The sequence below is a fragment of the Pinus tabuliformis genome, chromosome 6 (genome assembly GCF_031772625.1).
Source record: "Pinus tabuliformis cultivar Carrire ecotype Pingquan chromosome 6, CPIR1, whole genome shotgun sequence".
In the NCBI taxonomy this organism is placed as follows: domain Eukaryota; kingdom Viridiplantae; phylum Streptophyta; class Pinopsida; order Pinales; family Pinaceae; genus Pinus; species Pinus tabuliformis.
Genome location: NC_142292.1, coordinates 681,907,901 through 681,979,989, shown reverse-complemented (window position 1 = coordinate 681,979,989; position 72,089 = coordinate 681,907,901). Strand labels below are relative to the sequence as shown.

The 72,089-nt window shown below is 37.0% G+C and overlaps 1 pseudogene; it reads right to left on the bottom strand.

Annotated features, from left to right (window-relative positions):
* Nucleotides 1–19,533: 19,533 nt before the first annotated feature.
* On the bottom strand, nucleotides 19,534–46,430 carry LOC149260488 (uncharacterized; annotated as a pseudogene).
* Nucleotides 46,431–72,089: the final 25,659 nt, after the last annotated feature.

The window sequence follows — 72,089 nt, the reverse complement described above, 5'->3', positions numbered from 1 at the left end:
GAACTTGCTCAAAACATGTAAAGGTCAAGAGGCTGGCTAATAAAACCACTCATCGCTGCGGTTCCTCAGGAAAGGATAAACAACCAGGTGAAAGCATATGATCGGCCAAAGAGATGGTGGCGATGGAATGAAACAACCAAGGCTCATCTAGCAGAATTTAGCAGATAAAAGGCAATCACGGGATGTAAATCAGGTATGGGTTCATTTTTACACAAGCTTGAACCATGGAGAACTTTGCTTGGATTCGGTTTCATGTTTACACAAGCTTGAAACGAAAAACTATGCTTATTAAATTTTTGCATGCCCCTAGCATGATAATGCAAATCGAGGTACATGCCCCCCAAGCTTCATGGCATTCACGGAGTGGATGGAATGAAGGTTTACTTGGAAAGACTCGATTTTGAAGGAGGATGCATGCCCCCCGGGCCTCAGTCACGCGCCCGGGTCAGCTGCCGTCATCAGAATGACGGAGTGGATGTTGAGGCATTTCCTGCGGAAATAAGACCATTTAGGAATGGTAGATGATTATATGTGAAGTGTGAACCGGGGAACGAAAGTTGGTCTACGATCCTGATCGTCCTTCCTTCGTGCGAAAAACACATCACCCTGAAGAGTGAGGACACAATTGCACGTATGCGATAAATATAGTCTTGTCCAAGGAGTAAATTGTAATCTAACGGACCTTGGACTACCATGACGCCCATTTGAACAGTCTTCCCTTCTAATGTGATAGGTACATTGGGAAGAATTCCTAAAGGTCGAGTGGTTTCTCGATGGAAACCTGTAAGGTTTCTCATCTCAGGCAGAAGCAGTGGCGAACCAAGTGCTTCCCAAGCTGTTGAAGAAAGGATACTCACAGGAGATCCCTCATCAATAATTGTACCGGCCATAACCATTCGATAGACTTCGACTATAATTCGAAATGGTATGGAGGCTGGTAACCGAGGATTGCCTAGTTGATCCCAATTGAAGGAAACAACTAGGTTGCTTGGAGGTGGGACTGGATAAACGGCCGGATATGATTCTGATGGACTTTCTTCCTGTTGCGAAGGAATGAGAGGGATGCTCACTTGATCATTAGAGTCTATGTTGATGAATAGAATTTGGACGGTGGGGTCTTCATTCTTTGCAGTGATAATATCATCTGAGGAGGGAACTTCTGAAGGCAAAACCGGGTCACTTGTAAGCTGGACCTTTTGACTTTTGTCTGGTTTGGATTCAGATGTAAGATCATCTAAGGATGGAACTTCTGTAGGCAAAACCGGGTCACTTGTAAGCTGGACCTTTTGAAAGACCGGGTCAACTGTAATCTGGAACTTTGGACTTTCGTTTGGTTTGGACTCGGGTGGTTCATCCTTGATGATAAAGTGGTGCATAGATGATGAATGTAAATCAACACTCGTTCCGACCAGGGACTGGTCTGGAACAGGCGGAGCACAGCTAGGTTCGGGAAGAGAAGGCTGGACCAAAGAGGAATCATGTTTGATCACTTGGTTAACGGAGAGATGATCTGCAGTTGCAAAAAGACGCTGATATCCAGCGGGTAGTTGGGGTAAGGGAGCTGACAGACTTTCCAAAAGACGGGAGGCTTCATCCATAAGTGGACAAAGGCGAAGGAGATGGTTACCTTCACAAAGTCGACAAGGGAAACGAACCTTCCATTTTCTCTTACCAACTGATAAGATATCGTCGATCTGCGACGACAAGGGGCGAGTCGGGTCACGGGACCATATATCTAGGATCCTGGGAATACCAGGACAATCAGAAAGAAAATGGTCCTCCTTGCATAATCGACAAGGAGACTTAGCCTTCCGCGGAGGAGCAGAAGGTGGTTCTACTTCAGATATTTTCGTGGTAGATGCGACCTTTCCCTTAGGAGACTTCTTCTTTTTGGTCTTCTTCTTCTTCTTCTTAGCCACCTGGTTACTGAAATCCAAGGTTTCACCAGGCGAAGTAGAAGATGAGGACGCAGCAATGGGCGAAGAAGGGGAGGGGTCCACCTTAGAATCAACATGATGTTGTTCGGGTGGAGGAGGTGGTGGTGGAACAGGAGTTATCACACTCGAGACCACCGAGTTTGAAAACAACCATACGGGCAAACCGATGGTTAACCCAGGCAAAGACAAAGTTGCGATATACTGAACACCGACATTTCCAACAGAAGGAAATGGACGAGGGTTCCCATCAGGAGGAATACCTTGGCCGGTGGGCGCCAGGAAGGCTACCATTGAACGAGAAATAAACCTACTCAAACTAACGCAAACAAAATCTAATTGGGTAGATGTTATCGTGGCCAATAAATTTTAAGACACTGAACTTGACCTTTTCATATTTTAAGAGTTGAGAAAAGGATAAAAGATGACTCTAGTCTCCTTCGAATATTTAATGAGCACGAAGTGACAAGACGCTCACAGGCACCTTTTCTTTTAGGGAGTCCGAAAAGGATCAAAAGTTACTACTCTGGAGACTTTAGGTAAAAGGTTTACCAAACAATCCGTAAAACTGCTTATACACCTTGGCAATCAGATGAAAACCAAGGACTTCCCGTACTGCAGTCAATCTTCCCGAATGCTGTGTTCAGTGCATTACGGCTTGTAAGGCGGCAGACTCGGCTTCCTATGGATAAAGGATAATAGCCTAATGGGGTCTCCCGTATATACGCGACGGTACGTGGGAGCTCAGTTCGTATTGGCACCTATCGTTTCACCGTGGAGGAATCACCCAACCACTCGACGATAAACTACCAGGTTTAAAGACGCCGGAACACGTCTCTAACCTAGTCCTCTAGAATATTTGCGTTATGTTCCAATGCGTTGTTATGTTCATTGAGTTTATTTTAAAGTTTATCTTCGATTATGTTTCAGTTTTTTGGTCCTACCGTATGTGATATCTCAAAAATTTCTTAAATGCAAACTATATGCCAAAATTATATCATTTGATTCGATGAATTCTATCTACAGGAGGGTTGAGATCTTTACACAAACGAAATGATCACTCAGCAAACAACAAAGATCCTAATGCGGCTAATAACAAGAAATGAAATTTTTTCTTTTTCTTTTTAATAGCAACAAATAACAATAAACGCTAACTAATATGATGCAAAAGATATTTTGTTTTTCTCTCCTTTAAGATGGCATGATGCATTTAAACAAATCTTAAGAGATATGCACAATCCAAGTTCACTCAATGAAATAGAAACAATTCTGAAACCCCAAAATGAACTATGCAAGCAAGGAAAAACACAAAGACTTTCAATGAACCATGTAATCTAAGTTCAAATGAAGTCGAGTAAAATCCAAAGAGGCTAGAAGTGAATCACTCAGAGCATAGAAGACCAAGCTTTAACAAATCACTGGATAGGTGCGGAACACAACCAACAAGTTGACTGGATAATCAAGAGACCGAAACTTCCCACAGAAGGCTAGACATGCAAAGTCACTAGATGTTCTAGGGCTGAGACGAAAACAATAGAAATAAGCAAACAACTGAGGTTCAACACACTTCCAGAGGCTGTAAGAGATATAAAAAAAGGCTGAAAGAGCTTTCCACCCACACACAGGCAAAATTTACAGGGCTGGCGCGACTGTCAGCCTGCAACTTGCGCTACCAAAGGATTGGCGCGAGTTGCTTTTGAGCAACATGCGCCAACTGGTGCGACTGTCAGAGTAATAACCGCGCCAATTAAGCTTGCCAGCTAGAAAAATAAATAACACGACCTCAGGTCGGGCTGACAGTGCTCAGATGGATCAGACAGTAAAGAATAAACTCAAAACTGATGCAGGAAGCTCATTTACTCAAGCAAGCAAGAGAAAATTAACATGCAAGACAAACTCCAAATAGCTTCTCCCCAGTGGAGTCGCCAAATTGTTGGATAGGTAAATCCCCTCTGCGGACAGAGGCGATCCCACTAGCCTAAAACAGAACTAGCCACAATCAAACCACGCTGCCACGCAAGTTCCTAGTTATGCATCAAAGGTGAATTAAGAAGACCAACCTGGAATCCAACGCTATGGTCGAAGCAGAGTTGATATTCCCGCTCCCTCGCTCCAGCAGATCATAAACGGACACCTACACATGCAAAGGAAGAAACAGATACCAACATAAAATCTACCAAGGCACAACTATATTTCAGTTAGAAAGGAAATAAATCAACACATCACTATAATAGACAATGAGATTGGAACTATAATAGCAGTCGCTCATTAATTAATAATAGACAGGAAAAGTTACAACCAAGGTTCTGACGTTGAACCTCTCCTCTGGCTGGGTGAGCAACTATATGTGTCTTGCAATGTATCTCCTCTCCGGCAGCATAACCTCTCTATGCTTCATTATCACTCATGATAATCACAACTAGCACTCCTCCAAGAACTCAACAACTCAACAACTAGCACTAGCTTGTCTAATGCATGAGGACAAATATTTATAGATGGAGAAGGTATAAAGATTCGATGAACCAGGACACCCATTGTGGATTGGCATTATCTCGGAAAAGCTACTGTGGATAGTTGTCAAGGATAGATGATGACTCTCGACCTCTATCCACTGGATTTTTCCCTCAAAAGGCTTCGTGATCTGAAGGGAAAAAATCATATGGGCGTGCTTTTGGCAAAAATCATTACTAAACTGGGTTGGCGCGGGTGTTGCTCTGTGACAGAGCGCCAGTGGTCGCGCCCTCTTTTGAGGATCTCAGTTATTGGCGCGGGTAAGATACTGTGGACTTGCGCCAATGGAAAAAGAGCACTTTTCAGGGATAATTTGCAGAAGGTGTCTTCAGGGAACATGAAGTACATACTCAGGGGAACATAATGCAAGTGTTTTTGGGTTACGTCACTACTCACAGGTCCCGGAATGCGTCCTCCAATGTATGGAAACGAGGCGATAGGGACGGTGACCAACGGTGACAAATTACTGTGTAACAAAGGGTTTTAAACCCTCACGCTTAAGGAATTATCCCCAATTGAAATAACAGTCAACTCTAGTTACTAGTGAGCCCAGGGGTAGTGACTTTCCAGGTAAGAAACCCTCGGTTCAACCTACAAAATGTTGGGGTTGTTGGGGATATCATAAATTTCAAGAATGCCCTTATAAGGATGGAATCAAGAAGATGATGCACAATATGCAAGGAGTTCATACAATGGAACATGTGGGCAGAAGCATGTCCAAATCAATGTTACGCTGGATAACATGCATGCAGAACATGAGGCACACATGATTGAAATTGATGGTATGTTACATAATTGGCTTATTATTATTTTTATTGAATCAGGAGCTAGCCATAGTAATGTTTACCAAAAATTAGTGGATAAATTTAATCTGGAAAAGACCAAGCACCAAAAAGCATGGCTAGTTCAATTAGCTATAGCAGTGAAGAGAAGAGTTATAGAACTAGTGAAAGAATGTCTAACTGACATGAGATTGAATACTAAGGTTGAGCTTAATGTAATTTTCTTAGGATCATATGATTACTTGATCGGTATGGATTGGATGGAGAAGCATCACACAATTCTAAATTTTTATAATAGACATTTTGCTTATATTGACGATGAAGGTTTGCAGAGGTAGGTCCAAGGAGTCCCTAGATCAATATCTATCAGAGAGATATCAACTCTACAGTTAAGAAAGAATTTAAAAAAAGGATGTTGGATTTTTGCAGTTCATTTGGAGAAACCTAATAGGTATCAACAAGCTAATTTGGAAGATTATTCGGTGCTCTAGTCCTATTCGTTAAGAAAAAGGATGGAACATTGCAGTTATGTGTGTATTTTCGACAACCAAATAAGATAACTATCAAGAATAAATATCCATTAACGAAGATTAGATTATTTTTTTTATCAACTTCGAGGAGCTAAGGTTTTTTCCAAGATTGAGTCGAGGTCAGGATATCACCAATTTTGAATTAAGGAAGAGGATATCGGTAAGACAAATTTCCAAACTCTTTATGTACATTATGAATTCGTAGTGGTGCCTTTTGGATTAACGAATGCACCAAGTTTTTTCATGTGTTTGATGAGTTGAGTCATCCACGAATATTTGGATAAGTTTGTAATTGTTTTCCTATACAACATATTAGAGTACTCTAAATTTGAGGAGGAGCATGAGTAGCATTTGAGGTTGGTGCTATAGGTGCTCCAAGAACACCAGTTGTATGCTAAGATTAGTAAGTGCTCTTCCTATCAGAATCAGATTCATTATTTGGGCCTTATTATTTTGCAGGAGGAGATAAATGTAGATCCAGAAAATATTAAAGCCATCAAGGAATGACCAATACCAAAAAATGTTATGGAATTTAGGTCTTTCATGGGCCTAGCCAGTTATTACAAAAGATTCATTGAAGGAATTTTTAGGATCTTCCATCCCATCATTTCATTGCAGAGGAAGGGCATTAAATTTGAATGGACCTTTATTTGTGAGAAATCCTTTCAACATTTAAAGGCTTTGTTAAGAAGTGCTCCAATATTGAAGATTGTGGATCCAAATGAAGATTTTATGGTACGCACTTATGCATGTTGAGAAGGTTTGGGAGGAGTGCTTATACAAAATGGACATGCGGTATGTTACGAGTCCAAAAAGTTGAAAGACCTTGAGAAAAATTATGCTACACATAATCGAGAGTTGACAACTATCATTCATCCTCTTAAGACATGGATACATTATCTTTATGGGCCAGAGATTTGAATTGCAGACATATCACTATGGTTTACAACATTTGTTTTAATAGCTAAATCAAAATGCTCGATAGATTAGGTGGCTAAAATTTTTAGTGGAATATGACTTAGAAATTAAATACATTAAAGGAAAGGAAAATAAACCGGCAAATTTTCTTAGCCAAATAGTTCATTTGATGCATGCTTCAATAGTGAGTATATGTAAATTTTCCAACAACATTTGAAATTTCCTTAATAGTCTTCCTAGTCAAAATTAAAGCAGCAACCCTGACAATTTCATCCATATCATTTGCTTACATGGGACCTCAAGAATTAGATTGAAACTTGCGTACCATATGTGCCACTGGAGAGAACTTCTTCAATTAACCCATAGGGATTTTGGAATGAGCTCCACATCTTCTAAGTGCAGGAAATAAATCCTAAACCGCCGATTTGATAATATGTTGATCTTTGGTTTATATTTAAGAAGGGGCTCCCAATGTTTGTTGACCCAATCCTGCATCTTTGGCTCTTCCATTTCGGCAAACTCCCATCGCCTGAAGAGGGAACACTGCTGAACGCTAACAAGACGATCCTAAAGTATTTCTCGTCCAAAAACTAAATCAGTTTTCATTTGGTTTCCTTTAACAAGTCGTGCATGTTTTTTTATTTGTGGCCTTCCATGTTCATTTTTAGAGGACAACTAGGTGTAATTTTCATGTACCAGGTGCTCATTGGAAGATATAACCACATTTTCATCTCCAATGGTAGAGATGAGGTCTCCCATAGATCACTCAAACTGAAACAAAATTTCATGTGACAACTCTAGACCCAGACAATTGGGTGTCCCCCATGTCCTCAATGACCACACAAACACTAGGTCACAGAAGAAAAAAAACCCAAGAGGAAAGACCACAGGTATCAAGGAGGATTACTATGTATTAATTAGCATAGGAAAATAGGGAATAAACAATGTCGACACTAAGGACAAAAACATAGACACTTCAAAAAATATAAAAAGAAGCATTAAAATCCCACCTAACCCTAGTACATGCCAAGCCACCAACCAGTACAAAAAAACAATATCTCTACCCTACAATGTCTAATCCATGAAAATCACCTTCAAATTGAAATAATTGAAATATTGGATGATCACCCAACCACTCGAAAAATGTAAAATGGATGAATGAATGATATTTTAATGTCCACGAGACTGAAAATAGTCTATGGGACTACTAGTCTCCCTATTTGTTCCTTTTGCAATTCAATCTTTTTCTTACTCAAATTGATAATATAAAATTTTAATAATGTAACATAACATTTACTCCACCCCATGGAAGAACAACGAGCATAAGAAAACTGCCACTAAAAATGAATAAAAATCACATCATCTGTAACCCTAGCGGCCCCCACATAGATCAAAGGCCAATCCATAAATTGAACCGATCAAAGATGGGACATGAACGTACTATAGTAATTTAAAATTTAAACTAATCCAAATTAATGGATTGAAACCTGCACCAGATCATTCTCATGCAAGAGAGGAAAAAAAACCAGTAGTCGTCTCTACACTAGAATCCAACTTCCAAATATCCCCAAGGAATATGAGAACATAATCCCATCGAATTCAAGTGTGGGAAAGGTCCCAAAGCACCGACAAAGGCAACTCAGCACAATAACAAAGATTGAGAAATTATGGTGTTAACTACAAAAAATGGATTGAAACAACAGTGATAATAGAGATAGATATTGAACGAGACACTCAAAGTAAGTATATATTGGTATCTTAATCATTCTCAATTTCAAATTAAAATACTAATAAAAAATAAGTGTGATTAATCACCTTAAAATACTTCTACTTCAAAGTGGATGAGGTTATTTAGCTACATCACAACCAAATACATGAATAAATCTGTTTACCTGCAGTTCCCTCCGCTTTTCATGAAAGTCTGCTTAAATGGAGTCAACTAATTTCTGTGTTGGAATCATAAACTATTTTCTTGATACATTACTTGATTAGAATAAAAAATGAACAATTAAGTGATTAATCTAAACAAGAAAATAAATTATGAATTTTATTTAGGGGAGGCATATCTTTCCCATGTTGGAGATTCTAAATGCTGAAACATTTTCTTGTACCATTTTCTTGAACCTTTTTTGTTTTTGCATGAAAAGGTTTCAAGAAAGGCACAATCCCTAAATTGATCTTATACCAGTGTATATTTGGTTGTTGAAAAATGTTAGTGAAGGGTACCGCCCTTGAAGAAAATCAATGTATTTAAGAAGAGTTGTCTGTCTTTTCAACTGTGGGTTGCCTTGGGTAAATTTTCGAGGTTTTGTTGCTATAGCGGAGGGAGGCCAATAGTTGTGTGGCCTCCCTACATGGCCCAACTTAGACACCTGGCATACACAATCAGTTGTATGACACATGTCCATCACGTGCCTCCACGTGTTACCTTCTCGAAGTGGACCAAACTTCGGTTTTGGTGCCAATTAGGGTTTCCTCTGCAATGATTAGGGAGGTAGTTATGTGTGAGCACCACCTGTAGTTGTGTGTGCATTGTTGGTTAATGGTGAGGTGAGGTAGGGTTTATCGGTTGTTATGGTTTCTTGTTTGACTATTGCGTTGTGTTGTTCGGTTTTTGCATTGTGTTGTTCCACTGACGTGGTGTGTTGTTCGGTTGTTGTGTTGTGTTGTTCAAATGTTGCGGTGTGTTGTTCAGTCGTAGAGGTGGGGTGTAGACGCAGGAAAGAGTTTCGACTCTTGGGTGGCATTGCATTGCTGCAGGGTTGTATGTAGCCGAATGTGGTTGTGTTTCAGACGGACATTTGTTCGCAGTCTCTCACTCGTTCGACCCTGTTTGACCTGGCACTTGACACCATGGTCGGCTCGCTACAACAAACGTTTGCAGATTGGTGTCATTGTTCCCTGGTAGAATTATTCCTCCTATCAGCCATACCCGCAATCGTGTTTGTCAACACATCTATTTTCTCGGTATTCACAACATTCATCTTCTTTGTGTTAATCTCTGGCATTTTGTGCCTTCTGTGGAGTATTTGTGGCTTATGTGGCTTAATTGGTAGCTTCTGAGGCTTAGTTTGAAAAAAATATTGGGGTTTATGCACTGGTTGGGTTTTTCGGTGGCTTGTTTGCCTTTTGTGAATGTATGGAGTAGTTGTGGAATTAATTCATGGCTTCTGTGGCTTAATTGGCAGCTTTTGTGACTTAGGTTGAATTTTTTTGGGGGGTTTGGCACTAGTTGGGTTTTTCGGTGGTTTGTTTACCTTCTGTGAATGTTTGGAGTACCTATGGCTTCAATTCGTGGTTTATGTGGCTTAATTCGTGGCTTATATGGCTTAGGTTGAATTTTTTTTATGGTTTTGCACTGGTTGGGTTTTTCAATGGCTTGTTTGCCTTATGTGAATGTATGGAGTATCTGTAGCTTCAATTCATGGCTTATGTGGCTGAATTGTGGTTTCTGTGGTTTATGTTGAAAAAAAGTTTGGGGTTTATGCACTGGTTGGGTTTTTTGGTGGCTTTTTTTCCTTTTGCGAATGTATGGAGTATCTGTGGCTTCAATTCATGGTTTATGTGGCTTAATTGGTGGCTTTTGTGGCTTGGGTTGAAAACAATTTGGGGTTTTTCCACCGGTTGGGTTTTTTGGTGGCTTGTTTGCCTTTTGTGAATATATGGAGTATCTGCGGCTTCAATTCGTGGCCTATGTGGCTTAGGTTGAAAAAAAAATTGGGGTTTATGGACAGGTTGGGTTTTTCGATGGCTTGTTTGCCTTCTGTGAATGTATGGAGTATCTATGGCTTCAATTTGTGGCTTTTGTGGCTTAGGTTGAAAAAAAATCGAGGTTACTCAATACTTGCAACCTGCATATATTTGAATAAGAAATTTATGTCTTTGCATCAACTTGAATCTCCATCCACAAATATCAGACCTATTTGTTTGATAGAACTACCAGGCATAGGTGTTTGAAAGAATATCAAGCCTAAATTTAGCTTGAACATAATCATGTATCCTGAGCAAGGTAACAAATCCATAATATCTTGACCAACCTCAAATAAAAAGGGAAGGGTACTGAAAATTGTCTCCTTACAAATGCTAGGAATAGATACTAGTTAATTGAAATAAGTTTTAAATTCATTTTTTGTTAAGGCCACTAAAAAATGTGATTAAATGTTGTAGTGTTTGAACATATATTAAAACACTCCAGTTCTCTACATTGTCAGCTACAACTGCTTCCAATTCTGCAATTGTGACATGAGTTTAGCTGCTAATATGCTGACTTTCTCTTTGGATAGATTGTAATGGAAATATCCTTTGATTTGATTCAGAATGATTAGTCTTCTAATAGATTGTAATGGAAATCTCCTTTGATTTGATTCATAATGATTAGTCTTTTAACATGTAGAAGCTTTAGAGGGGATTACCCATAGCAATTGCCACCGTGCCTCCTTTAAAATGGTAACTAAAGCCTTGACATCTTGCAATGGAAAAGACTTATGTTGCTCATACATCACTGAATTCCTTAGTAGTTGTGAAGATGTCTCCTCCATTGTAACTACCTTATGTTCATTTTCCATTTGTGTCTCAACTAACTGAAAACTAACATACTACAATTTCCTTGTAAAATAGACCAGAAACTTCTACAACTGCTTCCAATTCTGCAATTGTGCCATGAGTTTAGATGCTAACATGTTGACTCTCTCTTTCGATAGATTGTAATGGAAATATCCTTTGATTTGATTTAAAATGATTAGTCATATGATAGATTGTAATGGAAATCTCCTTTGATTTGATTAAGAATGATTAGTCTTCTGAGACGTAGAAGTTTCAGAGGGGATTACCCATAACAATTGCCACCATGCCTCCTTTAAAATTATAACTAAAGCCTTGACATCTTGAAATGGAAGAGGCTTATGTTGCTCATACAGAACTGAATTCCTTAGCGGCTATGAAAATGTCTCCACCATTTTAACTACCTTATGTTCATTTTCCAATTGTGTCTCAACTAACTGAAAACTAACATACTACAGTTTCCTTTTAAAATAGACCAGAAATTTCCAAGTGATTTTGAAACAAATTTATTCATTTCTTCTAAGAGGCATGACATGACCAAACATCAACATTATTGCATACAAGTTGCCAAACTGCTTTGATTAAGGAATGATCATGCCTATGTGTTTTGACACAGATGCTCTCATATTTTTGTCTCTGTTGTCTTTGTTGGGCATGATTAATTTTGTGTCTCTATTGATTTAGATGTTATGGCTTTTTGTATGAAATTTCACACAGAGAAGTCGATTTTCCTTTACAATTTACAATTTATGGTATTCTCTAGTTTATGGATATTATGACACAACCTTAAAATTATTGAAAAAAAAAGATTGAAATAAGCCTAAAAACAGTACTTATAAACCCTAAAACCCTAAGAGGAGAAAAAATGAAAAGATGAGCATAAGCATGTAGAGGTGTGTCTTGGGCTGGAGAAGATGTTGTAACAATCACTGATATGAAACCATAGTTTCTTGTTGCACTGTGAAACAATAAACCTTGGCAATATGTCAATGGTATGATGCCATAGATATCCTTATCTCTGATTGTGGCTTGCAGTGATCATGGGAGAGAAAAATGCATGGAGTAGAGAGAATGAATGAATTTGGCACCTTTGATGGGTCACAGAGACAAACTTGTGAGTTTGACTCTATTGATGAAAAACACCTTTCGTAGATGATCGAATCCATGCTCACAATTCAGCAAACATGGAACACAAGACCTATTTCAGTGACTTTCGCATTATAGCAAGATTTCCTTATACATTAGACTTTCACATTATGGAAAGACTAGACTTCAACATTATTTTGACAAAAATATCAAGCCTATGTGTTTGATAGAAATATCAGGGCTATGTGTTTTGACTCAAATGCTCTGGTATTTTTGTCTTTGTTGTCTTTGTTGGGCATGATTAATTTTTTGTCTCTATTGACTCAGATGCTATGGTTTTTTGTTTTCAATTTCACACATAGAAGCCAAATTTCACACATAGAAGCTAAATTGCATGTTGGGCATGATTAATTTGTTCTTTGTTGACTCAGATGCTATGGTTTTTTGTCTGCAATTTCACACACAAAAGCTAAATTGCACACACAATTTTTTCATATGGTAAATTAATGGAAGGTTTGGAAGATTAAAAATAACCAAAGAAATAAAGGAAAAAAAATGAAGTTAATACTATAAACTAATTGAAGATTAAAAAAAACAGAAAGAAAATACTTCAATTATTCAAACATGATTACAATGTGCACAATCTCTGATTGAGTGAATTCATCTACAGATGAGTAGAATGAAAGTTTATGAAGGAATTGTGAGCTAGTTTTATAGATTTTTGTTGTTGAATTTGATTGGAAGAGAAGATTGACATGGATTCCTTTTTTCCAAATTCAAATGTGTGTTGTGGATTGATTTGGATGTCATCCAATGGTTGATAAACTCTTTTGGTTGATCCTTCTGCTTTCTTTTGTGTTTAATTCCTGAATCCTATGTTTAATTCTTGAATCTTGTGTGTTGGCATCATTTATTGCTTTGAGAAAGTTCCACTAATGAACATATATGCAGTTATGGCTGACACGTACATTCTCTATTCTTGTGTAGGTAGTAACGAACTTTGGTCATAGTTGTTCCAATTTATATTTATTGGGGTTGGTTTGATATGATATGTGTCATGTTGGATTGTATGGGATGGAAGTTTCGCTTGTTAATTTTGTCTTGTTTTCTAAATCTAGAGGTACTTGGGACATAATGTTTTGTCAAATTGTGATACTAAAGGCTAGTGTTGGACAATTGTAAGCCCAATCAATATATGGGTACATTTTGGACATATTTGAATAACTTATATAACTTAATATTATTTAATTATCAATGTTTTTTGTCATGTTTTTGATGGCTGTGTGGGACTAGTACTATAACAACCACTGGTCCCTGCACAACAATAAAAGCCTCTCCTCTATACTTCTTGCTTAAGAGATTAATTTTTCTCATGGGCTATTAAATGTAATTCAAGTATGCTTTTGTCGCTATATTCTTGTACTAGAGAAAGACTACGTGGTATTAATGGGTTGTTCAATGCAAATTGTACTTTCATGTGTATTTTTTGGTGCTCTATCATAATTAATTATAGGTTAATAATTTTTGTACTTTTTTTAATTATATTACAAACATATTTTGATTGTAACTCAAAAAGTTTTGGGTTTTTCATTTCTAATGATTTCTTTGTAGATACTTTTTGTATTTTTTTATATATATTACAAAAATGTTTTAATTGTAATTAAAAAGTTTTAGGTTTTCATTTCTAATTATTATTATTTTTTTTAATGGTTGATGAGGTTTAAAATCTGAGAAAGGAAAGAAAAGATTCAAGTTGGGAAATATAATCAATATTTCTATGAAGAAATATAATCAATATCTCTAATATCTACATGCTGCTTAGTGTCATACATAAGAATGGGTGTGAAAACCAAACATATATTAAACATCATTAAATATGAGTGCAATATATCATCTAAGCAACTTAACCAATCTCTTTCATTTTATTTTGTTTATTGAAGAGGTAAAAGAAATAAAGGGAAAAAGTTTCTATGTATTCAACTCCAAAACATGGGCGTCACTGGTAATGCTTTTATCATAGGGAATAACAAGACACAAAGAAGAGGAAGCGGTGATGTAGTACTAGGTATAAATGATGAAAGATTTCTAAAATACAACTTCATAAAAAGGTGTAGATGTAACTACTCAGTTTATTGGACAAATAAAAAATGCAATTTACGTTACACTTGGAAAAAGTTAGTTATTAACTCTTAGTTTTCTATATCTCTTTCATGCACAAATTTATATGGAAAATTAAAAAATAAAAAAATAAAAAATTACACTAATTACTACATAATCCTATGAAAAATAAAAAAATTGCAGTAAATATTATAGAATAAGATTGGCAGATAAATTATAGAAAAGGTTCAGAAATTGGGATCCCTTTCCCAATTTGTATGAGCCCAACCCATCTGGGTTTTCTCATTGTCATAAAAAACAAGGTGCCCTTGCAAAGGTATATCTGCAAATGCAAAACAATTTTGTTACTTTATCTCAATAACATCACCAGCATCGAGATTGAGAGCATGCTTCGACTGCTCTGGATACAAGCCCACCCAAGGTCATTCATGGGATGTTTGTAAAACAATCAGCCAGACAAAAACACAACCAGACAATTCCAAGAATATTTGTGTCCACATTACCTATTGCAGTGCCATTTAATATTCCCAAATAGACATTAGGTTTCTCCTGTGCATTGAAACCCATTCATAAGTTGTTTTATTTTTATCGCAGCATTTTTTTTTAAATCATAGCAATGGTTAACTTAGTTAATAAATAGCTTTTGCGGCAAGATAAGTTAACTTAATCAATAAATAGCTTTTGCGGCATTATCTTCTTTGGCAGACTTCATAATGTTGATCCTTGAATGTGGAAAGAGATAGTTCTCACGCGGTATGTCAAAGCTTACACATGCTTACATTGACTATCAAATAGCCTTCTGGAATGGATTTGATACATTTCACAAATTTGAGGAAGCATTCAGGATACTAATATCATGCTGATAGCTACAATTTTTATAATTTGTACTCTAAATAAGTCTGATATTAACATATCCAATTTGTTCCTCCTTATTTAGATGAACAATCCATGCAAAGGAGGAACAAGAACTTTCCAACGGAAACAAGAAGGATAATGGTTTTAGTGCTATATCTCAGTGCACAGAAACCATAGTTAAAGGAATTAATTGCAGATGTTGAGAGTCAGTAGATTGAAAACTCTAGAAGACCAACTTATTCTAAATGACCATGGTGTGACCATGGTGTGGATATAGAGGAATTTTGTCCCATCCATATAATCAAGGCTATAGATGAATAACCTTATCCAGACTCTCTATAGTTCTTGTATTGAAGCATGTGAAATGAGAGCAAACAAGAACTCATACAGTTTCCACAATAAGCGATATAATTAGCACACAATGAATTCAAAACAAGAAGGCTCTGGTGAATCATAGTATTCAAGATAAGCATATCGGTGAGACTGAGAAATGATTTTATGCTATGTTCTTTGACACTGAAATTAAACATGAATTCTGATATGTGATAAACTTTATTTGTTGAGATTTACGTTTAGGAAATTATGCTGAACTTCAATTGAAAAGACAGAGTGAGCATAGAGAGGATTATGCTGAACTTCAATTGAAACTCTAGATGACCAACTTAGTCTGGAAAGTCGAACATAAAATAAAGATAAATATACATTGTGTATAATCTGAAGTTTAAAATGACCATGGTGTGGATAAAGAGGAATTTTGTCCCATCCATATAATCAAGGTTATAGATGAATAACCTTGTTCAGACTCTCTATGGTTCCTGTATTGAAGCATGTGAAAGGAGAGCAAACCGGAGCTAATACAGTTTCCACAATTTTTGGGACAATGGAATAATCAACACACAAATGAATTCAAAACAAAAAGGCACCGATGAATCAGAGCATTCAAGAAAAGTAACTCGGTGAGACTCACAAATGATTTTACGTTATGATCCCCGAGACTGAAATTAAACATGCACTCTGATATGTGATAAACTTCGATTTGCTAGCAATTATATTGATGACACTTTTATTTGTTGACAAAGGTATTAAGGAAATTATGCTGAACTTTCAATTGAAAAGACAGAGCAAGCAGATAAAGTGGATTTATTTTGATCCTACATAGATGGTCTGCCAAGCATGGGTAACCAAGTTATGGCTGAGGTGGATACAAGATCATCACCAAAAAACATGCATCCCCCATCTCGTCCTCCACCAAAAATATAGTGACATCTCTTGATGAGGCATTGCTTTGCCCATTAAGATGGAAGACTCACCATACCACTGACAATACCCAAATCACCATCCATGCGTGCAGGAAGCTTTTCTGAAGATCCCCGCTGGTCATATCCACAGCTGTCATATCACCTCAATTTATTTTTACGCCCACCATGACCAGTAAGGTCTTCACCTGAAACACCTTTTGCATTTTCTTTTTCCTACATCCCCATACCAGGGAGGGGTCTATCAGGCCTTGTTAAAATATGTAGTGACATTTCCGATATCTATTATCAGATTCCATAATTCAATAATCACAGTATTAAAAGTTGTTTTAAATAAATGAATTCCACTTTAAAGTTTACACAAACAAATTAATTAAAAGAAGCATCACATACCCAAAACAACAGAATTTGTTGTCAACCAAGTTTGAGTGGTTAGCCAAACCCAAACAAAGTCTCTAACAAGGACTCCTATAAACGAACTATGATCGGCATACTCATACATTGAGAAGCTTCTTTATGGTTGTGATTATGGACACTCCCCTGCCTGCACAGCAGCACACGGAAGATCCTTGTCTAGCCCCAAGGAATCTTTCTTTGGCTTATACAAGGGATGTGGTCCCTGCACAGAAGACATAGCCCTCTCATGTTGCAGCACACGGAAGATCCTTGTCTGGCCCCAAGGAATCTTTCTTTGGCTTATACAAGGGATGTGGTCCCTGCACAGAAGACATAGCCCTCTCATGTTGTCTCAAACTGCAAAATCCAAGATAGAATGACTTGAGGAAAAAATAAGTGTCCACTGATAACCGAAAAAACTGAGAATGCAGAGAATCAAATACATCAAACTGCAAAACCCAAGATAGAATGACTCAAGGAAATACATCAAACTGCAAAACCCAAGATAGAATGACTCAAGGAAATAATAAGTGTGACTTATAACCGAAAAAACTGAGAATGCAGAGAGTCAAATACATCTATTACAGTAACTCAAGTAACTTAAGGAAGTGCCTAAGATATCCAAAAGATAGAAATGCAAAAAGGGAACAGAACATAGAACAAATGCATTCCATGATGTAGATGCTAACAAATAGATAAAAACTTCCGTATGTATCAATTGAGTCCTGTCAATATCCATGATTTCTACCGCAAATATCCTGAATATCTAAAAATTCAGAATGCTAATTGCCAGATTGGAATGCATGCATAAACAAGCAGAGATAAGATGCAAGCACGCAATGCATGGGCTACTAACCCAAAATGCAGAGCCAACTCTGACATTCGTCAGGCTAATAACTTGGCTTATTTAAAAATCAGAGTTTCAAAAAGTTCAGGGAACATAAACTTTGAAATGTACCGGCGATTGCTAGCAAGTGTGATGGGCCTGGTACCAACCCAAAATGCAAAATCAACTTTTAGACTGAGAAAGCTCATAACTTAGCTTATTAAAAATAAAAAATCTGGGAACATAAACTCAAAAACATAAGGAAACACAAATTCGCTAAAATATTTGTCATTGTCTAGCAGGCTAACTTGGCTTATTAAAAAAAATGAGCATAAATCAGGGAATGAAACAAAATTCAGCTAAGAATCGTTAGGCTAACTAGGCTTATTAAAAAAAAATTGGAACATAATATCAGGGAATGAAACAGAATTCAGCAAAGTACTGCACATAGTCAGCAAGTGGGAGAGGTATGCTACCTTAACTATGCATTGCATGAGTTCTTCTGCAATCTACTCAAATTACTAAAATGAAATAAGCAATGCCGAGACTGGCCTAAGCTGCATACCTTGGCACAACTTGTGCGTGGAGAGCGTCAGACTGGAACCAAGTGAAGTCACTTCCACGGTCCACATCCAAAAAAATACATAGTAACGTAATACATCCTGCAATTCCACCACATTCAGTTGCATATTCTAATAAAAACCAAGAATTCAGAACAACAATGATGCGTTGGAAATATCAGAATTAGTTCTAATTCTCTTTGGCCTGTAGTCCAACTAGGAAATGATTTTGATTTTTTTGGTATTTTTTTTTTTGGATTTTATTATCTTAAATTTAATAAGATATTAAGTTATGTGGTTATATTTATTTATATTTTTAAAAACAAATTTTAAATAATAAAAATATATGATCTTAAAAAAATATTACATGTTGCCGACTGAAATACCAGTAAGAATGTATTTTTGCTGCTTTCACAGTAGGTGCAAAGTTGTCATTGTAAGATTAAAGTTTGGTTTATTGTTTGAAAAGATTGAAACATCTGATTATCATTTTTTCAAGTTATCAGATTCAAAGTTGATGATCAGGTTCTCAAGTTATCAAATTCAAAGTATAGTATTTCTTATGGACCTGTTTGGACTTTTAAACTTCTTTACAATGTCCATTTAAGCCTCTGAACACTTGAATTAGCAGGTACAATTTTATTTAAAAATAGTAGTCATATATATATGACTATTTTACGTGAATTAATTTCTGATTATTTTTTAGGTTTGTAGGATTTGACATAGTCTCATGAATGTGTAATTAGGATTTTTAATTATCAACTATTCATCACCATGTTTACAATTCACTACTAAGTATAACCTGTTTATTTCAACATGTACTGAATTTAATAAAAGCTCTAACTAGAATTTCATGCGCAGGCGGTGTTCAACAGAGGCTCTAACCATGTATAATACAGAATTGGGAGCATTGACATATTGGAACCCTAATGTGAATATATTTCATCATTCCAGATAGGTAAGCCGAGGAAAACACTCTAACCAGTGAGGCTTAGCAAATAGTGTTTAGAATGGAAACGTTGCTAGCTGCCACAGAAAATTTGAGAGAGGATTTTGCTCTATATACCAAATAACATAGTCTCATAAAACATCTTCTCTTGACAATTTCTAGAAATCGAAACGATTATAAGATTCTCATTAGAATTCTTACCTGTGCCCAAAAGTAGATTAGCTTTCCCTGTCTTGGATTCACTAGCACTGTTCATGATACCTCATTTGTGCCCAGTAGTAGCTTAGCTTCCACTGCCTCGGATTCACTAGCAATGTTCATGCAGACAATAGTGATACCTCATTTGGCCATACTGCTCAACTTCATGTCTAGAAATAAACTGGCATTAAGGACTAATATGTAATTACATTTAGAACAAGCATTGCTTTTCTATTGCAGAAATAGTGACCTTAAGTTCACCCTTGCCACATTTCTTTCAACCCTCACTTACATTCTCAAACAAGGCAGCATAAACTGTGAACAATGCTTTCTCTTTTTCTCCACCCGTCTCTACAGGTACTTCCTACAAAGCGATCAAACCACTTCCACTGATTGTAACATTGTCAGTCATTGTGTTCCAAATTGCTAAATAGAAGCACCACCATTGGTAGTACATGATGGTCATAACCCATTACTGCTAGGTGCCTTTGTACCTAACGATGACCCTGTAACACTAAAAGTCCATAGACTAGATGCAGAGCCAAAGGGCACACTAAAAGTCCATAGACTAGATGCAGAGCCAAAGGGCATTGACTGAATGCAAAACCAAAGGGCATTGTGTTGGAATCACCGACTTTCAAGAATAATCTAAAGGAAAAAGAAGAACTGTTAAGGTCAATACGTGATATACCTGTGAATGTATTTCGAGTGCCAGACAATTGTTGGAATTAGTTAACAGCAAGAAATGGTTCTTTCTCAAGAATATCATCTTTAGACACTTCCCTCAGACTCTCCATTTTATTAGGTTCTTTACTTTTGAGGGAAACGACAGGACGGAATGAGATAATAGTAGGAGATGGCTCTTTCTCAGGAGTAGCTTCTTTAGGCGCTTCCCTGGGGCTCTCCTGTTTATTAGGTTCCTTACTTGCGATGGCCTCACCAGGTTGTGTGTCTATTAGGTTCCTTATTTTCAATGGCCTAGCCAGGTTGTGTTTATTACTTTTGATGGCCTCACAAAGTCATGTGTCTATTGATTCTTCTGAGCCATCCTTAGTTTTTTCCCATTCTCATTGAAGCATCTGTTTGATCCAGTTATGTTGCTTCCTTGTCTTTCAAATCATCCTGATTGCGTCGACATAGTCTCAACTATTTTCTCAGCGTCATTAACAGTTACATCCACAATAGCCTTTAGCTCAGGCACTTCTGTAATCTCATTTGAGTTTTCGCTTATATTGGTGTCATTTTTAACTTTATGTACAACTTCGATGTCGACGTTGTGAAAAGAGCAATTTCAGTGGTCTTGCAACAGAAAATGGTGCAGGAGGAATCACTGAATGAAATTGGTGGCCCACCGGAAATTGTTTGGCACTTCGAGAAAGTTCCCAACTTCTTGACTAGAATCCAATCCCATGGCTATAGATTTGTCCTAATTATTTAAAAAAGACGAAAGTAATGATAGGTAATATAGTAATAAATTATAAATTATAACATCGAACCTATTAAATTATAAGGTTAGGTGGTTAAGAAACCTCTAGTTTTTAATTATTTTTAAACTAATATTTTATTTAATTAATAAAAAATAATATGTTTAATTGTTTATATTTAAGAAAAAATATAATAAAAAATATAGAAATATTTAGTAATTCTCACAGTTACTTTAACAATATTTACACACAATTACAGGCAACCAAGAAACTTATCAAAAGTCAAATTTGATAAATAAGAAAATAAAAGGATACTCTTCAGGAGATATTACTACAGCGCATGAATCAATTTGTATCTATTTTACGAGATATAGTATTATGTATAAAATTCTTAAGGAGATATTACCACATCGCAGGAATCAATTTGTATCTATCTTGCGACATATAATATTATGCAAAAGTTATCCATTATGGGAACATATATAATTACAAACTTTCTAAATCATTACAAATATTTGCACACAATTAAAACAGGAAGTAATTAGAATATACTCTGCCTAATTAGTTTAGTATCACCAGATTCAATTTTAAAATTTAATATCTGAATTCATAAAACAGGGTGGCGGTCAAACTAATGGTTCCCAGCTTCCAATATGCATCAAGAAAAAGCCTCAATTAAAATAAATTAATGAAGATGGCAGTTAGGGGCTGAAAAGGCCATTACAAGTGCATTCACCTGCAATAAGTTTTTCATTCCTATCAGCCAAAGCAAGACAAGTAGAGCAGAGCAGAACAAGTAGTTAGACTTACAGAGGAAGCAAAGTAATGAACCTGTGGGATTAACTAATAAACACGGGGTAAACAGGCTTCTTAAATTAATTAAGAAATACGCTAACTAAATTAGGGTTAATCTAATGGAAGAAAAACAGTCATTCCCAAGGAAGGCGACATATTTCAGTTAAACGTAAAACTTGATTTTATGACGATGCAAGATTGGTAATAGAAAATCAAATATGTTAAACACCCAGAGTTTGGGTTAACGAGAAGCTATATTTAGCAAACCTAGTTAAATCACTGCGAGGAAAAGAGCTACAGCCATCTCTGCATACCCGAAGGTATACATCGGAATAGGGTTTAAGGTTTGAACAGAGATGGAACCATTTCTACATAACTGGAATTGTACATTGAAGCAGGGTTTGAACAATAGCAACAACAAATAAAACAAAGTTCAAATGACGATTGCTATAGTAACAACAAATAAAACAGAGTTCAAATGGCGATTGCTATTTTCATCGCACAGAAGGAAATTTCAGTGCAAAAGGAAAGAAAGTCCATAATAAAGAAATTGCTTCTCATAGCAGAGATCAGATGAAATAATAGCAACAAATAAAACATAGTTCGAATGTGGTGGTTGCTATCTTCATCACAAGGAAATTTCAATGTAAGCTAAAACATAGTTCAAATGTGGCTGTTGCAAAATCACAAGGAAATTTCAATGTAAATGGAAAGAAAGTAGATGATAAAGAAATTGCTCCTCATACCAAAGATCAGATGAAATATACCTGAATGTCAGAAACCTTAAATAATTCCAAGGGATGAACCAAATCCGATTGCCCTGCCCTTAAAGTTATTTTCTCTAGAAAATGTTAAAAAGGAGTTTCCTCTTGCTCCCCTCCCACATAACTCAAACACAGTGACAAATTCAAACACCATACAACACAAAGACAGACACACAGAGACAACCAATCATACACCATACCGCACAGAGACAGCCAACCTCCACAAACATATCACATAGAGGAAGCACACCATACCACATAGAGACATCCAACTCCACAAACATATCTGGCCGTGGATAAAGGATGGAGAGGGAGAAAATATGTTTGGAATTCTCTGAGAGTGAATGTATATAGACTTTCTTTTAATGGATACTTGAACGACCCATTACAGCTGAGACGAAGGCTTATATTTTTGGATGTAAAATGAGTCCGCTTACCAAGTGCAAAAAGCAAACCCCACCCACATTTGATCTCAATACTTTCTATATATATATATATATATATATATATATCAGTTGTTAATCAATTATGTAAAGATTTTTAATAGAAAACAATTCTTGAGCATCAAAGGATTTATTTTTTAATATGATGATGTTGTTTTTTATTTGATATTACTTTTTTAAAATTGGCATTGTTATGTGACTTTTTTTTGTATTTTAAAGAAGTTATCATTTTGCTCTGAAAACAATGAAAATTCTAGTAGGATTTTGAAGAATTTTGGCATAAATTTTTGGAAATCTTTGTTATAGCTATCAAGTTTGATTCTGGGTGCCCCAGGTGTTTTTTATGGTGTAATCCATTTCCACCATAAAAAATAATTGATTCAAACGCTCCCAGGATTGGATTTTTTTTTTTTTTTCTACTAGATTCCAGTGAGAATTTCATGGTTCTGGCGTAAATAGAGCCTCGATAGACAATGGCTGTGATTTCATGGTTTACAATAACAATCTTCTATGTCTTTTATTTGATGTCTTCCTCTTCTAGAAGGTAATATTGTTATGTGAATGGTTTACGAGAACAATCTTCTGTCTTTTAGATATGTAATTATGTGTTTCATAATGGTGCATTTCAGATATGTAATTCTATGTTCATTAATGGTGGGATGAGGCTTTTTAGAAATTTGACACTTAAAAATGTAATATTATTATTACAAAATATAAAATTGTAATATTACATTCCATGATATGTGTTGGTTGCATATAAACATGAAAGACTCTCAAGAGACCATGACCTAGCACTAATAAAACCTATTCTTGCTCCCCGTGTGCTTCACAAATACATTAAAAAAACATAAATTGTCATACATACATCCTCACCATATCTATGTCATTAAAAGAGATCATATAAGTGCATTCCTATAATTCTATTATCCAAAAAGAGAAAATTTCTAAAGCATTGTAAAAATGGGTAAGGATGATTTTTGTAGAGATACTTTCTTTGATATTCTTTACCTTCATAAATCCAACATTGGATGTGACCCCTTATTTGGATAAAATAATTGCCACTAAGTTTAGCTCATGATATATGTGTTCAAAAATTAGTAACTATGAAAGAAAGTCTACATCTCCAATTTTTGTCTTGGTGCGTTTGTGCTTTCAATTTCAAGTTTCCGGATGCCAATGTATCTATTTTCTATCAAATATGAATATCATTCATTAAGTATGCATGTTTAGAATGTGAATGTTAATTGTGACACAACATTTTTATATTTGATAGAAATGGTTCTTTTATGTTAGATACCAATTTCCTTGTAATTGTCTTTCTTTATTGGCAAACATCCTATTGTGATCAGATTTCTATTTAGATTAAGTACTTTATGTAATTGAATATACTTAATTTTAGGTTGCTTCTCAACCTATATTGATATTGTTCAACAAAATGTTGTAGCGCAAGTTCTCGAAAAAGCACTCCTTTATCTACAAAATCGTTTCCTTACAATGTTGTGAAAGAATCAAGATTTTATTGAAGTGCCAAACTTTATTTAGATTCTTCATTTTATTTTCAATTGATAAGTTAACTCTTATATTTTGCATTCTTGTTCCTTGTTGGGCATAATTTATGAAAATCTCACTACATCATGATTTTTATGTTAAGTTTTGGTTTAACCCAACTATGTTATTATAATTTTCCTTGCTTATGACAATTGTCCCTCTCCCATTAGAATAATCCTAATTTAGTCTACATATTTATTAATTAATTTCATTATCATGGTTTCCTTATGTTTATCTATTAATACCTTAGGTTCATTAGTTTGTTCTCATAGAGACTAGCATCTCCATTAATTTTCTTAGAATTAGGCTTCTTATAATCCATTTCCAATTTCAACAACCATTTTTGGGAATCTTGAAATCACCTAATCAGGATCTTCATCACTCAATTGGAATTGTGTGTTTTGAGGAGTGATTACTCCACGTACAAGCATTAAAATGAAAATCGGTATGCCTTCTTCTTATTTAAGCTAGATTCCATACCATCTTTGGAACCTCTTTTTGGTCTCTTGAATTGCTTTACCTTCCTCCATTTATCACCACTGCTTGAATTTCTACCTGGATGATCAATCTCAATCTCAACATCACTCGCACTTCTTTCTTGTTCTTTGTCTTGGGTTTCATGTCCTGTGATTTTTTAGAAAATATCTTATAATGAAGTGGTCCACTACTTGCAAGTTCTACTCCAACCAAGTATATATATATATATATATATATATATATAATATGCCCAATTCTTTTGTTACTATTAAATTATTAAAAGTATGTTCTAGGAAAAGCTAATGTATTTCATGTACAATTTAGAGGGAAAAATATCTATATTGAAAGTTAATCACCTTAAACTTTGAAAAATATAAAATAATGTTAGTAAAGTAAATTTATTTAAATGAAAACATATTTGAAAAATGTTATTTTTTCAAGTATATATACATTTGTTAGTCTATCATATGTTGAATATTTTCTTTTGAAATTGGTAGGTGGAAAAAAAAGGTTTACTGGAAGTGGAAGTGGTTGATAGCATTAAATCTCTTGTACTAAAAAGATAAATTCCACTAGATTTTGGCTCAACTTAAACTAGAAGGCACCTACTTTTGCAACATGAATGACTCTATACTTTCACTTACAAAATTGGAAAATGTATTTCACTACCTAAAACTTTCAAATTGTCTAAACAAAAATTGTGTTCAATTTTAGTATTGTGAGAGGTCTTGAATACTACATTAAAGTGATATATGGAGTAATTTTCATGGCCCTAACATAGGTATATTTACATGTACTTTCATTTAATTGAATTTAGCAACCCTAGTTAAACTATGGAGAGGAAGAAAGAGAGACCCATCCTTGCATACATAGACTTGTAGATTGGAGAAGGGTTTGAACTATAGCTAGAATAGAGATCATGTGGCAATTCCTATCATCCATAATAGAACAATGCTAAATATTTTTCATAATAGAAGATAAAGAGATTGCTTCTCATAATAGAAGATAATAGGAAATAATAATAAAATGTACTTGAACATAGAAACCTTGGAACAACTCTAGGAAATTATCCAAATCCAATTGTCCTCTGTATATTTATTCTTCTTAATACTTTAATTAACTGCATTATTTCCCTTATTATGTACTAGTTTATTTCATATATTTATTTATGCTACTACAATTTAATTTATTTTTCTCTCTAAGGTACATAAATTATACAAATGTTTTCTTCAAAAAATTATCATGCAATGTCAAGTTAATTCTCTTTGATACTTTTCAAAAAAAAAAAATTCACTATAGCATTCAAGAATTCATAAGTGATACGACGGGTGTCATATATCTGGTATTCTGGATCTTGGCATTACCAGTGTCAAGGATCCAACCTCCAACTTGTTGAAGAATCTAGAGAAATTAGATATAGTAGGATTCTTCTATACTTGATAACAATTTGTGAAGCAATTTTCCAATTTAACTTGTTAGCTTGTTAGCTTGATCTTCTTCTCTTATTATTATTATATATGTGTTTACATCATCAAACTGCTATCAAAATACAAGAAACAAGAACACAAGATATTGGCTCTCTGCCAGGGCTAAACCTCTCTCTTAGAGAGGAAAACCCTTTCGTAAATTTCTCTTATTTAAGCTTCTTACTAATCAATGCCAAACCCTAGACCATTGACAAGAATATCCTCCAAGCACAGGTCAAGTCCTTCCTTCTTCTGGCACTTCGTTCCCTGACACTTTTTCCTCCTTCTCTCAGCACTTCGTTCTTCCGGCAACTGGTGATAGTCCTTGTTATGTTATCTCTAGAAGAGATACATATCTTTGATCCTTAGTGAAGTCTTTCATCTATAAAGACACCATCCTTCTCTTGTCCAACCAGGCTCCTTCTTGATGTGTAGTTGCAGACTTGTTATGACTGTAGTGCAGCGCTAGTTTCTCGCACGTGTGGGAGGATTCCTTCATGATTCTTATGCTAGAGTCTTCCTTCTTCGCTTGAGTGGGATTCTTCTTCACTTGAGAGAGAGGCCTTATAGGCCTACTTTGATAGCCCAAACAATGATAGATATGTGACTATGATAGTGTTGTTGTAATCAATGCAGATATCCCTCCTTTTCTCACACGTATGATTGTAGTTCACCCTTAGAACAAACTTCCGAGGCTCAATATTTCTTCATCTTTCTTCATTGCACTAGAGACTTCTTTTCTTCGTGTTCCCTTCACCCTTAACTCATCTTCCTTCTCGTTGATTTCATAGGTGATTATATATTTTCGTTGGAAGAGTGGACAACCTCTATATATAGAGTTATGTCCCTCCTTTAGGCTAACTTAAGGCCGACTTGGATACTTTAGGCCAACTTATCTTTTCTTCTTTGGATTAGCTTCGTTGGTGATGTCGTTGCATGGAAAGGACTTATGACTTTGCTTGGAGGTATTCTTTTGACTCTTATACAAATATATACATGGTGTAACATGCCCTTAAGGGTCTTTAATTTTTTCTTTTGACTCTTTGACTTACCTAGAGTACTTTGACATGTGCTAGACCTATTTCAATTAGCAAGAAACTCATTGATAAATATAACAAAAATAATATTTATTTTCTTGTATAAATAGAAATATCAAAATTACATTTATGAAGACCAGACTTTGTTACACTTTCTTCAACACTCGCTCTTAACTAGGGAGGTATTCATAGATCATTACAAGGTGTTTGGTTATTTTTCAATTTTGAGGAATTCACATAAGAGAAACTAGATTGGCAATCCATCTGTTATAGCACCATAGTAACCAACATTGTTTATAACAAGGCCTTGACTAACAGATCTATCTCTCATAAGATTAGAGCACAATGTTGGTGAGACCAATGACTTATAGACACCTTAATCATTGTCTCTCAAGGTACATAACCACACGGTGTTCACTGAGTATGACCTTCTAAGAATATTTTTGCTTTGGGTTCCCAGCCCTCAAAGAATATGAATCCTCTTGCCTACTCTTATCTTGGATGCCCTACACATCCTCAAAGAGTATCAGATCCTAGATGGTTACCCAATCCTCCATTCTTTCTTCCCAAGTGAATACAAGAATTTTGTGTCTATCTCTTCCTCTTAATTGAGGAACACATGCCCAAGTTTCCTCTGACTAGAAACTTGATCAAGCTCCTTTGTGATTGGGAACTTGTTAGAACTCCCTCTTAGCTAGGGACTTGTCCATTCATCGAAAACTTCTTCTTCGTGGGTCCTTTAGCTACTTGATCTCCTTCTTTCTTTTGATGTCATGAAGTATTTGTTTGACCTTCTTCTTGGTACGGCACTGGGCATCGATCACTTTCCTTCCTGGCTTGTCATGTCATTGGTTCCTTCGTGGAAAGTAGCCTTCTTGATATATGTCAGGTTCTTTTGTCATCTGGCTACTCCTTTGTCGTCTGACTATGCTTCGAAATATTTATCACATAGATGCTTAGTTGTACTTGCTTGTTCCCATACTTCAATTTAGTAACCTTCATGACTTCGTCCTGATATTTCTTCAAAATCAAATAATGCTTAGATGCCTTCTTCATCATGACATATTTGTAGAGTTGAATCAGTTATCTACACCTTAATATCTCCAAGGACTTCATAGGTGTCAAGGGTCCTTTGATATTTTTCTTCCTTTGTCAGAGTTGTCATGCCTTCTTTCAAGAGATGTCTTTAATGGATCTTGTCAGATAGTTATTCTTTGTGACCACAGTGTTCTTCGCATGCTTGATCTCTTTTTTCATTTGCTTCTTCTTGGATTGATTAGTCAACTACCTTATACTCCTTATGGGAACACTTCTTCATGTTGACCTTCTTTGTATTGTAGTACATGCTTTCAAGCATGTCATTGGTGAAAGAGATCCTTTTATGCTTGATTATGTTTTAGAAATATTCCCATGACTCAATAATATATATGATGACATGAATTAAACTTTGATGTATACACACCTCATCTTGATTATTCTTTGATCATCCTGGCTTCATTTGATGGTTCTTCTTGATTCGTGTATCCTTTCTTGCTTCAATTTTTTTCCTGCATATCATCCTTTCTTGAATCCCATGAATGGGACTCCCAATGAGGCATCTGCGCTTATTTATCAACCTTCTTTTGAAGATTCTATTAGAGGATCTTGAAGACCTTTATCTTGCAAACATTTCTTCCTTTTGATGATAGAGGCCTTCTAAGATTCTTAATCATGATCAATTATTCTTTCATTGTGGATGAGGTCCTATAATAGGTATGCTCCTTCTATATGAATATCTTGAGCTATATCTACACCATGATCCTATATTCTAGAAGATGGTACTTAACCATGCATTATATCCTATCTCTATACGCTGCTATGCTACTCAAAACCTTGAAAGAAGACTTAAGTAAAGAGGTTGACTTAGTCATAATAGAGATCTAGAGGATCTTCCTTCTTCTGCTTCTTGTCTTCTTCTTTCACTTATTGAGTTATGTGAGCTTCTTCCCCTTTTCTGTTTTTGTTGTTGTGCTTCTTAAGTTTGGGACAATCCTTTTTGTAGTGTCCATATTCTTGGCATCCAAAGAATTGGACTTTGGACATAGCTCTATTGATTGTTCTTCGTGGATCAAATTTTCAAAATTTTCCCTTTTTCTTGGCCATGGTAGCAGATGCCTACTCCTTTGATCCCACATCATCCTTTGCTTTGAGTCTAGTTTCCTCTATCTTACATAGAGAACATAGTTCACTTAGTGGGGTAGCTTCCTTATTGGCATATATGCTTGAGGTGAAGTTGCCCCAATCCTCAAGTAGAGCATTGAGTACTACAGTTGTCATTTCTTTATCAGACATGACTTCTCCTAGCTCTTGAAGTTGATCTCTCATCTCAAAGATCTTCATGAAGTATGGAGTTATTCCTTCCTTTGATATCTTCATTTTGTACAAGTCGTTTCATAGAGATATCACTTCTCCAGTTGTGCTTAACAAGAATAACTCTATTAGTTTATCATATATTTCTTTTGATGTTTCAAATTTGGAGACATATGGAATGAGAGAGTCCTTGATAGATTCTATTAGAATCCTTTGAGCTCTTGTCTCATCCTTATTGTACTTGGCTAAGGCTCGAGTTTATTCCTTAGTAGGGATAGTGATATTCCTTTTAATGATGTCTAAAAGTTCATTCTACTTAAGAAGTAAATCAATCCTCTTCTTCCATGCAAGGAAGTTAGTAGCCCCAACCAATTTGTTGATTTCCTTGCAAAAAGACATTGATGTATGTCTAGGAGGGGACATATATACTTACTTGATAGAGTTTGTGATGTAGTAGTCTTGCTTTCTTCTTGAAGAATTGATGGCTTCCTTTCTTGGATCTTGATGATATTCAAATTGCTTCCTTCAAATATACTTGCTTAATGATGAGATATGCTTGGAGAGTGATGACTTGTCTTGTAGTTCTTCTTCCCTTGAAGATGGTGTACCTTGATGTAGGTCCCTTTTTTACTTGATCTTCTTGAAGGTGCCGTTATATTAAAGGCTTCTCTTTAGTAGTCTTCCTGGATGAATAGTAGATGGTAGACCTTATTTTCCTTGATGTGTTTGAGACTACCTAGCTTGATGCTTCAACCTTGTAGTTGTGCTTGAGATGTCCTTCCTTGATGTTTCACCTTATGAGTGTTCTTGAGATGCCCTTTCCTTGATGTGTCACCTTAGCTCTAATACCATGTTGAAAAATCTAGGGGAATTAGATATAGTAGGATTCTTCTATACTTTATAACAATTTGTGAAGCACTTTTCCAATTTAACTTGTTAGCTTGATCTTCTTCTCTTATTATTATTGTATGTGTGTCCACTTCATCAAACTACTACCAAAACAAGAGAAACAAGAACACAAGATATTGGCTCTCTATCAGGGCAAAACCTCTCTCTCTTAGAGAGGAAAGCCCTTTCATAAATTTCTCTTAGTGAAGCTTCTTATTGATCAATGTCAAACCCTAGACCCTTGACAAGAATATCCTCCAAGCACAGGTCAAGTCCTTCCTTCTTCTGACATTTCATTTCCCAACACTTCATTCCCCGACACTTCATTCTTCCGGCAACTAGTGATAGTCCTTATTATGCTATCTCTAGAAAAGATACATATCTTTGATCCTTAGTGAAGTCTTTCACCTATAAAGATATCTTCCTTTTCTTGTCCAACAGAGCTCCTTCTTGATGTGTAGTTGCAGACTTGTTATGACTATAGTGTAGCCCTAGTTTCTCGCACATGTGAGAGGATTCCTTCAAGATTATTATGCTAGAGTCTTCCTTTCTTCCTCGTTTGAGTGAACTTCTTCTTTGCTCAAGAGAGAGGCCTTATAGGCCTACTATGATAGCCCAAACAATGAGAAATATGTGACTGTGATAGTTTTGTTGTAATGACCACATATAGCCCTCGTTTTCTTGCACGCGTGATTGTAGTTCACCCTTAGAACGAACTTCCAAGGCTCGGTGTTTCTTCCTCCTTCGCTGCACTAGAGACTTCTTTTCTTCGCTTTCCCTTCACCCTTAACTCGTCTTCCTTCTCGTTGATTTCATAGGTGATTATATCTTTTCGTTGGAGGAGTGGACAACCTCTATATATAGAGGTTTGTCCCTCCTTTAGGTCAACTTGAGGCCGACTTAGAGTCTTTAGGCCAACTTGTCTTTTCTTCTTCGGATTCGCTTCTTTGGTGATGTCGTTGCATGGAGAGGACTTGTGACTTTGCTTGGAGTTATTATTTTGACTCTTATACAAATGTATACCTGGTGTAACATGCCCTTAAGGGTCTTCAACTTTTTCTTTTGACTCTTTAACTTACCTATAACACTTTGACTTGTGCTAGACTTATTTCAATCAGCAAGAAACTCATTGATAAATATAATATATATATATATATTTTCTTGTATAAATACAAATATCAAAATTATATTTATGAAGACCGAACCTAGTTACACTTTATTCAACACAAATCTTTCTCCACTTCATCTTCAGTAATAAATCTTCTTTTTATGTCGCCCTGCCTTTCAACCTCTTAAAAGTCTCCTTATTTTAGAAGAGGTAAAACACACATATACAACGATTGATCATTCTACCAAACATTCAACTTGAAAACTAAAAGGGGGAGGGTAAAACCTTCTTCCCCTGTGACCCTCGGGATGACTAGGGAGGACTATATTTACAAGAAAGAAAACCATCAACATATAATCCCTGCCACTGGAATAATGATAAGAAGAATGTAAGTAGGTAGAGGGGATAAGAGAGGTGATAGGAAAGGTAGGAAATTTAAGAGCCAAAGAGATAACATTTAAAAACAATGAACTTTTCCCACCAAGAAGCTCAACCCCGATTCTGATAAGATCAAACTCAAAAAATATAGTGAAAGACAACCCCCCAAGGAAGAGAGTTGAACACAAATCGAAAAGGAAATATACAATAACCGAAGGAAAAAGCCTTGACATAACTACAAAGACATAAAAGCCTAAACATATACAATCTTAAAACAAAGACATAACCACAACCACCAAAGGAAATGGCTATTACAGAATAGCAAGAACCAACCTAAAATCTAATGCTTGTTGGAGGATACTCCATCATCGCAAAACTCAAAGCCAAACCAAAGTTGTTGAATACCATTGTAGTCTTAACCAGTAAGCCTGTGTTTAAAACAACATGCCTTGAGTTTCATTTTAGGGGACTACAACACTTATAATTCGTAAAGCTTCACCATTGAAACTAAAACAAAGTTAAGGATTCCTAGAGTAACCAGGCCCCACAAGTGTCCCATAATAAATCATAACATGTCAATCCACTAGAATCCATAAAGTCTAGGGTGCTTCAAAATTATCTGTACACAACCCTCATTTAGCCAGAAAAGCTTCCCGACCAAGTATTAACACTTCACAATAATGGCACAAGGTTGTATTAAATTCAGACTTAATCCACCCCCCTGTGATAACCAAATCCCTCCAAGGACCATTACATGCATGGTTATAACTCAACTGTCATCACTGGGTGGGAGGCAGTATGGGACACCACCATCCCTCGACATCCCCTCGCATAAATGAACCTCACACAAGTCGCATAATCACCCATTGTGGGGAGTTTAGAAAAAGGACATGGGGTGGGGTTTGATCTAATTTATGTGTGCACAAGTTACAAAACCATTTAATATCGTTTGTCTAGGAGAAATCACACGTTCAACCACTACCTCAAGGTGCCCTTTGTTTCTAGATTAGGCACTCATGGGAATTCAACCTTGCCCAATAGTGAAAACCTCTTTACTTTCAACCATTGGATCCAACTTAAGTTTAGACTTTTAAATTGAAAGACATGGAGATGGACTTGGATCCACTTATGTATACATAGGTTAATCTCTCTACTATAAACATTATAAATAATAAATATCTTCAACACAAACATAAAAATAATGGAAACAAATATAAACCTTTATGTACTTTAAACATTTTGTACACCATAAATATATTCTAAACAATTATTTAGAAGCAAAATGGAAAAATAAAAAATTTTAAATTACAGTTTTTAAAATTTTTAAACATTCTATATATTATGAGAAAAAGAAAATTCACTCTCCCTTATAGGAGGGTAATTTAATTTTAAACATTATATATGTAAAAGCAAATGAAAAAATTCATACACACGCACACAACTTTTTAATATATCAAAAATCATTATATATATATATATATATATATATATATATATATGAATGATGATGTTATTCATATATTCCAAATGTGTGAAATAAATAGAATGAACCATATGATTATCATGGCAACTAATCTATTTGGCATGTATCTTCTATACAAGGGGTTTCATTAACTTTCAATTAAACATGTTTGGGAGAAATAAATTAGATTTTAATAACATAGAAGTAGATTTTTTTTCACATAAAGAAAAAACGATGATATTCATATTAATGAAAATCAGTGCATAGTTGTATTTAGTCTTGAATGCCTATCATCAGGCATGGTCGAAAAACTACCAAAACTAAGTTATAACATAGCTATATCATAATATCCACTGATATATTACTTGGTCTCATATACAAGTGCATGAGCACTCAAAAATGATGCCGCTCTTCCATCATCTAATAATAGATAAAGTTGACATAACCAAAATCAAACAACAATTGAACCAGCAAAGATAAAAAATATGAGTCTGCAAAAAGAGATCATTATTATCAATAATAGGAAAAAAAAATAGTGAAAACTTAACCAAATGGAATGGAATCATCCGTCATCATATCACCATTCCAAAGGAACTGGAAATGTATGACACCAGGTGTGGCAGAAAGACCTCTCATTGATAAAGAGTTTGCAATAATATTTTGTTCACAGTGGATATGAGTGAAGGAGATGCAACCAAATAAGTTTTTTAGGTTTCAGATGTGATCCTTCCAGCCTAACAGCATTAGAGCATCGAGTCTGGCTAGATGGATCGCATTCGGAACCACAAACGTTGATTTGCTCCAAATTGATGTACTTGGGAAAGAACAACATGCCCTATAATGCAATAATTTCCACCCTAGTATTAGTGTCCTCATTGCCATACCAAAAAGGTGGAACTGTTCATTTGAATTTTTAATGATCACCGCGCCACACCCACAATGACCTTATTTTACAACTCCATCAAAAAATCTTCTCGGGTAATCCAACAATGGAGGGCCTCTAGGTGCCCTTGGTGGTTTCTACTTTGTTTCCCCGAGTCCAATCTCTTGGGTACTCCAATATTTTGTTCACAATAGATATGAGTGAAGGAGATGCAACCAAATAAGTTTTTTAGGTTTCGGATGTGATCCTTCCAGCGTAATAGCACCAGAGCATCGAGTATGGCTGGATGAATCACATCCAGAACCACAAACATTGATCTGCTCCAAATTGATGTACTTGGGAAAGAACAACATGCCCTATAATGCAATAATTTCCACCCTAGTATTAGTGCCCTCATTACCATACCAAAAAAGGTGGCACTGTTCATTTGAATTTTTAATGATCACCGTGCCACACCCACAATGACCTTATTTTACAACTCCATCAAAAAATCTTCTCGGGTACTCCAACATTGGAGGGCCTCTAGGTGCCTTTTGTGGTTTCTACTTTGTTTCTCTCAGTCCAATTTCTCTATACACATATCTTTAACGAAATCCACCCCACATCAAACTGCTTATTTTCAATTATCGGGGCATTTCTAACCCGTTAAATGCCCCAAATAGTCAACTAGAGTAAGATTATGTGATTTTTAGGCCTACTCAATCACCATATATATGAAACATGATTCCAATGTATGGAAGCACCACCTCGAGGATAGATTGTGTGACTACAAAACTTATAGCCAAATAACAACAACACATGGACATTGTAAAAATAAGTGTAACACAGTTTCATTTGTATACTTGCACATAAGATAAACTTCAAGGCCACAAAAACCCCTCCTACACAAAATGTCCCAGGTTAAAATGCGATTTTTTCAAACAAGTCGAATAGTACAATCCTTGTGGGAAAATTACATCTCCAAAGCTACATGAACCAACAACTTCTTAAACTATGACAGCCTCTACGGCGGGAAATCATATATCTCTGATACAACCAAATTTCCCTACTTTACAGATCCACACTAGCTAAGAGCATAAGAATTTATCCCTTTTGAAATCCCCAAAATGTTGAGGGTGTATATATACTTGGCCCAAGAATCAACAAGCGAACCTCTCAGCCCCATAAAAGTAGTCGATTTCTAGATAGACCGATAGCTAATCGACTCAAACTCCTTTATAATCTGAGCCAAGAAAAAATAACCTCTAGAATGTAAAGATTTTAATACCTCCACCTCTAGATTTAGAAGTAGCATACCCAAAATCGGGTCAGAGCCAATGAAAATGTTATATCCCATGCTAAATTTCCACTTCAAATTCTTAAAAATCCATCCACTAATTTTCTGGAAACTTCTCTAGATATAGGATTCCTTTCTAGTCTTTAATGAACTAGCTCTGAACCATTCAATAAGAAACATGTTTTTTATATATTTTCCTATAATTATGTCATGCCACATTCCACCATTGAATGGCCTGCCATAGGCTTTTTATGAGAAGATCCCAACCAAAAAGTTTCATATCCAATAGCCCCCATCCCCCATATTATTTTCCATGGGATATATCATGTATACAAACAAGATGAATCTTCTTGCAACCCCTCACACCCTCCCATAAAAAACTTTGCAAAAATCACTTTTATTGTGTTTATGATATTGCATTATAATAAAAACAAATGCATCCAATAAGCTGAAATGTTTTGCAATACATATTGTATGAGGATGTACCTACCACCGAGTGAGAGCCACCTATGAGTCCATAGCATGAGTTCAAACTTCTCAATCAGACGATATCAGTCACAAGCCCCATATTTATTTGGTTTCGGCCTAACACCCAAGTATGAAAGACCATTGTCCAACAGAGTGGTATTTACATTGAACAAATTTGCAATATCAAAGGTCACATTGTTCTATGCAGCTTCTTTAATCAACATAGACTTATGCATGTTTTCATATAGCTCGGAGACCTCACCAAAACAAGAAATAATGCAATATCATTACCTACATTGATTCAAACATACCTCCCCAAAAATCAAAACATCGTCCACAAACATTAGATGGGTGACGTGAGTGTTCCTAGTGACCTTCAAGCCACAAAAAAGACTAGCCTAACGAGCTTCCTGAATCTTCTTGCTAAAACCATCAATCACCATAAGGAAAAGCATAGGAGATAAATAACATCCATGATGAAGCCCTCTATGGGTCCTGAAGAAGGTCAAGGGCACACTATTTTCTAGAAATTCAAAGTTTACCAAAGAGATGCACTCCATTATCCAATCCACCACAGTAATGTTTAGCACGATCTTGAAAAGTATCATCTCGAGGAAAGACCAATCAACTCAGCGATAGACTCGATGTAAATCCAATTTTAGCATTAAGGTATCCTTCTTTTGAGACTTAATTGAGTGGATGCATTCCTGGGCAATCGTTATCACATCTTGGATTTGCCTCTTCCTAAGGAAATTGAATTGCTCCTCTGATATATAATCCGACAACTTTTCCTTCAAATTGTTGGCAATTAATTTTTAGAACAATTTATAGGAAATGTTACAAAGAGAAATAGGGTGAAAATCCAAAAAAAAGAATGGACAAGAGGTCTTAGGGATGAGCGCTATAAATATCAAAGTTATAGCCCCAAAAATATTTTTATTGGTTCAAGATTTTTCCACCATAGATAATAAGTTTGGTCACAAATTTTCCAAGAAATGCAATAAAAATACTATTGTCCACCCATTAGGACTTGGGCATTTATCCTTAGAGAAAAAGTGTGAAGGACCCTTGAAATTTAATCCAATGAGATAGGTGCTTTTATGGCCTCATTATCTGCATCCAAATACATGGTAGGGTAGGTATCAATGAATGAGAGTTGTTTATCAATACCGATACTCAGTCTGTCCATATACATGTTTTCAAAAAAAAAAAATTGCTTCTCCAAATTGTGTTTGTAGCATGTCTCTGGGATGTGAACCACTAAAAGAACTTAGTGCTTTTATCTTCGCTAGAGATCTAGATGGCACGACTTTTAATTTACTAGGTCTCTTCCTGAATTTTGAGAATCTTCCTCTTTTTTATTTCTAGTTCCTATTAGATGATCCAAAAATACAATTTTATCATAGGTTATAAAATTAGAATAAAATAATTATTAATTTAAGATATTAAATTAATAATTATTATTCTAGAATGTTTGATTATTAATGGAGACTTTTAGAATTAGCATATTGTTGTAACTAGATATGACTCTCCAAATGTGTCGTATCTTAGGCTCTATTTTAGGAGATTAGTTAGCTAGTTGGTTTGAATAGCATTTATTGTAAATGGACACTTGTTATTTAATAAGTGATCCATAATTAGAGGTAGTTAGGAAATGGAGCTTATATATAGCTCATTGTAAGAGTGTTTGTGTGGTTCGGGTGTAAACTCTTGCAAAATCAATTATGTAATTATTTTTTCTGATTAATAAAATTATGTGTCTGAGGACACTTCTGCCATTATTGTGGTATCAGAGCACCAGTAATGCTGCAGTTGATTTGAGGAGGAGATTCCAGCTCTATCAGATCGTGGAAAACTCAACTCCGTTGAAGTGATCAGCAAAAGTTTGGTATGAAATTTGAGTTTTTGTTAAAAAAAAAAAGGGAAAGTTTATTAGTTTATTGATTTTAGATTTTTAAATCTAAAAATCAATTTTTTGAATTATTATCAACAACTGTTGTGCGTTGATTTTCTATTATTATGCAAAATTCTTAGAATCAATAATTTCTTTCAACCGATTAAGCTCTTCCAGAGCAATATCCCAATTTTGTATCAGAATCTCTGCTGCTAGCTTACCTCACAATGCATTCAAACTCCTTTCACTGTGTATAAAAGTGCGATATTGATATAAAAAAATCTGCTTCCTCTAAGTAGTTTCCGTATTGAAACTGAAACTTAGCATAGTGGTATAGCGCATGTATCTGGTTAGGTCCAATCTGGTACCGATCACTCAGCATCTGGAAATTATATTACGGGCAAGATTTACTGCGATAAATGTGCTGCTGGATTCCCCACCAGGATTTCATCGGCTATTAACTGTCAACCAATTCTTCAAGATCGAGAGAATCCAGCTGAACGTTTAGCAGCTTCAGCTACTTGAATCCCCGACATATCATCAGCGTATTTTTAAATGATTGTATTGCATCTGTGGAGGCAGCGTTACAATTCTGACGGACGGCATTCAAATGGCAGCGTTTAAATGTGGTCAGGCAGCGTTCAAAGGACTGCAAACGCAGTAACCAGGAACCAAGAAGATCAATTCCTTGCAGGCATTTTCAAAGGACAGCGTGTTTTTTATTGGATAATATATGCAACTTGGTGAACGTATTTTTATTTTAACAACGCAGCTACTGTAGTTTATCACGTTTTGGGAAATGAAAATCAGTTCCAAGGTTTCAGAATTACTCAATAAAATCAGACATTTTATTACAAGGAACTGTTTCTGTTCTGCTGAATGTTTTCTTTTATCTATCTGTCGGTGAACTACAATAATTTAACGTGTAAGCGAGGGCTGTATTTATCTTCTGCATTCAAGGGCGCACTGGTCCCATTTATTTTCATTAAAAGAGCAAACTGTCATTTCGGTGGTTTCTAATTGCCTGTAATGATCATATACCTGGAATAAATGTTTGACTGTTTGCTGTAACATTCCACTTCGATGGAGCAAATTGGAATGTACCAACAGATAACTACTTAGTCTCTGATGGGGAGGGCGCAATCTGCGCTGCCTTCCAAGGGAGCCCATCCCAATCAATAATTGGTAATCTTTAGCAACAGAAATTCCAAGGCATTCTGCGCAGAGCAGATTTTCAAGATTTAAATCGATGTCATGGTTTACAAATGCACTGGAAACGAATTATTGGATGATGAGAGCGGAAGTGGATCTACGCAGAAAATTACTACAATGGCAGGAAGACAAAGAAAAATGAATTTTTTAATTCAGGGTTAAGATTTGTACAAAGGTTTTTATTATATATAATTTGTAATTGTGGAGAGATAAGGTGTGTTGGGTAATTTGTTTTTAAGAAGTTCTTTGGGATCATCACATTGTAACTCAAAGTAATTTTACTTTGAGGGAGGTAATTTCTTTTTTACCATATTGTGCAAAAGCACCATTGTAAAAAGTCAAATTTTGAAAGTTGCCTTGTAAAAATTTGAGAAATTGACTAGAGCCAAGTGCAAAGCTCAGTCAATTTTTTCCTGTTTTGACGACTATTCGAGGGTCAAGGCCAAACCCCGATAGATCATGTTTTTTTGCGTGGTGTGTTGTGTTGACTATCTTGTCATTTCTGTTCTGATTCTTGGTGCGACGCTTCAACGCTAAAATGTTTAAGTTGATTAATTTGTTTTCTGATTCCGACAAACTTGAAGGCACCAAATCTTATAAAACATGGCATCGTCTCATCGAAAGAACACTCATTTACAATGAATTATGGCAGGGAATATGTGATGGAGATGTTAAGCCGAATAAACCCACAGATGCAGCTGCACTAGCAAAATGAGAAATCAAGAATGCTAAAGCCTTAGCTCTTATTAAATCGTCTGTGAATGATGAAATGTATGTCCATATAGAAAATGCTATAGATGCATGGTCTGCCTTGAAAACTTTTAAAGACCTCTTTGATACACAGCCTGAATCAAAGAAAGTTGATCTACAATTAAAATTGTTGCAACAAAAATTAACTGAAGGCGGTGATGTTCTTGAGTATATCTCAAGACTTAAAAATATTAAGCAAGAAATTATTAATGCTGGTTTTCCCGCAATTGATGATAGCTTTATGGTCACAATTGTAATTGCTGGGCTTCCTTCTTCCTATACGCATTTTTTGGAGACTCTACAAGTAACTGGGAAATTAGAGAAATTAAAGTTTGATGAACTCTGTGAAATGTTAACTCAACATGATAAAACTTTTGGGAAGAAGAAGAAAGTTGGTGAAGATGTTTTTCTCACAGAGGCCAGCACTAGTAAGTCATCAGCCGATAGTTCTCGAGGCAGAGGCAGATGGAATCAGAATCAAGCAGCACATAATCGAGGTCGAAGCCAAAGCAGAGGAAACAATTTTAACAGAGGAGGAAGAAATAATTTTCAAGGTAGAGGAAACAACCAAGGAAGAGGCAATTTTCAAGGACAAGGATATAATAATCAAGGTAGAGGACAATCTCAAAATAGAAGTCAAAGCAGAGGCAGAGGACAATCTACAGGAAGAGGAAGAGACTTAAGTCAAATTGTGTGTCGAAGATGTAACAAAGTTGGCCATTATGCTGAAGATTGTCGAACATCACTTAATAAAATTCCCAAGTTTCAGCAGCATTCAGCACAATTTGCAAATGATCAAGATGAAGATAACTCAGAATATGTTTTTACTTCCTCACCAGCATCACAACTTTCATCCCATCTTAGAAGTGACTATGAATATGCCTGGATCTTGGATTCCGGGGCAACTCAGCACATGACTTGTCGACGTGATTTTTTTTGGAATTTTCAAGATTGCAAACTTAATTTCATTTTTCTTGCTTATGATACAAAACATACTCCTTATGGAAAAGGAGTAGTAAAAGTTTTTCTCCCTGGCATTGGAGAAAAAATGATTTCCAATGTATGGTATGTACCCAGTTTCAAGAAAAATTTGCTCTCTTTAGTCACGATTCGACAAGCAGGACATCAGGTGATTATGGAAGATGGTTTAGTGAAGATTAATTCAGTGAAACAGAACTTGAAAACAGTCATGACAGGTTATGAAGATGGAAAACTGTTACGGATGAAAGGGACATTTATTCCAAGGCATTCTGATTTTGCAAGGGTAGTGACTACATGTATTTCACCTATAAGACTATGGCATGTAAGATATGGACATTTGAATTTTGAGAGTCTTTCTCAATTGCAGAAACAAGGAATGGTTAAAGGACTTCCTACATTCAAAAGGGAAAATGCAAAATGTGAAGCTTGCATTTATGGCAAACAAAGTCGAGAAAGTTTTCCAACAAGTTCATGGCGTGCAAACAGGCGGCTACAACTAGTTCACAGTGATGTTTGCGGTCCACTACAAACTTCATTTGGTGGTTGCAAATATTTCCTACTATTCATTGATGATTTCAGCAGAATGACTTGGGTTTACTTCTTGAAGAACAAGTCAGAAGCATTTGATAAGTTTAAAATTTTTCGCCAACTTGTTGAAAATGAAGTCAAAGAAAAGATAGGTACTCTCAGGACAGATAATGGGGGAGAATTCACTTCGAATGAATTCAAAACTTATTGCAGTGAAAATGGCATAAGATGACATCTTACTAATGTTTACACTCCACAAAAAAATGTAGTTGAAAGAATGAATCGCACTTTGTTAGGCATGGCGAGATCCATGTTAACTTTCAAAAGGTTAAGTCCAACATATTGGGCAGAAGCAATTCATACAGCTGTCTACTTAAGAAATAGATCTCCAACTGCTTCTTTAGACGGAATCACACCTTATGAAGCTTGGTTTGGTTTCAAACCTCGAGTTAAACATCTTAGAGTTTTTGGGTCAGTATGTTATGCCTTAATTCCGAAAGAAAAACGAACTAATCTTGACTCACGAAGTTTAAAATGCACAATGATTGGCTATTCTGATGAGAAGAAAGGGTATCGTCTTTTGACCAATGGAAAATTCATTGTGAGTAGGGATGTCATTTTTGATGAAACTGAGAGCAAAAGTGTTGAAGAAATTGAAAATCTTCTTCACAAGTTAGAAACTAAGGGAAGTAAAAGAAATGATAAAAAGCAAAGTCAACCAACTTCACCAAATTGGTATGAACTTGATTTTCCTTCCTCTGAAGATGAGTCATCCAGTCCATTTACATCAACACCATCATCTGGGTCTTCAAGCAGTTCATCCGCATCTCCAAGAAGCAGCAGTTCTTCTGACAGTGATTCTCCACATTCTTCACCTGAACGACGAACATCAGTTTATATTAATCCTCTTTACAATGATGGGGACTTTACAAAAGCACAAACAAGTGAGCACCAACTTCCGAAATGGGCAGTTCAACTTTTGAAAGATGTAAAGCCTGATGAACAGAATAAAACTGGCACCAGAAGGGCACATAGAAGTGAAGGCAATTTTGCCTTGATAGCAAATGATTTTACTGAACCTTCCACATACAAAGAAGCAGTAAAACATAAAGAATGGCAACAGGCTATGGTTGAAGAATATCAAGCAGTAATTGATAACAACACTTGGAAACTTGTTGATTGTCCAGCAAATGTTAAACCCATAGGATGTAAATGGGTTTACAGAATTAAGTATAATCAGAAGGGTGAACTTGAAAAGTATAAAGCACGACTTGTCGCAAAGGGTTTTGCGCAGCAGGAAGGCATTGATTATGAAGAAACTTTTGCTCCAACAGCTAAATGGAACACCATCCGATTAACACTTGCATTGGCCGCTCAGAAAGGATGGAAAGTTCATCAAATGGATGTGAAAAGTGCTTTTCTCAACGGAGATTTACAGGAGGAAGTGTATATGACCCAACCGCCAGGTTTTGAAATTGAAGGACAAGAACATAAAGTCTGCAAATTGATTAAGGCTTTATATGGATTAAAACAAGCTCCCCGAGCTTGGTATGCAAAGATGGATGACTACCTTAAGAAAGTTGGTTTTCAACGAAGTGAATCTGATGATACTTTGTATGTGCGACAACAGGGAAAATATCTGGTCATTCTTGTTATGTATGTAGATGATTTGATCATTACTGGCAACCATGATGATCATATTGCACAGGTGAAAAAGGAATTACATGCAGGTTTTAAGATGACAGATTTGGGATTACTTCACTACTATCTTGGAGTTGAAGTCTTCCAACGTCCACATCATATTTTCATTTCTCAGAGTAAGTATGCAGCAGAGGTTCTTCAGTGTTTTGGCATGCAGGATTGCAAGCCCGTTCTTACCCCATGGAGCAAAACTTGAAACTTTCAAAATTTGAAGGGGGGGAAAAGGTGGACAGTACAACTTACAGACAGTTGATTGGCAGCTTGATTTATTTGATTTATTGTCCTTCCGAAGATCAGATCTCCGACATTTTCACGAAACCGCTTGGCCGAATAAAATTTACTAAGTTTAGGGATGAACTTGGTATCTGTTGTAATGTATCTTTGGATCATAGGGGGGAATGTTAGATGATCAAAAAATACAATTTTATCATAGGTTATAAAATTAGAATAAAATAATTATTAATTTAAGATATTAAATTAATAATTATTATTCTAGAATGTTTAATTATTAATGGAGACTTTTAGAATTAGCATATTGTTGTAACTAGATATGACTCTCCAAATGTGTCGTATCTTAGGCTCTATTTTAGGAGATTAGTTAGCTAGTTGGTTTGAATAGCATTTATTGTAAATGGACACTTGTTATTTAATAAGTGATCCATAATTAGAGGTAGTTAGGACATGGAGCTTATATATAGCTCATTGCAAGAGTGTTTGTGTGGTTCGGGTGTAAACTCTTGCAAAATCAATTATGTAATTATTTTTTCTAATTAATAAAATTATGTGTCTGAGGACACTTCTGCCATTAGTTCCATAAAAATAGATTAACGAACCTGGGTCTGGAAATCTGAATCCATCTGCGATTTAATACCTTCCATAGTTTTTTCAATATCAACCAAGTCCCTTATCATTTTTCCTGCACTCCCAAATTTAGACTTCCTTTCTAAGAGTGTGCATATTTTTTGAAAACAATGACATCGCAAATTCCTCTCTCATATGCCCATAATTTTTCCAGGAATCTCGAACCAACTTACAAAAAATTGGGTTATCCAACCAAGTCTTGTTAAATTTAAAAGGGAGGCCTTTCTACAGTTTGTCCCCTAACCATTGTTGTAATTTAATAGGTGAATGGTCATAAATTTTCTCCTCAGACACCCACGAGCAAACATGGCCCAATTTTTCCAAGATATTCTCATGCATTAAGAAACGGTCCAGATGTTTTCCATTCTAATCCACCTCCATACGTCCATTTGACCAAGTAGGAGATATGGATACCAATTTTACATTGACAAGGTGGTTGTCAATGAACAAATCCTTCAAATAATTTCCCATAGCATCTAATCTACAATGTAAGCCCCAACATTCTTCAGCAGAAAAGTAAAATTTAGGTTCCCAACCATAACTAAAATACCAACTTTTAATACACCAAAAGCATCCATATGTTGCCAAAACTCTACCCTGTGCCAGTAAGGGGCATAAATGTTAAGAAAATGAGTTTTCTTTAGTGCAACTTTTTGGATTTTTCGGTGTCGGAATCCAACGAAATATTTTGAGGTAAAATCTTGATTTGTGTTATTTAAACTAGTTTTTTGATAGTATATATGGATTTAACACTCTGAAAAACCCTTAGGGAACTTCAATTATGCAGGGGTTACCCATCAATCTTATGATTTCAATAAATTCATGTCGGATTTTAGAGAAATTACACCGAAAAAACCCATCGAAAAAGCTTTCAAAATGTCTCACTAAAGACAACTCATTAAGAAAATGGACCCAACATTGGAAGCCCCTAACCATACAAATCAAAAGTATACATGTGAAAAATTTATAAGCCCTTAAATTAGACCATACAGGGGTCCCATAATGCGACCAAGCCACCAGAAAGACCACAAGAATTTAATGCCACCACACACTATTCGAAACATAATGATAAAAAAGTATTAACTGAAACTTCCGTCGAAGCCTATCCTTGGATTCTCAGTTTGAAGTAGATGGCGTAGAGATGATTTTTTGGTGTTATCCCCAAGCCCCCGCAAATTGAGAGATAAAATTTTCTATGTCTTAACATTTGCAACAGGCACAGGATCTCTAAGGGCCTGAGGGTGACTCAAATCAGTGATAGGAATGCGAGTTGTCTTTAGCGAGACTTTTTGGAAGCTTTTCTGGTAGGTTTTTCCGACCTAATTTCTCTAAAATCCAGCAAGACTTTATTGAAATCACAAACTTGATGGGTAACCCCTACCCCTGCACAATTGAAGTGCCCTAGGGGTTTTTCAGGCTGTTGAATTCATATATATAGGCAAAAGACCAGTTTAAATAACACAAATCAAGATGTCACCTCAATTGTTTCCACCAGATTCCAACACCGGAAAGTCCAAAAAGTCGCACTAAAGACAACTCCATAGTAATGTCACATAAATCCCTTCCTCATTGAAAATGACTAGCTTAGCCACATAAATTTTTCTTTTTCGACGTTTAATACTTTTTCTCCTTTTCCGACAGATTGTAACATTCATTGCAAAATTCAGGCTAATGGAAGATACACGGTCATGATGTATGGTAGTAGACATGAGGTCAGTTGACGGGTTTTGCATTAAGAACTCAATTTCCATCCCAGTCAAATTGCTAGGGTTAATGGGAAAGGCTCTATCCTATGATGGCAGCAGAGACACACCGAAAAACGAGTTGGGGGCTTCTGACACAGGAAAATCAAATGAAACAGAAATCAATACTGATACAGGCAAACCAAACGAAACAGAAATCAATACTAACACAGGAAAACCAAACGAAACAGAAATCAATACTGACAAAGGCAAACCAAACGAAACAGAAATCAATACTGAGCCTTGGGGACATCTCAAATTTTTCGGTTGTATCAAAAGCTTCTCATTATTTGAATGACATAAATCAATAGATTCATTCAAGCAAGTAGTGGATGACCCCAACGAATTACCCAATTCACAATCTAGAGAGGAAGAGATATGAGAAGGATTTTTACCTAGAGATTCATGCACGATGTCCCCATCAACAACATTGACCACTAGCAATCTCCGTGAATGATCCTTGCAATAGGATTCCTGCTTCTTCTTGAACCTTTGAAAAGGATCCAGCCAAGACATGTCCAGTGTGGTGGCATATCAAGCATTGGAAGGGTCTACCCCAAAATTCTATGCGCTAATTGTATCTGAAAGACTCCCACATCAATATCTTTCGGAATCCCACTAGAAAAAATCATCTCCGCAAGAACCCAAGCCACTTGCTTAGCCATAGCCATCAAACACTTTGGGTCTAGATATACAACTTTTCGAACAACATTTGCAATTTCCTTAATAGCCTTCCTAGTCAAAATTAAAGTGGCAGCCCTGATAATTTCATCAAATCATCCACTTATATGGGACCTCAGGAAGTGGAATGAAACTTGTGTACCATATGTGCAACTAGAGAGAACTTCTTCCATTAACCCACAAGGATTTTAGAATGAGCTCCACATCATCTGATTGTCAGAAATGAATCCTGAACTACCGATTTGATAATACGTTGATGTTTGGTTTATATTTAAGAAGGGGCTCCCAATGTTTGTTGACACCTACCCGTGGCACATGCCAAGCCCCCAACCAGCACAAAAAAACATTTATCTCTACCATACAACATCTAATCTGTGAAATCTTTGTCATAGAAGAGCTTAATGCAATAAAGTAGAAATTATGAGAAAATAATCCCACAGGATTCAAGTGTGAGAAAGGTCCTAAAGCACCGACGAAGGCCGCTCAGCATAATAACAAAGATTGAAAATGACCTTGTTCACTGCGACGCCCGTATTGAAACAATGGTGATAATAGAGAAAGAGATTGAACATGACACCCAAAGTAAAGTAGATATTGGTATCTTAGTCCTTCTTAATTTCATATTAAAAGACTAATCAAAATTAAGTGTGATTAATCACCTTAATAATATACTTAAAATACTTCTACTTCAAAGTGGCTACGTCACAACCAAATACATGAATAAATCTGTTTACCCCACAGTTCCCTCCCCTTTTCATGAAAGTGTTGAAACTCACAAAGTGAAATTGAAGACTCTCCAAGAGAGTTTATAGATTACATTCAACATATGTTTATTTATACATAATCTCAGTCGGAGATTCAATAGTGAATATGTTGACTGTCATTTATATTTCAACAACACTCACCAACTCCTACCGACTCTTAATTCCCCACAGACTGTCGCCAACTAGTTGTCATCGGAATAGGCATCGGGATTAATATTCTAACAAACCCCCCCTTAATCACAACAACCTAAACTTTAAAGTGCTCGTTGGGCTCAGTCTCAGCTAAGGCTTTAAACAATATAAAAAAACTTGATAAGGGGTCTTCCATATTTCCCTGTTGGTTTCACACATCACAACTCTCTTCAGCGGACACGGTGTTGCAGACACTCCTATGCGTGAACACTCCACTGGAAACTCTGTTCCACACAGGCGTCACGGTCGACACAACCCTCTTCAACGGGCACTCGGTTGCAAACACTCATATCCTATCTACCAACACTCCACTGGAAATTTTCTACACCACATAGGAGTCACGATCGACACGACCTTCTTCAGCGGACACTCAAGTTGCAAACACTAAATTATCTGTCAACACTCCACTAGAAATTCTCGCCACACAGGCGTCACATTTAGCACACCCTGTTTCAATGGAAACTCAATTGCAGACACTCCTATCTACCAACACTCCACTAGAAACTCTCTGTGCCACACAAGTCTTAAACAACGCTCTCCAACAATGTCAACAACAGAGCAAACTCCACTTTCCCTTTAAACTACTGAGCCCTCCTCTGGCTCTTTAAACCACAAAGCCCACAACTCTGCACACCATCGAGCTTACAGCTCTAGCTCTGAGCTCACACGCTCCTAGGCTCACCCTTATGTCGTTTTCCGGACAACAATTGGCCATATACAGCTTAATGAGTTTCACCACACAAGGCGACATCTCAACGACTTACTTGAGCTCTGTCACCTCACAGCTCACCTGACTCACGTCGGGTTCACCACTTCAGTAAGAGCAACACTTCTCAAATGGCATCTACAGCCCTCGACGCTCCTTGACCTCTAAGCTCCTTCAATGCAAATCTGCCACACCAGATCTTAAGAGTGGCTTGGAGCCACACCACTCAACGGCCTTACAGCTTTCCTTCCCCCATATGCTGCACCACAATGTACAAATCAACACATGTCCATGTTCAATTACTCAACCGCATCAATTTCTCGTTGTAGGACTTTGAGTACCAGATCTCACATTGGCACTCCATACTTCTCATGCAGTGGTCAAAAGACACAATAAATGCGGCAGTCTTCAGCAACTTCGCTACCACGGTCACCGAGCTTCAATTTACCTAGCCTGAGAATGGTGGTCCAGGTCCCTCAATTTACAGGCACATGATCCGATACACCGCTCACTAGATCACTTCCGAACTCTGAAATGATACCAACGTCCTCCAGATCTTGCAAAGCACTCCTTTGCAACTAGGATGTGTCGTAGTTGCTGCCGCCTCACTGAAACAATCCTTCTTCAGCATGCATCCGCGCCAAGCCAATGGACCAAATCACTCTGTCTCACAACTCAACACAGGCAGACCCAACACCATTGCGCCAAGCTCGCACAGCTCACCACACCACGGTCGCCACGCCATTCGAAAGTTGAGCGAACGTATTCAATGAATGCAGGCTCCTTACAGAGTCTACATATCTTCTTATTGTATACACACCTGATCAAGTCTTGAAGTATCGTTGTTTGGCGGGCTTCACGCATATGCTACTTCTTCACGCTCTCAAACACATCAAATTTTAACTAATACTTCGAGCGACCTCGGTTAATCGCATTTCCGCTAGGCGCAATTGGGCGTATTTGTTGGCAGGCTTTGCAACACACTCACACTACACCCGTTTTCTCATCGCTAACATGTCACTCATTCATTCAGGGTTGGAATTCATATGACCTCACATCTGCCTTTCTCCTTCATATGTCAACGATGCGCAGGATGCTTCTCCTCACACCACGCCGATCCAGCACTATTGCAAGCAACACCACGCTAGCTTACATAATACTTCGACTACGCCAAGTAGTTTGACTACACCTCCTCATACATCGCCACACCTCGTCGGGATTATGCATTGGATCACACACTGCAACTGAACATCTATTAGGAGTCGAATTACACCAATGCTCTATAGTCTTTGCCGCTGTTTTTCTAATCAGAAACTGGCGTGAAAACTAGAGATGAAATCATCGACCAATTTATCAATCTCTTCATCCAGATCGGTCGCACCTTAGAGCTACAAGGTAAGCTATCCATACATTAATAATCTGTAAACTAAGTGCCCCTGGCAAGCATCTCCTCTTATTGCAGATATGACCGTTGTTTCTCCAATTGGAAACCCACGTGAAAACTAGCGATGCAGAGATCAGGAATATGAATGCTTAGCTCACCCACTCTGCACAGTGGTTAGCTCTCCAGCCTCAGCCGACCCAGGTCGCAAAACCCAGCCACAGGCTCTAACACCACACCAGTCGGCGTATATCCAGCTCTCTGTGGCTTTTCGGTACCACCAATGTCAATTCTCACACTGGTCTCAGTGATCCGTCACAAATGAAATGAAACTTCCAAGCTGGCTCGATCTGCCGAGCTCTCCGTCACACCATACACAACAAGTCAACAGTTGCAGCTACCTCAGGCTGCGATGGTCCTCAACACAGCAGGGGTGCAATCCACAGCTTTACACACTGCAGGCTGCGAAAACAGTGCACGGGCTTCTCAAAGCGGCTCCTCCACGCTTGAGACATTCATAACATTCATATTGAAACTCAAAAGTTTGTCGATTATATTCAACATCTGTTTATTTATACATAATTTCAGCCAGAGCTTTTATAGTTTGTACCGTACAATCTGCCGAATGTCATTTATTTCAACAACTTTCATTGACTCCTACAGAGTTTTAATTCCCCGCAGACTATCGCCTACTACCCGTCATCGAAATAGGCGTTGGGATTAATATTCTCAACAGAAAGTCTGCTTAAATGGAGTCAATTAATTTTCGTGTTGGAATCATAGAACTGTTTTTTGATACATTACTTGATTAGAAAAAATAAAGATATATGAGTTAATCTAAACAAGAAAATAAATATTGAATTTTTATTCGAGGGAGGCATCTTTCCCATGTTGGAGTGTCTAAATGCTGAAACATTTCCCTGTACCATTTTCTTTAACCTTTTTGGTTTTTAATTGAAAAGTTTTCTAGACATTTGCGTGTCACGATTATGATACATTTTGAAAAGAAATGCGCAATCCCCAAATCGACTTTAAACCGATGTATATTTGTTTGTTGAAAATTGTGAGTGAAGAGTGCCGCCATTGAAGCAAATCAAAAGATTTAAGGGTTGTGTCTCCTTTTCAACTTTTGGTTTGCCTTCGGTATCTTTTCTAGGTTTTGCTACCGTATACCTCTTCCGAAAGAGATTAATTGCTTTCATGAGCTGTTAAATGTAATTCAAGTCTGCTTTCCTCAGTATTTGAAGATGACATCACTACCTCTTTAGGAAATAAAGCAGGAAACTTGTCTACAGATTTCACAGGATCCTGAATTCTTATGCTTCTTTTTACAAGAAAGGAATTTGGAACTAGTTTTTCAGTTTTAGACAAATTCAACTTTTCAACTTTGTCTGTTAAACCAGTTATAAGCTGTTTAGTTGTATCCAAATGATCAACCGACTTTTCTTCGACTCCTATTTTATTCAAATAATCTCTTGCATAAGAACGAATCATATTAGATTCAAACTGTACATTATTTAAACATTTATTCACATCATTAATTGATACTTGAATAGTATCAATTTGTTCCTTAACTTCTACAGATTTTGCAACATTCATTTCTAAGACTTTTACTGTAGTATTTGTCCAGTTCAGTTGTTCACTAGCTTTCTGTATCTGGCAATCAATGCTTAAAGCATTGTCATCTTTTTGGATCAAAGGGATAGCTTTGGCTGCGTTTTGATTTTCTCCTCTGACAATTCCTTTGTAAGGAGGAAAGGTCGTAGGGGTTTCAACTTTAGATCCATCTAGTGCAGTCCAAGCATGTTTGCTTGCTGAAGTGCTAGTAGAACCAGTGAAAACATTTAATGGAGCAATATTATCTTTCCATGAATAGAAAGATATCAAAGAGTTATTCATCTCCATATAATGCTTCCAATCTTCAGCAAATTGTTTCTTCTCTATGGGTGTATAATTTTGATCAAACTCATCAGCCTGAGGATTAGTGTATAGATCCCAATTTAACATAGCTTTCATCCATTGGGCACTAATCTCGGATTTCAAGCATCCATCCATAAGAGAGAAAAATTTATGTATTTCCATTACTGCAGGCTTTTTACAGTGAGAAGGAACAGGGCGAAATCTGCAATCTGGAATCAAGCCATGTGCCTTCTCAAGGTATCCAATCCATATCTGGGCTTCGTTGGTCTCATTGAACACATAATTTCAGTCATCCTTGGATGTTCTCCTTCTACAGTAACAATTCCATGCATCATGAGTACATGATCAGCATCTGGTTCATGCGGGAAAGGGATGTCTGAGCATTTGGGATTTGGGCATGAATTTATAGATGTGGAAGGTGGGGCTATACCAGTCCTTGGATTATGATTTGCATGGATGTCAGATTCTATCAGAGTAAGCAGATTTACATGTTCTTGACAAACTAGGCATTTGACCTCTAAAGAACAATAATTTACAAGCTGGGCTAATTCATACAAAGAATTATGTCTACAAGAAGATGAAGTAGAACAAGTTGTATCTACAGTGGAAGGATCTCTGTAATACTTAGATTGTTTACAGGCTAACTCTATACCTCGTCTGTCAATGGTAGATCTTCTGGGGAATGATATAACTGCAGAAGACATATTTTCTGTAATATCAGCGGAGGTAATATTCTTCGGAATGAGAGGCTTAGGATTATTTACAACCCAGTGTTCTGGAAACGTCAAGTCTTCCCAACGGATGGTCTGATGCTCAATCTTCTGGTTTTTGGCATCTGTGAGGACAACTATGCTTGACTTTGAGTCTCTGCTGGGTGTATGGCGGATGGCTGGCCAAAGGGTATTGGTGTGATGGAAACAACCTTTGGTCTGGATGGCGATATTATTTCTCTTCTTTTTCATATCAAAACCAGTAGTCTGAATTTGGAGTTGCAGAATCTGGTCTATGGTTTCGTCAAAGGTATAAACAGAGAAATTTGGGTAACAGTCGAAATAGACTGGGCCATCAGAGAGAGGAGCAAAAATCCCGCCTAGTAGGGGATCTGTATACTTATTGTGCGTCATATCTCTGACAGTAGCAAGCACAAAAGTATTTAGGCCTTTATGAGTTAAGGCATTGATCCCTACTCGAATGCATCCTAAGTGCAAATAGTTTGTCTTTAGTTTCTTTGCCTCTGCCTGTAATTCTTTAGGTTTCAACAGAGATATAGTCTGTATATTATCTGAATTCTCCTGAATTTGGCTTACAAACTCTTTGATGCTTATTCTAGTAGGGCTATCAAATGGAAAGCTGAAAGGTCACTATATACTTTTGAGGGAGCTATAGCTAGTAGTTCCCATTGGGCCGAAGGCTGGGGTTCTTCATATGAAAGTTCAGTAGAATTTAAAACTCTACTGGAACTAGTAGCAAACATATCTCGTAAAGGGATTTCTTCAGCCTTAGAATCTCTTTCTTCTAGTTCTCGGAAAGACACAGATTTCTGAAAAGATTCCATTCTGTATAAGTATAAGGATTTGAATCCCGACCTTATGAACCAGGCGATACTGGCTCTGATACCAATTTTAAGCAGGGGCTCCTATCACGAGCTTGCTACTTGCTGCGTCTTTTCGTTCGGCTCTGATAGCCAACTCCTTGTGAACTAGCGGTGAACCTACTCAGAACTTTCACGCTCTTACGACCTCAACAACGGCTTCCTCGCCTAATAACAGCCTTGGCGTCCCTTCGTTCCTTTAGCGAACTTCCTGCGAACTTCAGATGAAATCACAGAGACAACTACTACCACACCAGACAATGCTAGAGCGCAGACAAGGTATTCAGATGCAGAATGGTGTACTCGTTTTATTTCAGAATGGATAAACTGATTACAAAGAGATTCTTTACAGAGATACACTATCTTCGCATTTATCAGACTTTATTCCATTCTCAAGGAACAAGCATTACCGAAGGCTACCTGGCGATAGATAGGCTCTGCCTTAGAATATAACACAACTCATTTACAGACTAGACGACTCTCTAAATGATTTGGCCACTTTAGGTTCTCACCAGTGCCGAGCACACTGATGCGCAGGCTCCCAAATCACCTAAGGACTTGAGTTCTTCTCGTGTTGCAAGCAAATCAGACAAAATGTCCACAGATGCAGAGCAAGAGAGGCACTCGACTCAAAATACACAAAGACTCAAAATGCAAATGCCTTGGTTATGAGCCTTACCCTCCTTTTATAGGAAATGAGGGGGGACAAACATCACTGTAGGTCATCTGTAAACTGTCCTAAAAATGGATGGTGGAATCATTTCTTTACGGATAGTGCTAAGGCAACGTCGACACAAAGATTCCAGTCCAATGGATGGAATGATTGCTTTCGGGTAATGCTAGAGAATCATTTGAATATAGATTCTCATCCGAAAAGTAAATCTTACGGAGAAATAATTTTGACAGGACACGGTGGATACTTTTATCAAAGCCCATGAGAAAAGATAGACCTGACAAGACAAAGTGGACACTTTTCGTAAAATCCCACGAGAAAATAGTGCATGAATTATTTACATAGTGGAGGCTTTAGTACAGCAAAGCCCACGATAAATCTGGTCACAATTTATCCCTTGTGACTAGTACTTGTGTTTACAATATGGATACTTTTATTGGAAAGCCCATGAGAACCGTCAAAACACTGTTAAATCAGGGAATCTACCTCTTTTATACAACATTTCGTCCCAAGCTTTTGTGTAAATCCTGCGAACAATCATCGATTTCCCTAGTACAATCTGGTATTGGAATTTAGTTAATACAAGCCATTCCATATGTTCTCTCATATATTCTTCTAGGGATTTATTATAGGGAGATGACCTCTAGGTCGTCCATTCTCTTTCTGTCATTTCTTTGACAGTATTGTAAGCAGGATGCATACATTCTGTATTTTGATGATTACATATATTACAATGGGTCTTACAATATTTTTCATGCCATACCGGGTCCATTGGGGTCCTACTTACACCATAAACAGTCCACCAGTCTCTGAACCACTTACATTGTTGATATCCTTGATAATGGCCAATGGTACTGAATTTTAATTTGGTGTAGTGGGTTCCTACCTTATCATCAACATTTAGGAAATCCCACCAGAGCTGCTTGTATTCTGCAAAATTGTACACCGTGTCTGGAAAAATGATCTTGGGATCATTTCTTGGCCATCTAGCAGCAGGTTGTGTTCTGATATGTCCTGGCTCATTCCAGAGATCTCTTGTCTTGTATATGCAGACATATCTTTCATGAATTCCTGTGTTGGGTCCACCATGGTACCAAATAGTGGCAATATCATGAAAATTTTGCTCCAATGCCCGTTGTGCAATGTCAACATCTTGTCTTGCTTTGTCATATATCATATCATGAATCCACTTGCCTTCTTTAGGGTACACCTTTCTTTCTGGGACAAAGTGTTGAATGTCAGTATGAGGCTGCAAGTTGGTGTCCAAGACTTTTGTGTTTCTCCGCTGCCAAGTGGGTCTCCAGCTTCTCTTATAGGTCTCCCAGTCTTGGTCGTCTGGGATAGTACTTAAGACTTCTTGTTTATGGTGCTGGTCCCACAAGCTGACGATCATCATGACATGATCTCTTGGTTCAGTGTATTCTCTGCTTAAAATGTCGGGGAGATTATTGCCTTTACCTTTGATATGCTCTACCTAAAAATCAAAGTTATCAAATAAAGATTGCCATCTGGCAAACTTGGCTTCTCCAGCCTTCTTGATGTCTTTTGTAAACACCTTCTACAGAGCAGATGCATCAGTCCTTAATAAAAAAGGTTTATTAATAAGATAAACTTCAAACTTACTAATGCAGTTCCATGCTGCCTTGACCTCTTTCTCTATTGTGGAGTAATTTAATTCGGCTGGGTTCCATACTCTAGAAGCAAATTGAACAACTTGTTCATCTTTTCCAGTTTTTTGCTTCAAGACTCCACCCCATGCAATATTACTTGCATCTGATTCAACAATTTTGTAAGCAAAATCAACAGCAACATACAAGATAGGCAAGGATTTTACCTTTGGTTTGATGTTCTGGACTGCCCTTGTATGGACTTCTGTCCATTCTGGAGGATTCTTCTTTAGCCTCTTGTTCAGTATTCTTTTGTCACTGGCACAGTCCTGGTAAAAATTGCTGACATAGTTGAGACAACCTAAGAACCTTTGCAGTTGGTTCTTATCTGCTATGACATCTGGAAACATGTCTGCAAACTCTAAAGCATGTTTCTGCAGAGATATCTGCCCATTGTAGATTGTATGACCCAAAAATTTGATGATGGTCTGAAAGACCTCTATCTTCTTCTTCCTGAGCACCAAGCCATTGTGCTTAACTAAATTCTTAAATATATTTACATGTTTAAAATGTTCCTGAATATTCCTGGAAAATATTAATACATCATCAATATATACAATCATCCAGTCAAAGTATGGCTTGAAAATACTGTCCATTACCTTTTGAAATTTTGATGGTGCATTTTTGAGCCCAAAAGGCATAACATTCCATTCATAATGTCCTACTGGTATATTGAAGGCAGTTTTGAATCTATCTTTTTCAGCAATGGCTACTTGCCAAAATCCTACTTTCATATCGAACTTTGAGAAGATCTTAGCTCCGGCTATCCTTCTGATTAAATCTCCTTTTTGTTGTATTGGATAGGTATCATCAGCTAAGACTGAATTTAGGGGCTTGTAATTGATGACTAACCTTGGGATGCCTCTGATTTGTTCAGCTTTCACATAGAACCCATAACAGTTCAAAGGACTGTCAGATTCTCTGATCAATCTTCTGCTTAGGAGCTGCTGAATTTCTTTCTCACAAAGATTTCTTTATTCTTGGTTCATTGGGATAGCTCTGCTCTGAGCAGCATTCTTCTTCTAATTGTTTCTTCAATTCTCCAATTCTAGTCTTGACCTGGGGCGATTTAAGCTGTTCTTCTACTCTTTAGAGTTGATTTCAGATCTTTTAGATTTGTTAGTCTGGCTTCGGCTCTATCCAGATCTTGCACAGTGTGTACCATTGTAGAAATTCTGGGATTGGAGATATATGGAAGTTTGATTTTCTTTCTTGTCCCTTTGGAAGTGGGGACAGAAATAAAATATCCAGCTTTGCCTCCTTTGAGTCTGAGTGACCCATGAGGTTCTACTGCTGCAAGAAAGACATTACCAAGTATGCAATCCACTAGAATGTCCGCTACTGCAAATTTCAAATAAATATAGTGGCTATCAAAACAAACAGATGTTTTGGGTACTTCATATCTGAGTTTTTTATTACCCAAAACTACCACTTCTCTTTCTGCAGTCACCCAATATTTTGCTGGAATATTTTTCATATTTAGAATGTTAATATATGGTCCTGAGTCAATGAGAGCAATCATTTCAAACATTTGCCCTTCTATGTAGATATTTATCAGAACATGGTGCTCTTGGTATGAGATAGTTAATAGTCTCATATCTCTGAATCCAAAATTTGGAAGACTTCTTTCATTCTTATATAATCAACAAATTTAGATGGCAAAGCTGCAAGATATACCTGTTTCCATAACAAGTTCTTTGAGTCATATACATGGGGAGAGATTTATGCTCTCATTACAAAGACACTGGTCAGTGTTTGTACTAGCTCAAAGGTAAATAAGTCTCTGGAAAAACTTTCCAGATTGCCTGACAGAAAATCCATATGTAGCAAGTATGGATTAACATTGGATGATCCTTTGGTAAAACGAAGAAAGGCTAAGAAAACAGCCAAAAGAGAGTTTAAAGAAACCTTCTATAAAAACCAAAGAAATTATCCAAAAACTAAAAGAAGATATTCAAAGCCGAGGCAAAGTCAAGTCTCCAGAGGGTATTATAAATACGTTCCCAGAACACATTATTATAATCCCTCAAATATTCACCTGCACACCAATAAGCAGGAAAAATGGAACAAAATTACTTGTTGGCTATGTGGGAAAACTGGACACACTTCCTCCCGATGTCCAGAGGGTGAAGAGTCAAAGCTAAACAAGGGAAAGAAATCCCAAATCTTTGCCCAAAGAAACAAACAAGTAAAACAGGAAGGAAGAAGACCAATCGTGTGCATGAAATGTGGTTCTCATGCTCACAGCATAGAACGCTGCCCGAATGTCACAATCAGAGATATAGCTCAGCAGCATCAAATAGAAGAATCTTCTTATGATTCTTTCAGTTCTTCATCTGCAGAAGAACTCCATGCTTATATGGAAAAATATTCAGACTCTGGTTCTTCAGATTGTTTATGTTCTGACTCTGAAGAATGTGCTTGTCAAATTCAATATAATTCTGATTCTGAATATTTCAGTGAATCCAGTTATGAAGAAGGGGAAAAGCCTAAGCCCCAAAAAGAAAAAGTCCTTATGGCCGCAACAGAAGAAGAAGAGTTGAAGATCCTGTCCCAGATCCGTGCCATGGAGGATGGAGAGATGAAAAACCGCTTGACTGAAGCTTTTATGGATCAGCTCAAAGCAAAAGCTTCAAATAATTCAGGTAAGAAATCTTTATTTGTTGATGCTTCTTTTGAACGTAACACAAAACAATTTCAAAGGCATCAATAGAAACCTGGTAGAGTAAGATCACTTACTCTAGGAGAAGTCAGTCAAGACATTCATAATCTCAAGACAGAAATTTCTGCAATAAAAATTCAAATTGTAAAAATGAGAAAAGAAAAACATGTTGCAAAAGAAGAAGATGACGATCAGCCATGGAATACTGCCTCATATGGTAGTAACCAAGAAGTTCAAATCGCTGAGGGTATCGAAGATCCAAATTTTGGATTTAGAGATATGAAACTATTAACTATCTCATACCAAGAGCACCATGTTCTAATAAATATCTGCATAAAAGGGAAAATGTTTGAAATGATTGCTCTCATTGACTCAGGAGTAGAGATTAACATTCTAGATATGAAAAATATTCCAGCAAAATATTGGGTGACTGCAGAAAGAGAAGTGGTAGGTTTGGGTAATAAAAAACTCAGATATGAAGTACCCAAAATATCTGTTTGTTTTGATAGCCACTGTATTTATTTGAAATTTGCAGTAGCGGACATTCCAGTGTACTACATACTTGGTAATGTCTTTCTTGCAGCAGTATAACCTCACAGGTCACTCAGACTCAAAGGAGGCAAAGCTGGAAATTTTATTTATGTCCCCACTTCTAAAGGGACAAGAAAGAAAATTGAACTTCCATATATCTCCAATCCCAGAATTTCTACAATGGTACACACTGTGCAAGATCTAGATAGAGCTGAAGCCAGACTAATAGATCTAAAAGATATGAAATCAACTCTAAGAGTAGAAGAACAGCTTAAATCGCCCCAGGTCAAGACCAGAATTGGAGAATTGAAGAAACAATTAGAAGAAGAATGCTGCTCAGAGGAACCTAATGCCTTTTGGCACAGGGAGCAGCACACAATCGAACTCCCTTACAAGGAAGGATATGCTGGTAAGCCTTGTAAGAGCAGAGCTATCCCAATGAGCCAAGAATACAGAAATCTCTGCGAGAAAGAAATTCAGCAGCTCCTCAGCAGAAGATTGATAAGAGAATCTGACAGTCCTTGGAACTGTTATGGGTTCTATGTGAACAAAAGAGCTGAACAAATCAGAGGAATCCTAAGGTTAGTAATCAGTTACAAGCCCCTAAATTCAATCTTAGCTGATGACACCTATCCAATACCACACAAAGGAGATTTAATCAGAAGGATAGTTGGGACTAAGATCTTCTCAAAGTTCGACCTGAAAGCAGGATTTTGGCAAGTAGCCATTGCTGAAAAAGATAAATTAAACTACCTTTAGTATACTAGCAGGACATTATGAATGGAATGTCATGCCTTTTGGGATCAAGAACGCACCATCAAAATATCAAAAGTCAATGGACAATATTTTCAAGCCATACTTTAACTGGATGATTGTATATATTGATGATGTATTAATATTTTCCAAGAATATTCAGGAACATTTTAAACACGTAAATATATTTAAGAATTCAATTAAGCACAATGGCTTGGTGCTTAGCAAGAAGAAGATAAAAGTCTTTCAGACCACCATCCAATTTTTGGGTCATACAATCTGCAATGAGCAGATATCTCTGCACAAACATGCTTTAGAGTTTGCAGACAAGTTTCGAGATGTCATAACAGATAAGAACCAACTGCTAAGGTTCTTAGGCTACCTCGACTATGTCAGCGATTTTTACCAGGACTGTGCCAGTGATAGAAGGATACTGAACAAGAGGCTAAAGAAGAATTCTGCAGAATGAACGAAAGTCCATACAAGAGCAGTACAGAACATCAAAGCAAAGGTAAAATCCTTGCCTATCTTGTATGTTGCTGATGATCTTGCTTACAAAATTGTTGAATCAGATGCAAGTAATATTGGATGGGGTGGAGTCTTGAAGCAAATAGTTGGAAAAGATGAACAAGTTGTTCAGTTTGCCTCTGGAGTATGGAACCCAGCCAAATTAAATTACTCCAAAATAGAGAAAGAGGTCAAGGCAGCATGGAACTGCATCAGTAAGTTTGAAGTTTATCTTATTAATAAATCCTTTTTATCAAGGACTGATGCATCTGCTCTACAGAAGGTGTTAACAAAAGACATCCAGAAGGTTGGAGAAGCCAACTTTGCCAGATGGCAAGCTTTATTTGCAAACTTTGATTTTTAGGTAAAGCATATCAAGGGTAAAGACAATAATCTCCCTGACTTTTGAAGCCCCGATATGGATTGGGATATCAATTAATGATGTGAATAAATGTTTAAATAAAGTACAGTTTGAATCTAGTATGATTCGTTCTTATGCAAGATATTCTTTGAATAAAATAGAAGGAGTCGAAGAAAAGTCGGTTGATCATTTGGATACAACTAAACAGCTTATAACTGTTTTAACAGACAAAGTTGAAAAGTTGAATCTGTCTAAAACTGAAAAACCAGTTCCAAATTCCTTTATTGTAAAAAGAAGCATAAAAATTTAGGATCCCGTGAAATCTGCAGACAAGTTTCCTGCTTTATTTCCTAAAGAGGTAGCCATGTCATTTTCAGATACTAAGGCTACAAATAAAATCACAATAGCTTCCTTATTCAAGGATGAAGAACCTGAAAGAGGGAAAGAACACAAAGACCAAGATACACAAATCTTTCCTATATATGAACCGCTTGAACATAGGTTCACCAGATATCCAACACCTAACAGAGAAGGAAAAGGAAAACTCCCTGAAGCACACACATTCTTTGAAGATTCCCACACAAAGTGGAATATAAATAACATGAGTGTTGGCCAAATAGGCCAAATGATTGACATGATGTATACAGAATATAAACTCATGTGTCTCAGGGGCAAACCTGAAATAAATGCTTGCAGGACCATTATTCAGTGTTTTACAGGGAAACTCCTCAGGTGGTGGGAGCCAGAGTCATCTCTGAAGCTCATAAAAACAATGGAAGCAGAAATTCTTAAAGATGAGAAAGGAGATGTAATACATAATTCTGATGGCTCAGTTATCAGCGACATGATAGCGCATTAACATCAATGATTATGGAACATTGGTGTGGAAGTGAAACAGAAATTGCTGATAAAAATGAAGTTATTTTGATGAATCTGAAGTGCCATAAAATGTCTCAATATGATGACTTCCATAGGGATTGGATGCAGAGAATATATGAAGTAAAAGACTCAAAGAACCTGTTATGGAAACAAGTATATCTTGCAGCTCTGCCATCTAAATTTGTTGATTATATAAGAATGCAGGAAGTCTTTCAATTACCTTTCAAGTCATATACATGGGGAGAGATTTATGCTCTCATTACAAAGACACTGGTCAGTCTTTGTACTAGCTCAAAGGTAAATAAGTCTCTGGAAAAACTTTCCAGATTGCCTGACAGAAAATCCATATGCAGCAAGTATGGATTAACATTGGATGATCCTTTGGTAAAACGAAGGAAGGCTAAGAAAAGAGCCAAAAGAGAGTTTAAAGAAACTTTCTATAAAAACCGAAGAAATTATCCAAAAACCAAAAGAAGATATTCAAAGCCGAGGCAAAGTCAAGCCTCCAGAGGGTATTATAAATACGTTCCCAGAACACAGTATTATAATCCCTCAAATATTCACCTGCACACCAGTAAGCATGAAAAGTGGAACAAAATTACTTGTTGGCTATGTGGGAAAACTGGACACACTTCCTCCCGATGTCCAGAGGGTGAAGAGTCAAAGCTAAACAAGGGAAAGAAATCCCAAATCTTTGCCCAAAGAAACAAACAAGTAAAACAGGAAGGAAGAAGACCAATCGTGTGCATGAAATGTGGTTCTCATGCTCACAGCACAGAACGTTGCCCGAATGTCACAATCAGAGATATAGCTCAGCAACATCAAATAGAAGAATCTTCTTATGATTCTTTCAGTTCTTCATCTGCAGAAGAACTCCATGCTTATATAGAAAAATATTCAGACTCTGGTTCTTCAGATTGTTTATGTTCTGACTCTGAAGAATGTTCTTGTCAAATTCAATATAATTCTGATTCTGAATATTTCAGTGAATCCAGTTATGAAGAAGGGGTAAAGCCTAAGCCCCAAAAAGAAAAAGTCATTATGGCCCTAATAGAAGAAGAAGAGTTGAAGACCCTGTCCCAGATTCGTCCCATGGAGGATGGAGAGATGAAAAACCGCCTGACTAAAGCTTTTATGGATCAGCTCAAAGCAAAAGCTTCAAATAATTCAGGTAAGAAATCTTTATTTGTTGATGCTTCTTTTGAACGTAACACAAAATCATTTCAAAGGCATCAGCAGAAACCTGATAGAGTAAGATCACTTACTCTAGGAGAAGTCAGTCGAGAGATTCATAATCTCAAGACAGAAATTTCTGCAATAAAAACTCAAATTGCAGAAATGAGAAAAGAAAAACATGTTGCAAAAGAAGAAGATGATGATCAGCCATGGAATACTGCCTCATATGGTAGTAACCAAGAAGTTCAAATTGCTGAGGGTATGAAAGATCCAATATGAAACTATTAACTATCTCATACCAACAACACCATGTTCTGATAAATATCTGCATAAAAGGGAAAATGTTTGAAGTGATTGCTCTCATTGACTCAGGAACAGATATTAACATTCTAAATCTGAAAAATATTCCAGCATAATATTGGGTGACTGCAGAAAGAGAATTGGTAGGTTTGGGTAATAAAAAACTTAGATATGAAGTACCCAAAGCATTTGTTTGTTTTGATAGCCACTGTATTTTTTTGAAATTTGCAGTAGCTGACATTCCAGTACACTGCATACTTGGTAATGTCTTTCTTGTAGCAGTAGAACCTCACGGGTCACTCAGACTCAAAGGAGGCAAAGCTGGATATTTTATTTCTGTCCCCACTTCCAAAGGGACAAGAAAGAAACTTGAACTTCCATATATCTCCAATCCCAGAATTTCTACAATGGTACACACTGTGAAAGATCTGGATCGAGCCGAAGCCAGACTAATAGATCTAAAAGATCTGAAATCAACTCTAAGAGTAGAAGAACAGCTTAAATCGCCCCAGCTCAAGACCAGAATTGGAGAATTCAAGAAACAATTAGAAGAAGAATACTGCTCAAAGGAACCTAATGCCTTTTGGCACAGGAAGCAGCACACAGTCGAACTCCCTTACAAGGAAGGATATGCTGGTAAGCATTGTAAGAGCAGAGCTATCCCAATGAGCCAAGAATACAGAAATCTCTGCAAGAAAGAAATTCAGCAGCTCCTCAGCAGAAGATTGATCAGAGAATTTGACAATCCTTGGAATTGTTATGGATTCTATGTGAACAAAATAGCTAAACAAATCAGAGGCATCCCAAGGTTAGTCATCAATTACAAGCCCCTAAATTCAGTCTTAGTTAATGACACCTATCCAATACCACACAAAGGAGATTTAATCAGAAGGATAGCTAGAGCTAAGATCTTCTCAAAGTTCGACTTGAAAGAAGGATTTTGGAAAGTAGCCATTACTGAAAAAGATAAATTCAAAACTGCCTTCAGTATACCAGCAGGACATTATGAATGGAATGTCATGCCTTTTGGGCTCAAGAACGCACCATCAAAATTTCAAAAGGTAATGGATAGTATTTTCAAGCCATACTTTGACTGGCTGATTGTATATATTGATGATGTATTAATATTTTCCAAGAATATTCAAGAACATTTTAAACATGCAAATATATTTAAGAATTTAGTTAAGCACAATAGCTTGGTGCTTAGCAAGAAGAAGAGAGAGGTCTCTCAGACCACCATCAAATTTTTGGGTCATACAATCTGCAATGGGCAGATATCTCTGCACAAACATGCTTTAGAGTTTACAGACAATTTTCCAGATGTCATAACAGATAAGAACCAACTGCAAAGGTTCTTAGGCTGCCTCAACTATGTCAGCTATTTTTACCAGGACTATGTCAGTGACAGAAGGATACTGAACAAGAGGCTAAAGAAGAATCCTCTAGAATGGACAGAAGTCCATACAAGAGCAGTCCAGAACATCAAAGCAAAGGTAAAATCCTTGCCTATCTTGTATGTTGCTGATGATCTTGCTTACAAAATTGTTGAATCAGATGCAAGTAATATTGGATGGGGTGGAGTCTTGAAGAAAAAAGTTGGAAAAGATGAACAAGTTGTTCAGTTTGCTTCTGGAGTATGGAACCCAGCCGAATTAAATTACTCCACAATAGAGAAAGAGGTCAAGGCAGCATGGAACTGCATCAGTAAGTTTGAAGTTTATCTTATTAATAAACCTTTTTTATTAAGGACTGATGCATCTGCTCTGCAGAAGGTGTTAACAAAAGACATCAAGAAGGCTGGAGAAGCCAAGTTTGCCAGATGGCAAGCTTTATTTGCAAACTTTGATTTTCAGGTAGAGCATATCAAAGGTAAAGACAATAATCTCCCTGACTTTTTAAGCAGAGAATACATTGAACCAAGAGATCATGTCATGATGATCATCACCGAGTGGGACCAGCACCAGAAACAAGAAGTCTTAAGGACTATCCCAGACGACCAAGACTGGGAGACCTATAAGAGAAACTGGAGACCCACTTGGCAGCTGAGAAACACAAAAGTATTGGATGCCAACTTGCAACCTCATACTAACATTCAACACTTTGTCCCAGAAAGAAAAGTGTACCCTAAAGGAGGCAAGTGGATTCATGATATGATATATGACAAAGCAAGATGAGATGCTGACATTGCACAACGGGCATTGGAGTAAAATTTTCATGACATTGCCACGGGCTCCTGTCACGAGCTTGCTACTTGCTGCGTCTCTTCGTTCGGCTTGGATAGCCAACTCCTTATGAACCAGTGGTGAACCTACTCGGAACTTTCACGCTCTTACGGCCTCAACAATTGCTTCCTCGCCTAACAACGGCCTTGGCGTCCCTACGTTCCTTTTGCGAACTTCCTGTGAACTTCGAATGAAAGCACAGAGACAACTACTACCGCAGCAAACAATGCTAGAGCGCAGACAAGGTATTCAGATGCAGAATGATGTACTCGTTTTATTTCAGAATGGATAAACTGATTACAAAGAGATTCTTTAAAGAGATAGACTATCTTCGCATTTATCGGACTTTATGTCGTTCTCAAGGAACAAGCATTACCGAAGGCTACCTGGAGATAGATAGGCTCTGCCTCAGAATATAACACAACTCATTTACAGACTAGACGACTCTCTAAATGATTCGGCCACTTTAGATTCTCGCCAGTGCCGAGCACACTGATGCGCAGGCTCCCAAATCACCTAAGGACGTGACTTCTTCTCGTGTTGCAAGCAGATCAGACAGAATGTCTGCAGATGCAAAGCAGGAGAGGCACTCGACTCAAAACACACAAAGACTCAAAATTCGAATACCTTGGTTATCAGTCTTCCCCTCCTTTTATAAGAAATGAGGGGGGACAAACATTATTGTAGGTCATCCGTGAACTGTCCTAAAAATGGGTGGTGGAATCATTTCTTTTCGGATAATGCTAAGGCAACATCCACACAAAGATTCCAGTCCAATGGATGGAATGATTGCTTTCGGGTAATGCTAGAGCATCATCTGAATATAGATTCTCATCCGAAAAGTAAATCTTACGGCAAAATAATTTTGACAGAACACAGTGGATACTTTTATCAAAGCCCACAAGAAAAGATAGACCCGACAAGACAAAGTGGATGCTTTTCGTAAAAGCCCACGGGAAAATAGTGCATGAATTATATACATAGTGGAGGCTTTAAATCAGCAAAGCCCACGAGAAATCTGGTCACAATTTAGGCCTTGTGACTGGTACTTGTGTTTACAATATGGATACTTTTATCGCAAAGCCCATGAGACTCGTCAAAATACTATTAAATCAGGAAATCTACCTCTTTTATACAACATTTCGTCCCAGGCTTTTGTGTAAATCCTGCGGACAATCATCAGTTTCCCTAGTACAATTTGGTATTGGACATTAGTTAATACAAGCCATTCCATATGTTCTCTCATATATTCCTCTAGGGATTTATTATAGGGAGATGACCTGTAGGTCGTCCATTCTCTTTCTGTCATTTCTTTGACAGTATTGTAAGCAGGATGCATACATTCTGTATTATGATGATTACATATATTACAATGGGTCTTACAATATTTTTCATGCCATACTAGGTCCATTGCAGTCCTACTTAAACCATAATCAGTGCACCAGTCTCTGAACCACTTACATTGTTGATATCCTTGATAATGGCCAATGGTACTGAATTTTAATTTGGTGTAGTGGGTTCCTACCTTATCATCAACATTCAGCTAATCCCACCAGAGCTGCTTGTATTTTGCAAAATTGTGCACCATGTCTGGAAAAATGATCTTGGGATCATTTCTTGGCCATCTAGCAGCAGGTTGTGTTCTGATATGTCCTGGCTCATTCCAGAGATCTTTGGTCCTGTATATGCAGAGATATCTTTCATGAATTCCTGTGTGGGGTCCACCATGGTACCAAATAGTGGCAATGTCATGAAAATTTTGCTCCAATGCCCGTTGTGCAATGTCAGCATCTCATCTTGCTTTGTATATATCATATCATGAATCCACTTGCCTCCTTTAGGGGTACACTTTTCTTTCTGGGACAAAGTGTTGAATGTCAGTATGAGGCTGCAAGTTGGCGTCCAAGACTTTTGTGTTTCTCAGCAGCCAAGTGGGTCTCCAGTTTCTCTTATAGGTCTCCCAGTCTTGGTCGTCTGGGATAGTCCTTAAGACTTCTTGTTTCTGATGCTGGTCCCACTCGGTGATGATCATCATGACATGATCTCATGGTTCAATGTATTCTCTGCTTAAAAAGTCAAGGAGATTATTGTCTTCACCTTTGATATGCTCTACCTGAAAATCAAAGTTTGCAAATAAAGCTTGCCATCTGGCAAACTTGGCTTCTCCAGCCTTCTTGAGGTCTTTTGTTAACACCTTCTGCAGAGCAGATGCATCAATCCTTAATAAAAAAGGTTTATTAATAAGATAAACTTCAAACTTACTGATGCAGTTCCATCTTGCCTTCACCTCTTTCTCTATTGTGGAGTAATTTAATTCAGCCGGGTTCCATACTCCAGAAGCAAACTGAACAACTTGTTCATCTTTTCCAACTTTTTGCTTCAAGACTCCACCCCATCCAATATTACTTGCATCTAATTCAACAATTTTGTAAGCAAGATCATCAGCAACATACAAGATAGGCAAGGATTTTACCTTTGCTTTGATGTTCTGGACTGCTCTTGTATGGACTTCTGTCCATTCTGGAGGATTCTTCTTTAGCCTCTTGTTCAGTATCCTTCTGTCACTGGCACAGTCTTGGTAAAAATTGCTGACATAGTTGAGGCAGCCTAAGAACCTTTGCAGTTGGTTCTTATCTGTTATGACATCTGGAAACTTGTCTGCAAACTCTAAAGCATGTTTCTGCAGAGATATCTGCCCATTGCAGATTGTATGACCCAAAAATTTGATGGTGGTCTGAAAGACCTCTATCTTCTTCTTGCTAAGCACCAAGCCATTGTGCTTAACTAAATTCTTAAATATATTTACATGTTTAAAATGTTCCTGAATATTCTTGGAAAATATTAATACATCATCAATATATACAATCAGCCAGTCAAAGTATGGCTTGAAAATACTGTCCATTACCTTTTGAAATTTTGATGGTGCGTTCTTGAGCCCAAAAGGCATGACATTCCATTCATAATGTCCTGCTGGTATACTGAAGGCAGTTTTGAATTTATCTTTTTCAGCAATGGCTACTTGCCAAAATCCTGCTTTCAGGTCGAACTTTGAGAAGATCTTAGCTCCAGCTATCCTTCTGATTAAATCTCCTTTGTGTGGTATTGGATAGGTGTCATCAGCTAAGACTGAATTTAGGGGGTTGTAATTGATGACTAACCTTGGTATGCCTCTGATTTGTCCCGCTCTTTTGTTCACATAGAACCCATAACAGTTCCAAGGAGTGTCAAATTCTCTGATCAATCTTCTGCTGAGAAGCTATAGAATTTCTTTCTCACAGAGATTTCTGTATTCTTGGCTCATTGGGATAGCTCTGCTGTTACAAGGCTTACCAGCATATCCTTCCTTGTAAGGGAGTTCGACTGTGCGCTGCTTCCTGTGCCAAAAGGCATTAGGTTCCTCTGAGCAGCATTCTTCTTCTAATTGTTTCTTCAATTCCCCAATTCTTGTCTTGACCTGAGGCGATTAAGCTGTTCTTCTACTCTTTGAGTTGATTTCAGATCTTTTAGATTTGTTAGTTTGGCTTCGGCTCTATCCAGATCTTGCACAGTGTGTACCATTGTAGAAATTCTGGGATTGGAGATATATGGAAGTTCAATTTTCTTTCTTGTCCCTTTAGAAGTGGGGACAGAAATAAAATATCCAGCTTTGCCTCCTTTGAGTCTGAGTGACCCATGAGATTCTACTGCTGCAAGAAATCCATTACCAAGTATGTAGTCTACTAGAATGTCAGCTACTGCAAATTTCAAATAAATACAGTGGCTATCAAAACAAACAAATGCTTTGGGTAATTCATATCCGAGTTTTTTATTACCCAAACCTACCACTTCTCTTTCTGCACTCACACAATATTTTGCTGGAATATTTTTCGTATTTAGAATGTTAATATCTGCTCTTGAGTCAATGAGATCAATCATTTCAAACATTTGCCCTTTTATGCAGATATTTATCAGAACTATCTCTGAATCCAAAATTTGGATCTTTCATACCCTCAGCAATTTGAACTTCTTGGTTACTACCATATGAGGCAGTATTCCATGGCTGATCATCATCTTCTTCTTTTGCAACATGTTTTTCTTTTCTCATTTCTCAAATTTGAGTTTTTATTGCAGAAATTTCTGTCTTGAGATTATGAATCTCTCGACTGACTTCTCCTAGAGTAAGTGATCTTACTCTATCAGGTTTCTGCTGAAGCCTTTGAAATGATTTTCTGTTACATTCAAAAGAAGCATCAACAAATAAAGATTTCTTACGTGAATTATTTGAAGCTTTTGCTTTGAGCTGATCCATAAAAGCTTCAGTCAGGCAGTTTTTCATCTCTACATCCTCCATGGCACGGATCTGGGACAGGATCTTCAACTCTTCTTCTTCTATTAGGGCCATAATGACCTTTTCTTTTTGGGGCTTAGGCTTTTCCCCTTCTTCATAACTGGATTCACTAAATATTCAGAATCAGAATTATATTGAATTTGACAAGCACATTCTTCAGAGTTAGAACATAAACAATCTGAAGAAACAGAGTCTGAATATTTTTCCATATAAGCATGGAGTTCTTCTCCAGATGAAGAACTGAAAGAATCATAAGAAGATTCTTCTATTTGATGCTGCTGAGCTATATCTCTGATTGTGACATTCGGGTAGCGTTCTATGCTGCGAGCATGAGAACCACATTTCATGCACACGATTGGTCTTCTTCCTTCCTGTTTTACTTGTCTGTTTCTTTGGGCAAAGATTTGGGATTTCTTTCCCTTGTTTAGCTTTGACTCTTCACCCTCTGGACATCGGGAGGAAGTGTGTCCAGTTTTCCCACATAGCCAACAAGTAATTTTGTTCCACTTTTCCTGCTTACTGCTGTTGTAGTGCCCACTCTAGTTTCCTGACCCTAATACGACATTATCTTAGACACTCTATTCTTCGAGGACCTCAGATTGAGGATCTAGACCCATGACACTATTATTAGCGATTGAGATATTCATGGTTGTGATGTTTATGAATGCTTTCCATTGATATTATGGTAGCATGAATGGTTATGTATCTTATCTATCAGTATTCTGATGATTGCAATATTAAATAGTTAAGTTGGTCTCTATTTGAAATTATGATGAGGGTAGTAAAGAATATGTATGTGCTCTACTAAAAGCATAATGAGGATAAATTTTATGGATAGGTATATTTCTACGATGTTACGATGTTGATAGCTTAATGAATATGTATGTTTCCATTGATGATTATTGATGATAGCCATGAGGGATGTGTCCCCTATGTTACCTACTTCCTTTAGTTCAGACTTACAATGGACAATGATGTGAATGACCAGGAATTGTTAATGATGCAATTATGATAATTGACTAACATTGAGAAACCTTGTTACTGATGATTATTGAGTATGGCAGGAAACCATCAGAGGCACTCGCATATGACATGTCGATGACACCTGGTTTGATGAAAATCTATATCACTTTATCTTTGAAATTCTAAGTCGATCTTGGAATCTGCCATATATGTTTAACTATATTCTGATGATATATTAATGGTTGCAGGCACAGATTAGTTGCTTGACCGAATGACTCACATATGGGTGATGGGGTTGTACAAGTGGATGGAACTACATGGGAGGGGTGGGACAGAGTCCCTGATCTCACCCACTAGCACTCCCGCCGTGACTTGGGCTGGAAGGGTTGAAACACCTTCGCCTTGAAGATCACGATGCCATGAGGGCAGGTTCCAAAGTTGGGTCGCTCATGAGGACTTTACCGGGGGGCGCGCATCAAGGCGGATTCCTTGATCCCCGACACCATTAGTCTCACTATAGCAGGCAACATAAGAGATGATAGTGGTCTATGACGTTGCACTATACTTTCCCCTCGTAATCACTAGATGCTTGAAGGGCAAGTGGTGTGACACCCTTGGAACTTCAGGGGAATTTCTTGAAGGGCACGACCAACTTGGCACACTTGGCATCACAAATAAACTATTAGGTGTGGCACCCTTGGAACTTCTAGGGAAGTTCTTGAAAGGCACAACCAAACTGGCACCCTTGACATCACAAATAAGCTATTAGGTGTGGCACCCTTGGAACTTCTAGGGAAGTTCTTAAAGGGCACAACCAAACTTGGCATCCTTGGAATCATTAAAAATAAATAATAATAAATAAATATAAGCAAGGAATGAAAACTAGGTAAATTTACATCAAGGGTAAATGATGATTAGAAACCAATGTAATTAAATCAAAAATAAAACTTGGAATAAGGAGGATCATAGGAAGAATTAAAATAGAGTACCTTAAAAACTCTACCCTTCCCATTTTGGAAAATACTAGGAAGATTACGTGGTTTAATTAGGAAAAAGGGGAAAGACAAACATAATGGTAAGGATAAAGATTAATCCTAAACTAATTTAAACCTAATTAAGAAAAGGGGAAGGTGAATTAAAATGAGAATAATAAATTAAATTTAGAGAAATGTAGAGAAGCTCCATGTGTCAACAACCAACATAAGAATATCCATCTAGGAGATAACCTGAGTTAAATTAGGAAGTAGATTGGGGATAAAATCTTGACTCATTAATTGACTTCAAGTAATGAACACAAATTAAGGAATAAAAGGGGGGAATAAAGAGACAACTAGGAGAAGAAATAGGAATCTTGTTGAGGTGAGGAAAATATTAGTTTTAAATAAAAATTTAAGTAAATAATTTTGGGAGACCCTTGATGTGAGAATGACACATGGGTGGGTGAATAATCAAGCTATTGAATTATAAAAAAATAATTAATTATGCATGACATGACAAGTGTCACCTATGAGGACTCCTATAAAAGAAGGGGCAAGCCATGGGAGAAGGGACTTTTTTGGGAACCCTATGGTTGGATGGATGAAATGATGTCAGAGCAGTGATTACGAAGCTATAGTGACTTTGGTGAGGTAGAGGATTTTAGAGAGGGGACTCTTGAGCCAAGGTGTGCTCTCCTCTACCAGCTAGTGCTTTCCTCCATTTTACAACCCCATTGCAGCTCGGGGGTCCGCGGGGAAGAAGAGTACCCAAGGAGTAGGCTGGGAGGTTAACCGGTGGGTCTTCGCATTCGGATCAAGTGCGTCATCATTCACTCGCGGAGGTGACCGGCTACAAGGGAATACTAGTAACAGCAGAGCAAGCGGAGTCTCGCCTTCTGGTGAATAGTACACATGTATTTCATTACTATTGATCTTAGTTAA